The sequence below is a fragment of the Chiloscyllium punctatum genome, chromosome 28 (assembly GCF_047496795.1).
Source record: "Chiloscyllium punctatum isolate Juve2018m chromosome 28, sChiPun1.3, whole genome shotgun sequence".
In the NCBI taxonomy this organism is placed as follows: Eukaryota; Metazoa; Chordata; class Chondrichthyes; order Orectolobiformes; family Hemiscylliidae; genus Chiloscyllium; species Chiloscyllium punctatum.
Genome location: NC_092766.1, coordinates 24,219,462 through 24,291,550, shown reverse-complemented (window position 1 = coordinate 24,291,550; position 72,089 = coordinate 24,219,462).

The window sequence follows — 72,089 nt, the reverse complement described above, 5'->3', positions numbered from 1 at the left end:
CAGAGCACTGAGACTGCTTCACAGGAACGGGGAGAAACTAATCTGACACCATGTGCCTGTATAACAGAGGGATATGAGGAGGTTATTCAACCCACACGGGCCTTATACCACGGAAAGAGGTGGAAAGCTGAAATTTGGCACATTTTGCAAAAGGAATTGGTCAAAACGTAGAGAAGTGGTGCTGCAGCTGTACGAGGTGTTAATGAAAGGACACCTGGAGTAAATAGTCCTGCATGTTTTTTCCGTAACTGAGAAGGGTGAGAGCTCCAGCAAATACTGTTTACTGGCTGTTCATTATCCATGGGTTGCTGCGTCATTTAATGCCGCCGGCCTGCTATACACGCTTAGGAGAAGACCATTCAGCCGATTGTGCCTGTTACAGAGGGATAGGATAAGGCCATTCCATCCAGACTGAGTAAATGTTCCCTTTTATTATGATATAATAATTCTGTAAGGAAGGGGTTAACTGAACCCATTTGTTCAGTCATGAGTTGAAGACGCTGGTGTTGGACTGGGGTGTACAATGTTAAAAATCACCAAGTTATAGTCCATCAGAATTTATGGCAAAAGTTTACATTGTGATGTAATTGAAATTATATATTGAAAAAGATCCAGATTATTTCTTTCATATGTAAATCACAAAAAAAATTAAAAAGAAACATTCTCTGTTTATCGGTGCTTAGTATCTCTATGTTGATTACCCAAATCTTTGCCAATTGTTCACATTTAAAATGATTTCCTCCGTGTGTATTCTATCTCATAAAACGGTTTTCATATCGATGACCAAAAACACACCCACACAAATGCACATAATGTATTAGCTTATACTGGTGCAAATGAGATACAGAACCATACATTTATGGGAGTTCATTTACTGTCACTCGATGGATTGCATATCCCCCCCATGCAACGCAACGCATTTCACAAATGCAACCATAAGAGTGATATATGGCAATGGTTTGCAATGTTCCCCAGGCTGGGCAGATAGCCCAATTTATGTGGTACTGCAGTAGAACGGTCTGCACAGCTCTCCATTCTGGCTGGTACCTTGCCCCGTTAATGGTGTCTGGGGCGGTTCTATGAGACAGATTCAGAACTTGATGTGACAAACCATTTCTACTGATCTGACAATGTCTTTATTGAATGTTGTCATCCTTGTGATTGGGCCAACCATTGTCTCACTTCTCCACTTAGTTCTACTTTCCTGTCTCCTTATTTATAAGTTCACAACATGTTAGCAGTTGATTAATTACTTGTCTTTCTGTGTCTTTCCCTGACCTCGGCTTTTGACTCCCCAGTGTGTCGAGTGTTGGCATTTGAAGATCAGAAAAAATGAAATGGTGTGTGTTGGGCCGTTGTTCTCTTCCCAGTGTGTCCCATATGGTGCTCTATGTTGCATAGAGGGGCTATCAGCAGCCTTGATGCATGCCTTTGTAACTTAGTCTGAGCCTGACCCTGAACCGCCTGATTCCCTCTCAGCTGATTGTGCGGTCAGTAACACGAGGAAGTCCCTCAAGTATTATTCTAAAGGGTCACTCATCTATGTTGCAGCTCAGGGACTTCTGACTATCTCCTGCTATTGAAAGGTTAGTGCAGGTGTTGGGGATGTTATGTTGGAGGTTGTACTGTGAGCTGTCTCAGATATTCAGGGAGACATGTGGAATCTGGACAAGGCGCTCTGTCTTCCCTTCTTGTGGATCGTTTCACGGAACATCTCTGGGTCGCCCACACCCAACACCCCCACCGCCCTGTGGCTGAACTCTTCAGCGCCCGCTCCCTCTCCATCAACGACATGCAGGTCCAGCCAATCATTGCGACTCGACGCCTGAATGAAGACTGCCTCATATTTCGCATTGGGACCCGAGAAGCACACGGGATAAATGTGGATTTTAACTGCCTCCTCACTTCTTCTCCCCCGACATTATCCCAGTTCCAAGCCTCCAACTCGACACCGCCCACCAGAACTGTCCATCCCTCCTCCCTCAGACTTATCACTATCTCCTTCACCTTAAAACACACATCGCCTTCTCAGCCAACTTCCCCCCAACCCCGTCCGATTTAGCTCTCAGATCTATCTCACAAGCCTCATTCCTGATGAAGGGCTGATGCCTGAAACATTGATTCTGCTGCTCCTCGGTTGCTGCCTGACCTGCTGTGCATTCCCCGCAACACATTCTTGACAACACAATGATGTTTGTAAATAAACGGTTTGGGAGAAAGGTTTTGGGTTGCAAATAATAGTTATCGACAACATTAACATGACTGTCCGATGCAGTGTGGATAAAAAAATGGATCGAGTGCATTTGAGTTTTTCGGAATAATTTTCATAAAGTCCCAATCCTAGAGTACAAAATCAAACCGAGTGGTACTGGGGCTAATACGTGAACATGGTTTTAGAATGGGCGAGCTGACAGGGAGCAGTATATCGGTTTAAAGATATCCTTGTTTTGTAGAAGAAGCATCATGGGATACGACAGACAGTGGTACTTCGGCCTCAGCTATTCCAAGCACATCTCAACGATTTGATTGAGAGGATCAAAGGCAATATTTCCAAGTCTGTTGATGGCACTAACCGATGTTGGATGGGAGAGTGTGAGGAGGATGTAATAAAGCTCCAAGGTGATTGTGGCAAGTGGAGTGACTGGCCAAATACGTGGCAAATGAAGAGCAATGTGATCTTGTGCTCTTTGGTGGGAAAAGTAAAATGTCAAAAAACCATTGGAAAAGGCATTGGTGAAAGAACGTTGTTAGAATAAGGTGAATTATTGTCATTTTCTTTTTTCCTGCTGCAAACCCCTCCGACAGCTATGCGGGACAGTGAGTTCTGAAACCAAAAGTCAATACTGGGAATGGCATTGGCACGCTGACCAGCGTGCATAGACTCACATGGGTATCTGTAACACTGAAAAGGATTTGGATCTCCTTTCACTACAGTCACTGAGAGCAATATTGCAGGAACGGAAAACAGTTAAGAAAAGAAATGTTGTGTTGCACTTCATTTCCAGGGGATTTGAGTCCAGCAGTGATGGTATCTCACTGCAACTGTACATGGGCTTGGTGATACCTCATCTCAAACATTGTGGAGGATTGTGTGAAGTTTTGGACTACTTAACTAACAAACGAAACCAGACATTGAGGGAGAGCAGCAAAGTACAGCCAGACTGATCTCTGGGATGAAAAGATTGTGTAGGAGAGGAGTAAGGGAAGAATTTTCCTGCATTCCTTAGGGTTTAGGAAAATGAGTGGAGATTTCAGTGACATATGTAATTCTTTGACAGGGTGAGACCGATTGGAAGCAGGGATGATAATTCCTCTTGCTGGAACGTCTTAAACAAGTGCCCACAGTATTAGGTACAGGCAGGTTACTCTGCATTGAGATGACAATTCACCCAGAGACTGGTGAACCTGGGGGACTCTCTCGCACATAAGGCTGTGGAAGTCAAGGCACTGAATATAAATGAGATTCTCTATATACTAGAGGTAGTGAACAGGCTAATGTTGTGGAGATAGAGCAACAGCCATCATTTTTGGATTATGGTAGAAAACTCAATGAAGCAATGAAGCATTATGAGTGGAAGCATCTGGCATATAGCCTTCCAAATGTCTATTTTTATATTTTTATAATAGTTAATCATATTAAGGAATATGAACATTGTGTGGACAAAGTGCATTGATGGGTTATTCTCAAATGAACTAGAATGGGTGGAGGCTCAATGTGTTGAATGACCTACTCCTTTCCCGATGTTCCTGTGCAGTCTGTGGGAAAACTCTGTAAATGTTGTCACAAGCTGTCACTTGTTCTGAAGGAGGGCTCTGCAGGTCTACATGACTGTCTATCCGAATACTTTTTCCAATTCTGAGCCTGGTGATGGTTGTTCTATCTGGTTTGTTCTTGAAGACCTCAGAACAATGTGATATAATTGATTGTCTTGCTTGGCCCTTTGTTAAATTATTGAAGAGTTCATCATATTTCTGCGTGTCTGACGTCACGTTTAGGCCAGACCAGAAAGCACGCGTGATTTGATTCCTGAAAGTACACTGGGGAAAAAAAAGTGGTGCCTCCAGTCGACGCTGAATTCAGGGTCACTGTTTCTGACACTAGCTTTTAGATCTCGATATTTTATTAAATGTTTTTTTTAACTTCCACCAGCTGTCAGAGCATTAGCCTGGCGTGGTTAGTAATCCAATGACATTTCCCCAACAGCACCATTTCAACATGGGCAACTATCAGAGACCACACTGAGCAAGTTATTTCTGAGCTGCTTGACAGCTCTGCCAAAAAGAACTCCCACCAATGTTACTGTCTTGATGGGACTGAAGCGGTGGTAATTGGTCAAATTGTAATTATTCTTCTCTTAGGAGATGGGACACAGCTAAATAATTTTCCACATTGTTGCGGAGCCATAAGATTTGGAGTTGAATGAAATAGTTTCACCAAGGACAACATGCAACAGACGTTTTCAGTCCTATTTCAGGAATGGTGTCATGGCCCATTGTCTTTGTTATATCTATTTTGTTCAGCTGTTTCTTCACGTCAGGTGCCGTGAATCGAATTGGTTGAACATGGAAATCTGTGATACTGTGGTTATCCTGGCGAGGGTGAGGTGGATCATCGACTGAACACTCCTGGCAGATGATAGTGCAAATACTGCATGTGTTGCTTTTACCCTGATGCGCAGGGCTATTCCTTTCTTAATAATTGTGATATTTGTGGAGTCATCCACTCCAGTAAGTTGTTTATTCGTCCATCACCATTTATGACTAGATGGGGCAGGATTGAAGAGTTTCGATCTGATCTGTTGGTCTTGAAAGCATTTCGCCTTCTCTTTCAGCTGTTAGTTCTGCTCTTTGGAACGTAACCAGTCTAGTCCAGTAACTTTAACAGATTGTGATCAGGTTTCAGTACACACGTTTCCAAGCCTGCAACACACTCATCGCTGAATTATAGATCGGCTTGTTGGTGATGGTAGACTGAGGGAGTCTATACCGGGCAAAAGGTTGCAGGTTGGGGTTCAATACCAGTTTGCTGCTCCTGCTGTGGCTTACATTACTACATCAATGTTAAGAATGTTATTTTCAAAGTAAGGGGAGCACGATCTTTAAAGATGCTTTTTGTCCTAGAAATGAGCTGAGAGCAGCAAAGCATTGGTGATGAAAGAGATAGATAATGTCATAGGATCTTATATTCACACAATATACAAAGAGACCCTTCAGGGCAACGTGTCCATACTCAGCACGTTTCCTCAACTGAACTAATCCTGTTTGTCTGCATTTGGCATACAGCCTCCCAAATCTTTCCTCCTCGTGTATCCATGGAGTTGTATTTTAAATGTTGTAATTGTATTTCCCTGTACCGCTTTCTCTGACAGCTCATTACATATACAGAGCAGTCTGTGTGAAATATCTAACTCTTCAATTCTTTTACATCTATCCACTCTTACCTTAAACCTGTACCTTTGATTTTGGTCACCTCTTCCCTGGGGAAAAGACCTTGACTATTTACCCTATCCATGTCCATCATTATTATAACACTCTGCAAGTTCACCATTCAGCTTGCTCCGCAAAAGGGAAAATAATTCCCAGAATATCAAAGGCAGTGATCTCAGGATTACGACCGGTTCCACGTGCTAGCCAACATACAAATGAAAGAATAGGCAGGATGAACACGTGTTTTGGGGGTTGGTGTAGGAATTTCAGGTTTGTTGGACATTTAGACCGGTTCTGCGGATGATGGGACTATTAAAAATTGGTGGTCTACACCTGAACCAGACTGGAACTAACGCCATTGGGAGAGTTTTTGTGACTGCTGTTGGGGAGCTTTTAAACTCATGTGGCAGGCGGTTTGGAAACCAGAATAGCAGAGAAGTAGACAACAAGGTCGAAACTGGAGACTATAAGAATCATGAAGTTAGCATTCTTAAGGGGAAGGGTAGGCAGAGAGCAGACGAACGCAAAGAACTGGTGGCCTCAAGTGCATATACGTTCATGCAAAGAGTATTTTGGGGAAGGCAGATGAACGTCAGGCTTGGGTTGGTGCCTGGAATTATGTCGTTATTACAGTCACAGAGACATGGATGAAAGAAGGGCCTGATTAGCAACGAAATGTTCCAGGATATAAACGCTTCAGACAGGGCAGGGAGAGAAGTAAAATAAATATGTGAAGATAGTGCAGGATAAGCACGTCCCGTTCAAAGCAAAGGATAGGAAAGGCAAGATTCGTCAACCGTGGATGACAGGAGAAATGGTACGAGTAGCCAAGAGGAAAAGGGAAGCGTACATAAAGTTCAGGTGCTAAGAACAGAACGGGCACGCTTGGAATATCGGGAGAGTAGGACCATTCTTAACCAAGGAATTAAGCGGACTAATAAGATTGAAGAATTCATTGTTGGGCAGTTTCTGGAAAAATGCAGATGTAGCAAAGTTGTTGTCATGGGTGATTTCAACTTTCCCAAAATCAACTGGAATCTCCAGAGAGATTGTTTGGATGGAGCCGTTTTTGTCACGTTTGTTCAGGAGGGTTTCATTATTCAGTATGTAGACAGGCCGACGAAAGGAGAGGCTATTTTGGATTTGGTGCTCCGAGGTGAGCCAGGACAGGTGTCAGATCTCGCGATGGGAGAACACTTTGGTGACAGTCATCACAATTGCCTCACATTTATCAAAGTCTTGGAGAGGGAAGACAGCAGTTACAGGTCGGGAAGATACTTAATTTGGGAAATGATGACGCTCTCAGGCAGGAGTTGGGAAGTACAGCATGAGAGTTATTGTTCCACAGAAAGGGCATAGCAGACATGTTTAAGGAGAGGGTATTGCAAGTGATGCAAAAATTGGTTCCTCTGAGACGGGTAAGAAGGGGATGACGAGAACAGATGAACTTCTCATCCATAGGAAGAAGGCAGTTAATGCAAGGTGGACGAAGAAAGGATCTACCACAGCTTTAGAGGATCACAGGCTTGCGAGAAAGGAGGCCGGAAATGGACTGAGGAGAGTCAGGATCGGACACAAAAAAGGCATTTAACTCATACCTGAGGAATAAGAGAATGATCAGGGATAAAGTAGGGCCGATCAGGGACAGCGTAGGGAAATTGTGCGTGGAATATGAGCAGACAGGGGAAGCTCTAAATGAGTCTTTTTGCTTCGGTTGTCACGAAGGAAATGGACTTTGTTTCGAATGGGAGCTTTGAGGAACTCATATACAGGCTTGATTCGATCAAGATCGATGAAGCTAATGTGCTGAAAACTTTAGCAAACATTAAGATTGGTGAGTCCCCAGGTCAAGGCCAGATTTATCCTAAGCTACTCTGGGAAGCGAGAAAGGATGTTGTTCCACTTTTCAGAAAGGGTAATACGAAAATCCCTGGTAATTACAGATTAATTAGTCTTATGTCTATGGTCAGCAAAGATTTGGAAAGAATTCTGAGGGATAGGATTCATGACGAGGAGAAAGTGAGGACTGCACAGGCTGGAGTACCAGAGTGGAAAAACGTGGAGCTGGAAAAACACAGCAGGCCAGGCAGCATTCGCGGAGCAGGAGAATCAACGTTTTGGGAACAAGCCCTTCTTCACTCCTGTCTCACAAATTTTATTTTTCTTTGGGTAGGTGACAAAGCACGTCGACGAATGCCGAGCAGTAGATGTGGCATTTGCTAACGTTCCCCATGATAGCCTCACTCATAAAGTCAGGAAGTATGGGATACAGGGAGACTTGGCTATCTGGATTCAGAATTGATTGGATTACAGAAGGCAGGGAGTGCATGTCGGTGGAAAGAATTCTGCCTGGAGGTCAAAGTTGAGTGGGTCCCACAGAGCTCTGTTCTTGGGCCTCTAGTCTTTGTACATTTTATAATGAGTTGGGCGAGGAGGTTGAGGGTTGGTGAGTAAATTTGCAGAAGACACAAATGTTGGAGGCCCATTTATAGTATCGAGGGATACTGCAGTTAGAGCGTCACTTCGGCAAAATATATTGCTGGCCTGAAACTGACAAATGAAGTTCAACCTTGACAATATGAAGCTGAATATAGGATTACAGACAAGATTCTTGGAAGTGTGGAGGAACAGAGAGATCTTGGTGTTCAAGTAGATAGATCCCACATAGCTGCTACCCAAGTGGGCATATGGTGTTTTGGTTTTCATTAACAAGGGGATCGAATTTAATGCCACGAGGTTTTGTAACAGCTCTACAAGTCACTGGTGAGACCGCAAATGGAATATTGTGTCCAGTTCTGGTCACCTATTGTAGCAAAGGGACAGAGGCTTTGAAAGGGGTGCAACAAAGGTTTATCAGGATGCTGCCTGGACTGGAGGGCTTGCCTTGTGGAGAGAGGTTGACCAAGCTCGGACTTTTACCTCTGGAGAGGAGGAAGAGACGTGACCTGATCGAGGTACGCAAGGTAAAGAAAGAAATAGATAGAGTCAATAGCATGAGACCTTTCCCCAGCACAGTATTGACTGGTACGATTTTTTTTAAGATATGAGGAGAAAGGGATTGATGGGATGTCAGAGGAAGGTTCCTCCTGCAGAGAGTTGTGAATGCATGGAATGCGTTGTCAACAGAGATGGTGGAAGCAGGGTCATTCGGGACATTTGAGCGACTGCTGGGCATGCACATGGAGAGCAGACAACTAAGGGTTGTGTAGCTTAAGTTATTTGATTTTACATTAGGATTAATACTCGTTACCACATCGTGGACCAAAGGGCCTACGTTTCTATGTTCTATGTTCGATTAAAAGTGGTCATAAAATAACTTTTGCAAGCACAATTAATGAGTTTCCCAAAGCCTTTTATTCGGATATAAGACGCAAGCGAGTAACTGGAGAAAGGATTGGTCCACTAAAGGATAAGGAAGGAAGGAAGGCTGCATTTTGAACCTGAGAAGATGTGCGAAATTCTGAATGATTACTTTGCATCAGTGTTCACTGAGAAGAGGGACATGATGACTCCTGAGTTTAGAGCTAGAAGATAACGTTCACAAAAGTATGTACGATGTGTTTGGTAGGCTAGAGCTTATTAAGATGGACAAATCCACAAGACCGGGTGGGATATACTCCAGGTTGATAAGGGAGGCAAGAGAGAAAATACCTAGGCCCTGTCAGCTAACTTTGTAGCATCCTTAAACACAGGTGAGGTGCTGGAGGTTTGGAAAATTGCTCATTTGCCCTCCTGTACAAGAGGGTACTAGGAACATTTCGGTTAAGTACAGACCAGTTAGCCTGACATCAGTGGTGGGAAAGTTCCTGGAGAAGGTAAAATCTATTTATATTTGGAACAGAATGGACTTAGCAGTGATAGGCAAAATGATTCTGTGCGGGAGAGATTGTGCCTTACCAACTTACTCGAATTATTTGAGTAAGTAACCACCTTGATCGATAAAGGAAGGGCTGTAGATGTCATATACATAGAGTTTGACAAGGCGTTTGATAAGGTCCCATGGTAAACTAATGGAGAAAATGAAGTCACATGGTGTGCAGAGTGTTCCAGCTAGGTGGATAAAGAACTGGTTGAAAAACAGGAGACCGAGAGTAGTAGTTGAAGGGAGTTTCTCGAAATGGAGAAAGGTGACGAGTGGTGTTCCACAAGGATTAGTGCTGGCGCCAGTGCTGTTTGTGTTGTACATCAATGATCTGGAAAAGGGCACTGTTGGTATAATCAGCAAGTTTGCAGATGACACGAAGATTGGTGGAGCAGCAGACAACATAGGACACTGTAAAAGAATACAGGAGAATATAGATAGACTGGAAGGTTGGCAGAGAAGTGGTAGATGGAGTTCAATCCTGGCAAATATGAGTTGATGCATTTTGGCAAGTCCAATTTTAGAACGAATTATACAGTAAACGGAATGGCATTGCGAAAAGTTGATGAGCAGAGAGATCGGGGTGATCAAGTCCATTGTACCCTGAATGGCGCTCACAGGTGGATGGATTGGTCAAGAAGGCATGCCTTCATCAGATGGGGTATTTAGTAAAAGAACTGCCAGGTCTGTTAAAATTGTACAAGATATTGGTTTGGCCGAATTTGGAATACTGCGTACATTTCTGGTCGCCACATCACCAAACAGATGTGGAGGCTTTGGAGAGGGTGTAGGCAAGGTTTATGAGGATGTTGTCTAGTATGGAAGGTGCTAGCTATGATGAGCGGTTGAGTAGCTTTGGATTGTTTTCATTAGAAAAAAGGAGATTGAGGCGATACCTTATTGAGGTGTACAAAATCCTAAAAGATATAGATAGGGTAGATCGAGATAAACGTTTTCCCAGAGTAAAGGATTCAGTAATGAGAGGTCACGCTTTCAAGGTGAGAGGTGAAAGGTTTAATAGGGATACTCGCGGCAAACACCTTATGCAGAAGGTGGTATGTGTGTGGAACGTGTTGCCAGCAGAGGTAGAGAGGCAGGCACGTTAGATTCATTTCACATGCGCCTGAACAGATGGATGATTACATGGGGAGCAGAGGGATGCAGATGCTTAGGAATTGGGCGACAGATTTACACAGTGGATTTGGATTGGCTCAGGCTTGGAGCGCCAAATGGCGTCCTGGGCTGTAAACTTTCATTGTTCTTTTCTCTTTGTTCTATCGTGGCCACCCTTATACCTCAAGACCTCCAGTCTCTTTCACATCATTGTAAATATTTTTCACCCTTTCCGGCTTATAACATTCTTCGTATATCAGGGCAAAACCAATTGTACACCGTACTCCAAATTTGTCCTTACTGTCCTCTAGTACAGCCACAGCATCATGTCCCAATTACTATATTCACTGCTCTGACTGATGAAGGTAATCATACCTATTGCCTTCCACACCACCCGTCCACACGTGTAGGTCCTGTTCTGATTTGTCTAAAGAAAATGGCAGCACATCATGTTTATCTGCAGAGCTCCACCTGCCACTGCTCGGCCTACTGGCACAGTTAATCATGATCTCATTTTTCTTTTAAATGACCTTCTTCACTGCCATCTAACTGCAATTTAGTGTCCTCCACAATGTTACCATCCATCGTTTGTATATTCTCACCCAAATCATTTCTCAAAATAACACCCAGTGGCCCCAGCACTGGTCCTGTGTCACACCGCTCGTCACAACAAATCTCTTCCTGCACCATCTGTCTCCTACTTTAATTTAGAAACAGTTCCTGATCCCCTGTGATCTAACATTATTAAACAGGCTACCACGTAGCATCTTGTGCGATCTCACGAATGTCCACAGAGAAAAACGTATGTTTGAACAGGCCCTGGGTGTTTATCTAACGTTTTGCATTTTCAAAATTCTGGCACTTCCTGTTCTGTAATGTAGCCGCATTTCAAAACATCACTGCATTGATTTATTTCCCTAAGTTCCCCAGCTTCCATGTCTTCCTCCACAGTAAATGCTGACGTGATATTGTCATGGTGTATCTCGCCCATTGAGCAGGAACTGGCCCTAAGGCATCAGAGTGGGGTGAGTTCGATTCTTTGTGAGGACTGTGAACCCAGCACAGTCAGAGACATATGTCGTGTGTTGTTCAAATGTCAATTGTGTTTCTGTGCTTCCACTTTGACCAGAATGTCTATAATTCCTTACATTTTAACTGTGTCTTCTTTACTTTTCTGCTTTATATCAAGATCCTGTACTTTGGTGGGGGAGGGGAACTTTGTGCCGAAGATTGCGTCATATATGGTGACTTGCACAGTTTTCCATGTCCTCATGTGAGCACACGTGACAATAAACCTCATAAACGCAATGGTTTGTGTGGGTCCACACAAAGATGGCTGTCTAAGTTTTTTGGAGCCCTATTGTCGCTCTAGATTTTCTTTTGCCCTTAATATACTAATATAATCTCTTTCAATTCTGCTTAACCTTAACAGCTGTCTCATGCCCCGTTTTTGCCCTCCTGACTTCCCTGGTAAGTATACTCCGACACACATTACGCTCAAGGGATTCCATTGATCCTTGCTGCCTATACCTGACATATACTTGTTTGTTTCCCTTGACCAGACACTCAAATCTGCTGCCACGCCCTGATCCCTACTCCTGCTGGCATTGCTCTTGACATGAACAGGAACGTGCTGTCCCTGAAATCTCACTATCTCGCGTTGAAAGACATCCACTTGTCAGATGTCCTTTTAACTGCGAATAGCTTCTCCAATCATCATTTGAACCTTGCTGCCAAATATCATCACAATTGGCTTTGCACAAATTTATGATGTTAACATCTGGACCAGGCTCATTCTTTTCCAGAACTATTTTCAAACTAATGGAATTATAATCACTCATTTTAACAGCTGAACCTCATGCTCTGCCTTAATTCCTAGGAGGAAATAAAGGTGATGCCAGGATCAGATCGACCATTAACTTATTGAATGGCAAGACAGCGACGTGTGTGTGTGTGTGTGTGTGTGTGTGTGTGTGTGTGTGTGTGTGTGTGTGTGTGTGTGTGTGTGTGTGTGTGTGTGTGTGTGTGTGTGTTCTCCTGTGTCGACGTGTTCGTGCTTTAGTGTGATTACTGTGTCTCTCTCTGCATCTGCGTCACTGAGCAATCGGGTTTCTGTTGTTTTGCGAGTGAATCCATTGAAATGAGGATCAAAATGTGTCTCCGCATTCTCTCACTCTCTCTCTTTGTCTCTCCATCTTGTATTCTAAGTAATGTAATACCAGCCTCTGCAGTCCGCCCCTTGCCACTGCAAAAGCAGCAGCTCTGTTTGGAAAAGCCATCAAAGACAGTGAATCCCTCACATTTGAACTGAATTGGCTTCATCGTCACGTCCACTTTAAGAAATGCAGTGGAAGCATTGCAATGGCTTCGCTTATGGCGCCGTCTTAGGTACAAGGAATCTAGGTACAGATTTTTAGGTATTTGGTCCAAAAATGAAATAACGAAAATTGAAAGTCCAGAAGAAGAGTAAAAGGGAAAAAAAAATAACCAACACGAATTAAAGTCCCTGACACACAAGTTTTTGCCAGCAAAGAGTCTCCAGACCCGATCGGGCCCAGTCTCCACATTGGGCCGGGCCCCGTTTCGAGACTGCAATGGGGCCAGTATCCAGAGTACATCGAGCCCAGTCTCCCTAGTCTTCTGTCAATATGGGGCATAGTCTCCAGAGTTCCACTGGCCTAGTCGCCAGACAGCACTGGGTCCAGTTTCCCGGCGGCTCCAGTCCAGTCTGCATACAATACCAGGCCCAGTTTCCAGAACGATCCAGACCCAGTATCCAGTCCCTACCGATACTGGGCTCAGTATCCAGACCCTACCGAATCCTGTCTCCATGTTGCACCGGGCTCAGTAGCCAGACAGTGCCGGGCCCGGTCTCCAGACTGCACCGGGGCAAGTGTCCAGACTGCAGCGACCACAGTCTCATGGCCACATTGTGTTCAGCCTCCAGGCTGTAATGGGCGCAGTCCCCAGGCTGGACGGGTCCCAGTCTCCATTCCTTACCTGATCTAGTCAACTGACAATACCGGCCTAGTCTTCATAGTTCCCCAGGACCACACTACAACAGGCCCAGTCTAGAGGCGGCCACTGGCATAGTTTCCACACTTTGCCAGGCCCAGTCTCCAAACCATACCAGGCTCAGTCTCCAGGCCGCACCAAGTCCAGTATCCAGATTGTAGTCGGCCCAGTCTCCAGGCTTCACCGTGCTTTCTCGAGGACCCCATCCCCACCAAGTTCCCCTTGTCTGGGACTCACCTCCTCCATTCAAATCGAGGAAATTTAAAATGTTACAAGATTGCAAAGAAGTCTCTCCAGAAAACAGAATAATAAAGGTATATATAAAGAGCGGCAGAGGAGAGAAGCTCCGGATGGAACGTTCTGACTCTGCCACTATCTTTAGGATATTTGTTTCGTTCTTCAAAGAATGACTTTGGAGCCTCAGTGCAGTTTTGCCCAATTCCTCGCAATGCTGTCTCTTAGTAAAAGGAGATGGGCATATCCATTGCTGGCCAATATGCTGACATTGGGTTTGTTTCAGGACTTTACAATCATTTATCACTAAAAATTGGGAGAGTATATCGAAAATTATTGAAAGTTAGAGAAAGTGGCTGAGAAGCCATCTCAACCTCTTCCAGTGTGCTTTACTGACAGTAGCCTGAATACAATTGTGCTGCTGTGTTCGTGGTGCACGACAGATATCTCGTCTGGGTTTATAGTTCAATGCACTGCTGTGATCTGCATAGCTGCCAGTGCTGGACAGATATCTGGTGAGGCTTGATGTATACACTGCTGTGGTGGGGATAGCTCCCAGCGTTAGACGCATATCTAGTCCGAGTTTATGGATTAATGCACTTGCATGGTCTGCACATTTTTCCGCACTCGGCAGATTGCTCGGTTAGACTAAACAGAGTTTGAATTTCACACTGTGCTGAACAGATATCTCCTCTGAATTAATGGTTCTCTATGTTGGATTTAGAATAAGTTCGAATTAACTATTTCAGCTGATCTGGCAATGCTTTTAGTTCTCATTCTTGTGATTGGATCCTCCGTTCCTCCCTCAATTCATGTTGCAGTGTGACCATGCTCAGTACATCATGTTCGTGAAAACTCGTGGTGCTGGCGTCTTCATTCATTGTCCTCGAGTCTGCACGTCAAAAGAAAGGATTGCCTATCGGATAAAGGCTTTCCCCTTGATACACAGCACAAAACACACACTCCCAGCACTTCACGCCACCATCCAAGCACATAAAAATATCCGGTATGTACTGAGATCAACTGGGCCACTGAGAACATCAGGGAGCAGATCTTCAAGGAGATGGTGCAACACTTCCCATTCGTGAAAGACAGCGTGAATCATCCAGTACACACTTACCACGAAGTCCTGTAATCTCTGCATATTTATTAATATATATTTTGTTATTATTCCTGTAGAAGTAACAGGTTCACAGTTACCCACGTTATATTCCAGGTACCAAATTATCATCCATTGTTTATCCAATTAGAGATACTGCACCGCCTCCTGACAACTTAAGTTCCTGCCTATCTCAGTTGGAATGCATTTGTCAAATCTTTCGAAAACCGTGATATTAGTGGCAAGTACCTGAGGCCCCAGCACTGGTCACTGCGTCACTGCAGTCGTACATTTCTGTCAAAATGATAGAGACTGATTTATCCCTAATTTAGCCAAGCTCCCATCTCAGTAACCAGTCCTTCCAGTATTCCTGTGTAGCAGCTTTGCAAGGCTGAATATTCCCTTCCATCTTCCATGTAACAGACAGAAGAGATTGAAAGATCTGGTTCAATTGCTGAGTAAAAGACTCGAACAGCTGAATGGCTTCATTCTTTTTCTGTTTAAATTGTCTGATGGTCTGATTAGCCTGTTTTAGTATGGGTGGAGTTGGGAATGGTGCTGAACATTTTGGAACCATCAGTGAACAGCTCACTTCTGATTTTATGATGGAGGGAAGACCATTACTGCTGCAGCTACTGCGAGCCCACAGTGCGTCATGGAAGTGCAGTTTCCATCTGCTCGGTCCTTCAGCAGTATGTCCTACTGCACAGGAGGGAGTGCCACATAAAACAGTAGGCGGCATCTTCAATATGTGGCTGAGATTTTCCCTCCACCAGGACCGTGTCCTGGCTAGTCCTACAGATACTGTCGGGGCAGATCCATCTGTAACAATTGTTTTTGTGAAAATGCTTTCTCCTTGTTGGTTCCCCCATCACTTTCCCCCAGTCTGGCTAATGTATATTTGAGGCCTCTCCCTGCTCAGTCAGTGGTGGGCCTATGGCGACACTCTTGGTGATAGACTTCGAAGTCCCACACCCAGACTAAATTTTATGTCATTGGCACCCTCAGTGCTACCTCCGATTTGTTTTCGTCATCAAGAGGAACTGTGTTATCACTGAAGAATACTGTGCAGGGCAGTAGGTGTCTATCATCTGTAGCTTTCCTTGACCATCTCTGGTCTGTTACCATGAGATTTCCCGGGTTGTGGAATCAATGTTGGGGATTTACAGGGTATCTCCTTTCCCGACTGTATCCCACGGTGTCGCCACCACTGGTGTGTCTATCATGCCGAATGGACAGATATCCCTCGTGTTGGTGATGAGGCTTCTTGAAACATTACCTATAAAGCCTGATTCTGTGAGTTTGACGGTGTCACACTGTTTCCTGATGGCGTCAGTATGAGAAATAAAGGCGGAAGTAAAGAAGGGAGTAATGATTTTAAAAAGTTGATGAAAAGTACTCTTTGCAAAACGTTTCATATTCTCAAATGGGATTGAGAAATGGATATAATTTAATGCCATTAGAGAAACATGGTGATCCGGCAACCAACACTGAGAACTAAACCTTCACCCGATTTTAGATTAAGGGATGATATACAAAACTAAAAATGAGGTAGGTAGATCTTCTAACAAACAGTGACAGCTGTATGATTGAAAAGGATGATCTTAAATCCATTGATCAGGGTATTGTGTAGATGATTTAGTGCCTGACAAAGTTTGCAGGTGACAGAAAATAAGTAGGCTGGCGAAGTGGACAGAAGACACTGAACTTATGTAGAGGGGTATAGATAGTATAGTGAGTGGGGAAGGGTCTCCCGGATTGAGTACAATGTTGGTCAATGTGAGTTCATCCATTTTGGTAGGAATAACTGTACACTGGACAACTTTATTATGGTAAAAAAAATTGCAGCATGCTGCTATGTTTTTCCTTGTGCAGGATTCACAAAACATTTATTTGCAGATAATTAACAACGCAAATGAAATATTATCCATCATTGCAGAAGGGATACAGTTTAAAACATGAAGATTCTGCTGGAGCTGTAAATGGTGCTGATGACGCCACACCTCGTGTACCGTATGCAGGTTTGGACTCCTTACTTGAGAAAGAACGTACTCGCACTCGATAGGTGCAGAAGGGTTTCACTATGCTGATTCTAGAATTGATAGCGTTGAATAATGAAGATAGATTAAGTAGATTGGAACTATACTCATGGGGACTTAGAAGAATGATTGGTGATTTATGCTAACATAAAATTGTGAATGGAGTAGATACAGTAGTAGTCTGGAGGTTGTCCTCACAGTTGGGTGAAACTTAAACCTAGGGGGATCCTCAAAATGAATGGGACCAGATTTTGGAAAGAGTTGTGGAGGATCATCATCACATGACTCTGTAGTGTGAAATACGTGTGCCTAGTTTTCTGAATTCTTTTAAAGCAAAGCTAGATTTTGGAAGAGAAAAGGAATCACGGGTTATGGTGAGAGGACGGGTAAGTGGAGCTGATTCTATGAAAAGATCCGCCCTGACGTTATTGCAGTACAGGCTTGAGGGGCTAGGTGGCAGACTCCTGCTCCAATTCCTTATGAACGATTGGATTCATCTTCATAATTAATGTTTTTTTTAATGCGAAGTGCCAGTTGATTTGGGTTTGGGAAGAGATTTCGAACATGAGGCTGAGGGGATCTCACCAAACTCCCCACATTAATTGTTGTTTGGATCCTCACCTTGAGAATCACATCGGTATTCCCCCACTTCTTACTGCACACCATTCCCACCACGGGAGAGCCTGAAATTACCCAGCATCCCAAGGAACCTGTGCCATCTTTGAAAACCCATAGTGCACTGGGACAAGCATGGTCGTGTGGAGAGAACGTGGACAGCCCCTGATATTGAGCCTGTACGTGGCAGGCCGGGTGACATTGCTGCCCTTCCCAAACTTTTGGGCATGGGAATAAGCTCGTCTCGGGTGAGAAGGGTCACAGCCAAGACTTCCCCTTCCCCCAGGTACAGGAGTGAGGGCCATGAGTGCAGACCATGCCTACCTGCTCTGAATTTACTCCCAAGATTAGAGCAGGTATCGGGAGCAACGTACATAATTGTAGGGAGCTCATTGTGATTCTCCACTCAGCCAGCACAGGGGGAGCCCCGGGAAGAATCTCACCATTTCCGTTGAGAACGACAAATCCGACGCAGCGAACTTATCTTAACATCGAGGAAGGCCTCAGGGAACATCTCGCTTAATCTATAATTAATCTCACCACAACCCACAGCGCTCAGAGTATATAGAAACAATTTGTCTGGACCTTAGAAATAGCAAGAAGAAACATTAACTGGTGGGAGTTATCTCTCAAAGTCAAACCTGCAAATTTTGTGCATGTTGTAAGCAGGACATTACATGTGCAAGAAATTGCTAGCAAAACTCAGCAGGACTCATAACATCTGAAGGACGAAAGCAGAGTCAACATTTCAAATCTGAGGACGCTGCAGTCGAAGAACTTTTGTTTCAGATCTCCAGCATATACACACTTTATTTGATTTTTCAATAGTCGATTATTATGTATACTACATTAGTAATGGTTGACTTTATCTAGGAAAGGGGGAGGGGGTGAGGGCAGAAGTGCAAGACACGGGTCAATTGCAGTTGAAGGCCCTGCCCCTCAGAGGTTGGTAGGGTTAACCTAAATCCTCGTGCGAGAGAAAAGGCGGGCATGCCGAAAGTACCCCACTGGAACTCGACATCAGCTGAACAGATGTGAAGGTTCCAGAGAAAGTGGGAGAATGCAGTCACTCTGCGCTGGTCACGGGGGTAGAATGTGGCTCACTGGTTAGCACTGCTGGCTCACGGCAACAAGGACCTAGCTTTGATTCCGACCTTGGGTGACAGCATGTGTGGTGTTTGCATATTCTCCCTGGGTCTGTATGGGTTTCAACATTGTTTTTAGGTTTCGTCCCACAGTACAACATGCGCAGTGACCTTGCTAAACTGCTGCACAGTATCCTGGTTGTGGTGGATTGGCTGTAGGAAATGTCAGGTTTGTGAGGTAATACATGGCTGCATTAGTTTAGATGCTGTTTGGCGGGACAGTGTAAAACAATGTGCCGAATGGCCTGTTTCCACACTACAAAGCTTCTATGATTTATATTTTGGTGTGTGTGGCTGGCAATATTTCCCAAGATCCTACCTATAACTTCCGCCCCCAGTTGCCTCATCACACCGTTACACCTTAAGTTTGTAGAACATAAATTCCATTAGCAAATCTTCGACATTTTGGCCCATCTGATCAGTGCCCCGCTGTACTCTGAGTTAACCATCTTCACTGTTCACTAAATCACGAACGTTTATGTTACCTGCACACCCACGAAGCATTCCTACCTTATTCACATCCAAATCATTTATGTTCATTACAAAATCCAATAGATCCTTATGGCACTCAGCTGGAAACAGGCATCCAGTGCAAAACAAAAACTCTCCACAACCATTTCCTTCATCCCTTACCTTCGGGTCAATTACCTCCAACTCTCCTAGGATTTCATGTGATCTAACAAATGCTATCCAGTTTACCATGAGGAATCTTTTCCAACACCTGACTGAAGACCATATGGCTAACCCATACTTCTGCCCCTTCACCAATCTACTTCGTCACATCTTCAAGAAACTAATTCAAATTTGTGATATATGATTTCCCACACAAAAAGCCATATTGACTATCTTGCTCAGTCCTTGCCTTTCCAAAAATAAGTCTCTCAGAATCCCCTGGAGCAAGTTACATACCAATGACATCTGGCACACCGGTCTACAGTTCCTGGCTTTTCCTTCCCAGTTGTTCTTTAAAAATCGCACAATATCAGCCACCCTGCTTATATTCTGGCAGCTTACCTGTGACTGTCCAATGTACATGTATCTCAGCGTGAGGCTGAACAATTAATTTTCGACCTTCCCAATGGGTTCTCTGAAACACCTGCTCAGGTCAGAGAACATCAAACAGTACAGGCCGTTTAGCCCTCGATATTGTGCAGGTCTTTCATGCTTCTCTAAAACCAAACTAACCTGCATGCCTTTCATTGTACTAAGTTCCACGTGCTTTAAAGACAAGGAATTCCAACTCTATTTTGATTTAATCCCTGCCCTCCCCTTCACGGTTTGATCAAATGGCATTCCCCTTTGGTGTGAAGGGCACTGCTGGTCACTGGCCACTTGTGTGTTTCTTTTCTTCATGGTCGTGGAAATAGAATAAAGATTTGTACACCTTGTGTCCTTCACTGTCTCACAGCTGCGCGCACACAAAAAGAACAGGAGTGTCGAAAAAATAAACAGGGGTGTCAGTGTTTAGGTCACCCTGAGAGCTGCCTCTGAGAGAGCTGGATCAGGGTCAAGTACTCTCTCTGGTGATGGGATGCCGGCCTCTGTGGAGTTATTTCAGTAGCATCAAGAATAAAGCACATTCCCGAAACTTGAATCTGTTACGACACAGGGGGAAAACCCTGCAAAAAAAAGAGGTAAAAAAGGACAGGGAGTCATTCATCTTAATGGATTTTAAGATGGACAGCTCCTCATATTCTGTCATAGGAACAATTGTCAAGATTTCATTGTTCATTTCTTCAAGTTATCAACATCACATATCCTTCTCCACAGTACATATGAACGCGAAATATCTATTTAGTGTCTCCCCAAATCCTGTGGTTCCTAATGCTGGTCGCCTTGCTGAACTTTAAGAGGACCTATTCTCTCCCAATTACTCATTTGACCTTAATATGTTTGCAGAAACTCTTTGGATCATTGCTTACCCTATTTTCCAAAATTATATTATGTCGCCATGTTTCCCTCCTGATTTCCCTCTTGAGTATTATCCTACTGCCCTGTACTCCTCCATGGATTCAGTGGATCTTTGCTACCTACACCGATCATAAGCTTCTTTCTTTTTGTTGAACAGAACCTCCATCCTTTTTGTCACCCAGCATTCTCTACAGCTACCAGACTTGCCCTCCTCATGAATAGAAAGAGACTGTCGCTAGACTCTTTAATCTCGTTTGTGAAGGCCTCCCAATTTCATGCCAATAGCTTCTCTCAAGCAGCCTTTCAAAGTGCCAGACTAAAATATAAAGTTGTCCTTACTCAACCTTTAACGTTTATGCCAGGACTAATTTCTCCATAAGTATTTTAAAACTCATATTTACTGCATAACAGACTAAAGAAGTAGAATGGCTTCCTCCTGTTCCTCTGTGACAGGGTCAAGGGGCTGATTGGCCTCCTCCTGTCCCTCTGTAACAGACTCGAGAGGTTGAATTACCCTGTTATAACAGGCAAGAGATGCTGATGGTCGTCTACTATTCTTCTGCAAATGGCACTTGGGGACAGAATTGCTTCCTCCTGTTCATAAGCAGCAATTTAAATGCTTTGGATTATTCCTCGAGGTTTTGGAATGATTGATAAAAGGGCACTTAACAATAGGAGTGAAATTACAAAAGGCAATTAGCAGTAAATATTTTTACCCTATTTTATGGTCTCGAGAAAATGCCCACCAGACATTTTGTGCAGGTGGTCTGTTATTTTATCTCTGTCATGTACAACCCTGCAGTGTTCTGACAGTGCTCCTACATACAGGGAGGAAAAATTTATAATATTGAAAGTTAATCGTCAGCCAACCTCATCCATTGCATCCAGATCGAGGAAATGTTCGTTTATTATGATACTGAAATTACTGTAAGGTAGGGGTTAATTTCACTCTTCCTTTAGTGACTGTGATTAATGTCAATCTCCAAATAATCTAAGCGTTCCAGTGGAGGGTTTCCATCTTTTAATCATATGTCGGATCGATTCAATGTGTAAACCCATCGGATGAGCGGAAGGATCACCAAGAATACTAACAGGGATCAGCAGCTCCACAGATATGGGGTGGAGAGATCAGGATCTGAGAACGTTACACTAGGATGTTCCAACAATTGATCACAATCTGAAAACATTAGACAGAATGTTCCAACAATGGACAGAAGTTTATACTGGGGTATTTGGCTTCCTTCTACATGTTATGATCGCAGGTAATTATCATGTTGGATCGAATATTTTTCAATATTTTGATTATGCAGTCCGAGCTTTCTTTGGTGTCTCTGGTAAGTCTCACAGTTCAGTAATTTATGCTATAAATCATATTTGAATGTAACACTGTTCTTTTCATCGACACTACCATCTTTGTCTCTCCTATTGTTCCTGCTGAGAATCTGAATTCAGATATTCACTTTACAAACCACTACTAACTGCATCAGTGAACTTGATCATTTACTATCTCCTTCATTGCTTCGGGCAGTGTTACTCATGGGTCTCTATGTTGACCTACTCAACTTCAGCAGTGAACCATGTTTCATTGTATCACTGTCCTTGATATTTAAATATTGGAAGCACAGAGCACTGTTTTCTATCCTAATTGCAAACTCAATTTCCTTCATTTGACTCCATCCCATCCCTGACCAATATGTGAGGCTGAAACAGATAAATGACAACTATGATCCCTTTGGCCCTGATTTGATTCCTGACACCATAACCTGCCCATTGTTAATTCTAATTACTGACACCTGTATGATATACTTCACTGGCTCATCCCATCTGCTATTTGAACTTTGCGCTGTGATAGACAGTCTTAATGAAGCCAATAATCCGCTGCTAAAACTCCTGGCTTCAAACCTGCAGAAGCTAATCTGCGTCGATTCCATACAGCTCTTATTTGAACTCTCAAAAAATTTCCCCACCGTTCTGGCATTCCTTTGCGCACTGGTCTATGTTGTGATTGGGTCCGGCAATGCCTTTACTTTAATACTCTCAAGCATATCCTCACATCTATCCATGAACTGTTTCTCAGTCCCTCTCTGTCTATCTTCCCAACCCCTGCCAGTTGTTCATATTTAAACTGATTTTCTCCATATATGTTCTCTCTCAGATAATGATTGTCACACCTATCATCGCCTCTGTCATACACACACGTATGCACATATAAAAAACCTTGCATCGAGCTGATGCATGGAGATACAGAAACATAATTTTTTGGGAGCCCATTTACCGTCATTTACAGTATGGACTACAAATCGTCCCATGCTAGACAGATATCTATTGCACATATAGCAGCAATATACTGTCTAAGGTTTTCAATATTCCCATGCTGGGCAGATAGTCTAGCTTACTATGAATTACAGGAGCATAGTCTGCACTGCTCTCCTTGCTGAGCTGTCAACCTATCTCAGTTACGACCGTCTGTGTTTGTTCTGTGAGTCAGGTTCAGAATATAACGTAACAAATTATTTCAGCTGATCTGGCATTGCCTTTATTCAATGTTCTCTTTCTTGTGATTGGATCTATTAAGGTCTCAATCCTCCAATTAGATGTACTCCACTGTGCTTTCCCCCATATTTCAACATGTCCTGTTTCTATCTTAATTGTCTCTTTCTGACTCTAGCCCGAATCTTTCTGTCCCTCTGTATCTTTCCCTGACCTTGGGTGTTTGGCTTCCGAATGTAATCGAAGTTCTTCCCTTTCTATAGTCTCCACGTTCTCTTGCAATTCCTGTGTAACAGGTACAATGTGGCAAACGTTCAGCTCCAATTGCAATGAAAGAGGCATGGGTGGTTGATTGGACTCATTCTGTTCCTACTTTACACACTCGAGTGTTGAATGGGCTTCTTGGTGTTCCTACATTATAGTCTTGACACAATGAATGTCGTCCTGGTGTTCCGATATTATGATCTCAAAGAGCTGAATTTCCTGCTCCTGATCCTCACCAAGCCACTCAAGACGTGAGTGCCTTCTGCTTTTTCTTCATGAGAGGACTGGGGACATATGGAGACATGCTGCAGCAGTGTACCGTTTCAAGTGGCTGAATTGTCTCCTCATGTTTCTTCATAACAGGCTGGAGAAACTGAACAGTTTCCTCCTATATCCCTGAAATCGCAACGAGGGTATGATTGGTCTTCTCTTGTTCGCATAGAACTTAAATGTGGATGAATTGCCCCCTCCTGTTCACATAAAAAAATCTCAAACGGTTTCATGTCCGTCTGCGATTCTTGTGCAATTGACTCAATCGGCTGAATAGCCTTACCTAGTATGAAAATTTCCAGTAACTTTGTGGTCTCTTCCAATTCTTGTGTTGCAGCATTTAGAAGGCTGAATGGCCTCATCCTGTTTTTATAGAACACGATTTAGGTGCTGCATGGTCTATTATGGGTCCTGTGTTGGAGTGTGGAGGTGCTGATCAGCCTCTTCCTGAAACTCTATATCAGGATCCATACACGAAACAGTCTCCTCCTACACCTGCTGTAACAGTTTCGAATATCTCCTTCTTCTGTTCCTATGTTGCAGGTTCGAGAAGTGAAACGGATTCCTGAATTTAATGTGTACTTGCTTTCCATTGCTGAGTCCGAAAACAAGACCATTATCATTCTTGCAAACTTTAAGTGGTATAAGGTCAACCTGCTCATCCCTCCCTCCTAGATTAACGTGACGCTGTGGCTTAGTTTATTGGAGTTCTTCCTTAATAAACAAGTAGATCTGGGCTTATGAACCGAGCAGCGTCTGCACCTCACATGAACCATTCCTTGATCAACGTTTCTCAAATGCCATGTTGCTGTTCCATCAGGTTGTTGATCCAACTTCGTGGTGCAGAAGGAGATGGTTATTTGTTGAACATGTGTCGTGGAAATTAAATCGACATTACTCATATGCTAGCAAGAGGAAAGCAAAAGCTCTACTGTAATCTCTGCAGGGGCCCAATACATTTTGCAAGATGCTGCATGTAAGGGACTGAACAACTTGTGCATATTCTTTTTATACTATATTTCACTTATCAATATCACACGCTCAAGGACATGATCTGGGAACATTCAGCTCTTGGTATGATTGCGTCAGTTTTCCATGACTCCTGTTGAATCTGACTGTTTTGCAAGACTTGCAAGGCCAAGTTGTCTGCTTGCAGAATCGATGACAGTTAGGCTGTCTACTTAAAATCTGAGCAAATTGTTATTTTTATCTAAGTATTAGATTTAGCAAAGCATTCTCTTTCCGATTTCACAGCAAATGCTAAATTTGTTAATTTTCCATTACATCTCTCCCTTTAAAATGCTGGCATTTTACAGCAATGACAAAAGCAACAAAAACACGAGACAAAGCGAGATAGTTCTACATCAAAATTGCTGAGGTAGCACTGGGCTTTTCCTCAGACACCACGTATCTGTAGCACAGCTGTGAGTTGGTGTCATCACTTGCCCTTGTGTGCACTCTACACAGCCCATTTTCACACGTCATACTCGTCAACGTAACGGTATGGTGTGGTCCTCGTAATCTGATCCTCCTGTTATGGGGCCACTGATTGTTTTACCATTTGGAATCCCACTGCACTCATAAGGATACGGCATAGCCAGGTACACAAGCAGGGTCCTATACAAAACTTTATGAGTATTACCAGTCCTACAACAAGTAGAACATGTAGTATCCAATACCCCCAATCCTCCCCAGAGGGAGTTGAGCCATTTGTGCAAATACACGTTTCTCCCCTGCCTTCCACAATATGGAAGGCTGTGGTCGGAAACGTGTCAGCTTTGGGACTGCAGTTGGCCTTGTTTTTGAGGGGTGGCGCGAGGTTTGCCATAATTGCTCCCCTTATCAGAGGCAGGTTAGTCGCCGCCCGCGGAAGCAGACAGCTAGCATTTCTCGCGAGGTTCTCTGTAATTCGTTCAGCATTCCACCATTGGGTAGTGTAGCCAGCAATGGCTGGCGTTTATCCACGTAGCCAACGTTTAATTTCCGGTGTTGTATTCAAACCAAAGCACATGCTCTGTTCCCTTCACATCTAGCAATCGTCTTTCGCATCTGCCAACCTACTGGGGTCACATTTACGCCATTTACTTCCTGCAGGGTCAATTCCACTACCGAGTTCACTGACGACTCCCTCCGGGTTTGGGCGTGACAGTAATGCCCTTTGCCCTGCTTGGGGTTAGGTCCATGATTTGATTTGGTTGGTTGCCTTGGTGCTACTATTTGGAGGACTTTCTGCACTACATCTCGGCGGGGTGTGGGGTGACTCAGCCACTCTATTCACCTGCCTATAGATGTCAGAGAAGGATCTATCTATTTCACCAGACTCCCTCATCGATCTTCGGAGTCTTGGATATTATCACACGTGCCCTGGTACCGACTACCTTGATAATAGAATACTTAGTTCCCGGGTCAGGTGTCCCTGTAGCCGTGGTAGCTACTTCTAAGTGCCAGTCACTGCCGCCACCAGAATCCCTGCATAAATATTTATTATCCAATTTATTGTCATCCTGGTTTGTAAACGGCCATGGGTCGCATGTGAAGATGCTTCTTGCACCGTCAGTTAATATTACCTTCTGCGGCTTTATCCCAGACGCCAGTACTAGCAGAGTGCTAGTACTGGGCATCCCCATATGTTTACGAGGTTTCTAATTACTACTTGTAATTAATTGGTTCTGGTGCTGTCCGATGTCTCCTCAGGCCCAGTTACACGTTTGCAATGGCTGGCGTGTATGCACGTAGCTCTTTCGGCTATCTTCACAGCTGTCTGTGTCGTGAGGAACACTTGAAATGGTGCAAGCCATCCCTTCGCCTTCAGCTTTTCTTCCTAAGTCATTCAATACTATCCAGGCTCCAGGTTCTCGATCGTCCAGTTTCCCTTCCGCTGGTTGCGGTAGTGCTGCTTTCACTTCATTCCGCATTTGAAACAAAAGTATAGAGAGTTTCATACACTAATACAACATTTCGCCCTCACAGTGGTCTGTTATCTGTTTTACCGTGGGTCTTGGTCTAATTCCTGTATCGGGAGGCCTACCAAACAAAATCTCAAACGGGCTAAAATTAGATCTCCCACTCCTCCTAGATCTCATATACATTAACATAATTGGAAGTGCCTTTGTTCATGTCACCCCGAGTTCCTCATAGCATTTTGTCAAGTTATATTTTAGGGTAATATTTTCTCTTTCCACAGCCCCACCGCTCGCTGAGTGATAGGCACAGTGATGTTTCATGTTTATTCCCAAATAATCACTGATTTGCTGTCGGGAATTATGGACAAATGGTGTCCCATCATCACCACTTAGCCTTTCAGGGTTGCCCCATCTCGGAATTATTTAAGTTACCAAAACTTGCCTCCTGCACTGGCATCATGTTTCGACGTAGGGAACGCTTCCATCCATGTGGAAAACATCAACATTTACCAGATAATACCCTTTCCCGTCGCTGAGTGTTAGTTCAATAAAATCCATCTGTAAATATTCGAAGAGTCTTTGGGGTTGGGGTGTGCTGCCTGACTCATCTGCCTTCCCCTCTACACATATAACACATCGTTCACAATCTTTCTGGGAGTAATGATGCAATCCCTTCTTGTACCATTGTGCTGAAATACTGTCATGCATCCCCCTTTTGACACATGGTCCTTACGTGTGTCAGTTTTGCATAGAATGGAAATAATGATCGTGGTAGACAAGGTTTACCACTGGGGCCACACCTTCCCTCATGCTGGGCCCTGCTTTTGTCCACTCACGCTTATCTTCCAGTGAGGCCCATGACTGTAACTCCCGTACATCTGCTGTTTGGGTACAAATTTTTGTCATACACATATCAAACTGATCACTTGGCGGCTGCTGCGCTGCCGTCCTTACCACTGACCCTGCCCTTGCATTGCCTTGAGAAATAAAATCGGTATTTTTCGTGTGGGCTTCATATTTACACACAGCGATTGATTTAGGCAATACGACTGCTTCTACGAGGTCAGAAATCAGGCCATGGCATGTGACGAGCTTTCCAGTGGAGGTCAAGAAACCCCTGTGTTTCCACGGGATTCCAAAATTATATACTACCCTGAATGCTTATCTGCAATCGGTGTAAATATTCACTGTCTTCCTTTAGCCAACTTACATGCCTCAGTCAAGATAATCAGCACTGCTTGAGCTAACAGATGAAAAGGGAGGATCCCGGTTTGGCTACCTCTTTGGTCGTCACTACAGCATACCGACTACAATTCTGGCTTGTCTTCTTACTCCTGAATGTTGACTAATCCACAAAACCTTCATATGCGGATTTTGAAGTGGTGAATCCTGCAAGTCTGGTCTAGGGCTGTAAATTCATTATTCACAGCGACGCAAGCATATGGATCTCCGCCTCCTTTTGTGGGGAGAAGGATAGCAGGGCTCAGGACGTTACACCTCTTTATTGTAATGTAAGGCATCTCTAATAACACAGTATTGTATCTGAGCCAATGTGCTTCCGACAGATTTACTCCAGCTTCCGACATGTGTGCTGTCTTTTGCTCGGAAAGCAGTAAGGATACTGCATGTGGGACCAGTAGGGTTAATTCACCAGAGCCGACTATGTCCTTGGATGCTACAACAGCCTTTTCAGCAGCAGTCATTTAGGCAATCCTGCTGCTATGGGATCCAGCTTAGCGGAAAAATAAGCTGACAGCCTCAATGTTCCCCCATGATCGTACAACTGCGCAGATGTCATGCAGCCACGCTCCTCATCTCCCGTTTGTACAAAAGGCTTGTTTGGATTCGGAATCCCCAGTGTTGGTGGGGATTAAAAAGCGCGCCTTTTTAATTCAACAATTGCACACTCGGTTTCTGGGTTCCATTGCAACGGACTCAGGCTCTGAAAATGGAATGCAAGTGTATCCTTCTCACATTGTTCCTCTGTCAGTGCTGGTATTATACAGTTGAAGCGCTGACCCCGCGCTTAAAATTAGAGTTTCCAGACTCCTGCGTAAAACCTCATTATATATGATGGGGGACTCACCATAACCTTGACAAAGTCGAGTGAAGCTATATGATTTCCTTTTCAATGAAAAAGCGAACCATATTTGACTATCTGTGTGTACCGGTACATGAAAGAAGGCATTGCTAAATCCACAACAGAGAACCATTTACAGTCACGTGTAACTTGGTTTACTATTGTTTCGGGGTTGGGAACAGTTGGGGCGTGCGGGACGACAGCGTTATTGACAGCCTGCAGGTCTTGAACAAACCTCCATTCCTCCGGTTCAACTGGAATGTTTGCCTTTTTGACCGGAAAAATGGGAGTTCTCAACGGTGAGTTTTCACAGTGGATTATCACTCCAGCCATGAGGAGGGATTCAAAGATTGGAGTAATTCGTTCTATGGCCTCGGGTCTTAACCGTTATTGTGCAATGCAAGGATGATACTCGGACTTCGGGGTTATTCTTTGGGGTTTACAGCCTTGTATGAGCCTTTTGCCCACAACTCAGTAGAAGCCATTTTTAATTCTCGGTCAGAGACTTCTATCTAGGGGAAACGCTAGTCGACCCTCCGAAGTACTTCATAACTAGCGCGGGTTATCTGGACTGTGCGATCTGCCTGAGTGAGCCAATTTATTTTCTTCCTATATGTCTGCATATCTGCATTCAAGCAGATCCCCATATCGTCCCTGAAGACCCAACCTTTGTGCCCTTAGCACCCATGGTCCTGATTCCTGTCACCTGCCGCTGGATGCCTTCGTCAGTAACACATGCGGAAAAAGCGCCGTGCACATCAAAAAGGAAGTGTCTGCTTGCAGTTAGATGCTTTAGATAAGTTCACACTGACGGCACATCTGTGTTCATTCCAATAAATTTCGCACAATAACAAATGATCTGGTTTAACCAATCTCCTGAACGAATCATTTCCATATGATTCGTCAGGGCCATTCGTGGCATATATGTGCTGTGCAGTGCAGCATGTCCGCAGCAAGAAAATCGGTGTTAATAGGATAAACATGGTTACTTATTTCCAGGGCGAGTGAATAACTCACTGAACTTATCTCTCTTTGGTTTAATCGCTTCTCATAGATAAACATCAGGGGTCGTGGCTCATATTTTACAGCCTACACGGGTAGATATTCCCTTTGAATTACGTGCAAACACTTGGGGTACTGAGGAATTCCAAGCCAGACTCACCATGAGATCCTGAGCCATCAAATGTAAAGGACAGAATTCAGATAACAAAAATGAGCGTTGGAATGCTTCCCCATTACTCGGTTCACAAATGTGCGGTAACAAAAAGCTCTCTCATATCACGATTTCTCATGCACCCATTGTGTTCAGGGGCCTTCCACTTATCTTTATTTCTGTCGTTTCTCTGAACTAGCTTAATCTAAGTACTGAGTATGTTGCCCCTGTATCTAACAAAAAGGTAACTGCTGTGCCTTGCACACTTAACATGGAGGTTGGCATCGACTTATACGCATCATGGTAATATTGAACATATAGTCCACACTGCGCAATCTCAGTGCTCAATATGGCCTTGGGCTTTGTTTCAGTGCCCGTACATTTAGCAGAAGAGATTAGCAAAAGCGAGCCTTCGTTGCCAAGTATAAGGGAAAGAAGCTTACCTGTACCATTTGGGCTGCCCACCTCCAACTCAGCATTCCCCTGTCAGTCACCCTGCTGTCCAGCCTCCAGGGCCGATTGGGATTTTCTGGACGGACTCTGTCTCGCCCAGTGGTCCATTGCTCTGCAAACAAAGTACACCCGCCAGATCTACCTCTGCCAGCACCTCTTCCATGACCACTTCCTCTTCCTCTTCCGCGACCTCCACACCTGCCTCTCTCCCTGCCGCACCTCCCTCCAACGGCTGACCATTTGCATCATAGTAAGCTGAGGTTTATGTGCTTGCTGTTCCATCTTTAGTTTATGCTTATCCTTCCCTTATGCCAGCATTTGTTTCAGCATATATCGCATGTTGTCCTATCAAATTCAGCTTTCTAGTGTCCCAGGTAATACATGTGTCTTTTACCTTTTTGACTATTTCATCCTTCATTCCATTGATGAAGCTGTTCCTCAGGTTTGCTTCATACGGTGTAATTTCTGCTGTCGTCATGTCCTCGGGTGGTCTCCGTCCACCATGGGCGTTATGGACTTCATTGAGACCCATAAGGTACTGGGAGACTGCCTCACCTTCTTGTTGTTTACACATTGCAATTTTGGTCATGTCCATTCTCACTGGGAATGCCTCCCGACAGGCGGCTGCCACGTGGAGCAAAATCAATTAAATCTCTGTTTTCTTACGCTTGCAGGTTGGTTGATCTGGCATGGATGGTTACGGCTGACCATTTATCCCTGATTTTGGTGACATCAGCACCAGTGTTGTCCCAGGAGATGTTTGATCTCATGTCACGTGGGACGGAACTCGACACAGAACTTTGTTACTTTTTCAGCAAACTTATTACCTCCAACCTCGCGTGGGTCAGGCAACTGCCCATAGGCAGTTTCCAAATTCTTCATGGTCCATGATCGGTGGACCAGCACTGGGCGCCGTTCTGGACCTGCAACCTCAAACATTGGTGCTTGCAGAACGACCTGCTTAGATGATCGTACGTCGGTCCTCTCGCCGTCTGACTTATCGTCCATTGTGGACTGATCGTGAGCAGGCCCTGGATGTCTATCAGTCTTGGAGTGGCCGCCCTCATTTTAGGCTTCTTGCTTCAATTGGTTGCAGGTACAATAGGCTATTGGTGATCCAGCAGACCTTAAGACGGTGGCCGTTGACTTGGAACCTTCGGCAGGTGGATCTCGTAGAGGGGTTGTAGGTCTGAGAGAGCAGTCATCATGGTCAGGATCTGGAACAAATTTAAGGCACTGTACAGCTCCATCAGGTTGTTTTCCGCGCACGTCTGCATGTGTGCTAGTGTTTATACGCGTATCTGATCTATCTTTTACTTGGTATTTACTTTCCCTGATATCAGCCTCAGCCTTCCACGTTTTATAAGCACTCCAATTCACAGATTTTATTCTTCTTTTCCGTTTCTCCTTCTCTCTCACCTCCAACCGTGATCTCAATATTTCCAACTGCCTTCAACTAAAACTCCCATCCTCTGGAAAACCACATTCCTTAATCCACAGATTCTGGGCTGTAATTATTTTACATGTACTGCACTTTTGGTTACCATTCCAAGTCCCCTCTGGACCCTCTTTTTGCTTGGTTTTGCTGGAGCCCATTTCAACTTTACTGGAATAGTGTTCAGCTCTCTCTCTCTCTCTCTCTCTGTACTGTTATCGTTTCCTTTTTGACTTGCTTTCACTTCTGGAGGTGCTTTCTTGCATTGGGTGCGTTTGCCTCAATGCCTTGGATTTCGTAAACCAAGAAACCACATGTCCGGTACGTCTTTGGCGAGTCTAACCCAGGCAGTGGTGGTTTCAAGTCTCAAACTACCCTGAAACTTGCTGTCTCTAAAGCACTGTAGAGACAGCAATCCCTTACTTTGGGTTTTGCTCGAATACTGTACGAACGTTCACTGGAACCTGTTCCTGCTTTACTTATTCTCTTAGAATGATTCTCTATGTAGGATTACTTAAGCCACGACTGTTACCCCGGCCTTATTCGATTGAAACCCCGGCTGTGGGGCGATCCACAGATTCCCAGACCTCGCACGCAAAGGGGCCAATTCATCGCTCGAGATGAAGCGAAAGTCCTTCAACGCGCCGGCGCCTACACCTCCTGGGAATACTCAGATTCTTACCCAGTTGTGGGGTCCCGAACAAGCCCCCAAGTTTGCAGTCGTGGAAATTAAATCGACTCGACTCAAGTGCGAACAAGAGCAAAGAGAAAGCTTTGTTGTAACTTCTGCAGGGGGCTCAATGCACTTGGCAAGATGCCGCATGTGAGGGACTGCACAACTTTCACATGTTATTTTTGTACTACATTTCGCTTATCCTTATCAAGGACAAGAACTGGGAAAATTTGGCTGTTTATATGAAGTTTATGTTTTCCCTGACTATTGCTGATTCTGGCAGTTTTGGAAGACATGTAAGGACCAGCTGTCTGCCTGCAGAATCCAGCAAAATTAGGCAGTCTACTTAAATGTTTTGCAACAGTTAGATTTAGCAAAGCAACTTCTTTCGGATTACACAGCAAATGTTAATTTTTATTAATTATCTATTATACATGCTTCCTGTTTTGAAGGTAACAGCGGTCCCACTCCTGTAAGCTGGGCTTGACCCCATCAGACAATGTTGTGCACAGTTGAGGTGATTCTGCACTTCCCTTTGTTGCCAGAAATGTAGTAATATCCTCAGGGGCTCGGTTCAGTTTTGCGTGGCGGTGTGGCCGAGCAACGTAAGGTGCTGTTTGTAAGCTTCACTGTGAAAGTCACTGTGGGCTTGAATCCCGTCGCTGCCATTTGTGCTAATTACGTGTAATGCTGAATCTTTGTGTGACAGAGCAATGTTTAAATTGAATATGTCAAAAATGTAATCTGTTTCTTGCAAAGTGATCTATGATGAGGGACAAAGCAGAGCATTCAGAAAGTCAGCGGCCACACTGTGATTCTGAAATGATGTAGTTGTCACATTCACCTCCCGTGGGAAAAGTCCCTAGGTTGGACACAAGTGTATGCTGCTCCTTTAATATGTAGGCAAGTTCTAAGACCGACATAGTGTCACTCAGTCGTTGGCACTGCTGCCTCTCAGCGCTAGAGACCCGCGTTCAATTCCCACCACAGTTAAATGTCTGTGTGGAGTTTGCACATTCTCCCCGTGTCTGTCAAGGTTTCCACTTGATAGTCCAGTTTTTACCCCCAGTCCCAAAAATTTGCAGAATGGGTTGATTTGCTATGATAAATTAACCAGGATGCCCGGGAATGTGCAGGCTAGATGAACAAATCATGGAAAATGCAGGGTTGCGGGCAATGTTTGGGCGAGAGCAGTGTTTCGGATTGGGATGTGATGGTCTCCTGAGGCTCAATGCGGAGTCCATGGGACAAATGGACAGTTCCACACGGTAGAGATTCTATGATTAAAATCTTCACCGCGGAAATACGTTAAGGGAACAATCTCTTGGTTAATTCATATATCCTTTCCTCAGTGTGGAGATTAAATCTGTACACGCTACTCCAGGTATGATCGCACGTAGATTCTGGACAGCAGCAGCAACACTTTACCTGCCTGGTGTAATGTTCTCACCCAGGTTAGAGCGGTGTCAGTTGTCTGGGGGAATGCACAGCATTGTTGAAATATTTCGCTCTTCTCTACTTCACGAGCATAATGGGAGAACTTGTGCAAATATCAGAATGACACTTGTGAAGAACGTGTAGGATGCGGCGAGATGATGCCAATGTTAAAATATGCCTTGGCCAAACATTTCACCTCAATCCGCTATTAAATTTCCTCGGTCCCACCTCGCTCAGATTCCACAGCAGCTGTTGAACTGGAGCTTAGAAACAGCAAGGATAAGCAAATATTGATGGGCGGTATTTATCAACGTCAATGCTGTGACACAAATGTTGCGTATGTTACAAAATAGGAAAATAGAAATACAAGATTTTGGGTACTGCAGTAATTATGGAGACATTAAAATTGCATCTGAACAATGTGAATCAAAGTTAATGTTCATGCTGGGAAAGTGGGTTTCATGAGTGTGTATGAGCTGCTTTCCTTGAACAATATGTTGATCATTGAATTCGAGATCAGGCTGTTTGGAAGTTGCTGTTGTGTGATCTGAAGAACTATTTGAAAACCTTGAGGAAAAGGAGCTTTGGGATGGGAATAACCATCTTAATATATTGAATTTTACATGACGTTTGAATACAAACTACTTTTCTCAATTAAATTGGAATCATGAATACATGACAAGCACAGCGACAGTTTTAAAAGTGCATCAGAAAGATACACTGGAAGACAGGCTCTTTCTGTTGATTAGATTCCCTACAGTGTGGAAACAGGCTTTTCGGCCCAACAAGTCCACACCAACCCACCCAGCCCCATTCCTCTACACGTAATACTATGGACAATTTAGAATGACCAATTCACCTAACCTGCACACATTTCGACTGTGGGAGTAAACCGAAGCACCTGGAGGAAACCCACGCAGACACGGGGTGAATGTGCAAACTCCACACGGACAGTTGCCAGAGGCCAGAATTGTACCCGGGTTCCTGATGCTGTGAGGCAGCAGTGATAACCATTGAGCTACCGTGCCACACTTCATTTCTCGAAACACTCTAAGTTGCAGAGTATACATATATCCTCCAAGGCGCATAGAGCAAAAGGGTAAGGTGACTCAACTATGATTAACAGACGAATTTAAAAATTGTATTTTGTCAAGGAAAGTCGTTCCGAAAAATGGCAGACATTATGGATTCATTGGAACGAAGGAGGACTAAGAAATTTATAATGACATTAAAAAGACATCAAGAGTGCAAACTAAAAAGAAACATAAAGACTGATGCAAAGCTTCTGACAATATTTGAAAGGAATTTTAAACCCTCGTGAAATGTTAAGCAGTGGGGAACAAATGTGGATAATCTATTACAGATAAAAGAGAAATTGCAGGGAGACTAACTCGTTATATTGTGTCTGTCTTCGTGGAGGAGTACATAACATCTCCCAGAAATACAAAGTGACCATGAGACTTGTGTAACTAAAGACTAAAATCATTCATATTAGTAATGAGGCATGTTTGAAAACATAGCCGGGTTAGTGATTGATACGTCTGACAGATCAAATGTACTTCATCATGAAATTTCAGAGAGAGAGGCAATACACAGATTGATGGCATAGGGCAACACAGTACTTCTCCTGTGCAAGTTGGAAGGTTATAAATGCATTGCACGATCCAAAAAGGGAAGAAGAGGATAAGTGGGGAAATACAGACCAAGTAACTTGTCATGCACAGGAGGGAATCTGTTTAAATCTGTTATAACAAATGTGTTATTGGTGAGTTAGAAAGTAATAGCAAACTTCAAGTGAATGCATATATGAAAGGGAAGTTATCATTTTCAGCCTTTTTTTTGAAGATATCGCTTGTAGATATAGTCAATGGAGAACCAACAGATATGATATAATTGTATATTCAGGAGGATTTTTTTTTAAAGAAATGTCACAGCACGCTATTAGAAAGAACCTGAATAATGGGTGTTGGAGAACAATGTGGAAACATGAAGATATATTTTTGGTTTATCTTTATTTAATAGGAATCAGAATGTCGATGACGAACAGTCATCCAGACTGGAAGCATTAACTTGCTCTCTCTCCGTTGGTGCTGTCTGAACAGCTGTAGTCTTCAGCATTTCTTGTTTTCAGTACAGATTCCAGCATCTGCAGTAATTTACTTCCATCAAAGGGAAATATGCCTTGCCTCGCTTACGCCGAGTGTTGCTGAGACTGTTTCTTTAATACTCTGATAGGTTTTGGTGTCCTGATCTAGGGAAGAATATACTGGAAACATATACTGAATGGACATTCTCCAGATTAATCCCACAGATGGCAAGATTGTCTGGTGAAGGAACTCGGCCTGTGTTACCTATAGTTTTAACGATTGAAAAACAATCTTAATGAAAACGAGAAAGTCCACACAGAAAGGGCTGAATAAAACAGGGACTTGGAGAAGTGGTAGCAGGCAAGACTGGGGAGTGTACTAAGATTTTCCACAAGGACATCATGCAGAATAATATTACAAGTGAACAGTTAGAACCCATTAGAAACCAAGAGAACAATCTGTGTGTGAAGAAGAAGGCATGGACAGAATTTGAGAAGATGGATTGGGAAGCTATTGAGCTAATTGATATAAGATTCGATCATGGATTGGACAAATGACCCGGATGCGTTTGATCCCAGGCTGCTGTTGGAGATAAGGAAGAAAGGGACCTGACCAATTTATTGTTATAGAATCTGGTGACAGGAGAGAGAACCGAGAGGACGGATGCAGTTACACTGTACTGGAAGGGTGGTGCAGAAAGGCCAGGGCACTGTAGATCAGTGAGTATTATTTCACTTTTAGGGAAGCTATTGGAAATTATAAAGAAGGAGAAAATTGATCTCCATTTGAGAGGCAATATTTCATCAAGGACAGTCACCATAGCTTTATCGGAGGGAAGTCATGCCTAATGAATTTCACAGGAATTTTTCAAGGAGTTCTTTCAATGGTTTTCTCACCAAATCCATTGAAAAAGCACCGCATGGAAAACTGATAAATTAATTAAAATCTTATGGTTTCAAGGTTAACTTGGCAAGTTATATTCAAAACTACCTCAGTGGAAGGAGAAGGAGGGTTGTGGCAGAAGGGTGGTGTGACTGGAGACGTGTAACACAAGGGTCAGTGCTGTGTCACTTCCTATTTGTGGTACTCTAAAACAATGGAGATGTGGATGTTGAGGGTGGAGGGAATGTGGTTAATAAGTGTTTGTTTGACAGTGAGGATGAACGTCTTATGTAACAGGAACATGTAGATGGAATGGCCAGATCTATGACAGATGCAATGTAACACTGATAAATATGAGGTGATACACCTCAGAAGTAAAAACGCAGACGGGAATTACTCAATGAAGGGCAGCAAACTAGGAAGTCCAAAAGGGGCTTCTGCACTGATCCATGATTGTGCGAATACTTTTTTGGCGTTGGACAGGAATTGGGCCTTGGGCCTCAGGTATTCCCAATACACCTCAAACATGGGATTGTCGGACTCAAATGCAATATTTCCAAGCCTGCTGACAGCCCTAAAACAGTGTCTGACTCTGAGTAGGTAAGGAGGGTATCAAACTGCTTCAAGGTGACTGAGACAAGTGGAGTGAATGGACAAGTACATGGCACATGAAGACCAATATGTGTAAATGTGATGTTGTATACTTTGGTGGGAAAAAGAGAACAGTAGCCTGCCATTTGAAATGGGATTGATTAAAAATATTGTTTTGAAGGGACTTATGCGGATTTTCTTGTTTTCATCTGCACAGACCTTCGAGGTTCATGCATAATTGTGAGTTCTGGCGCCAGAGATCAGTATTGGAAATGACATTGACACAGTGACTAGTGTACATATACCCACTAAGTGGTTTGCTGTAAGATTGGAAATAATCTGGATCTTCTTGTACACTAGTCACTGAAAGCAACACATGGTGTGTTGACCGCCATTTCAAGGAATTTGAATACAGGAGTAAGGTTGTCTTACTGCAGCTGCAATTTGGTGAGAACCCATGTCTAACATTGTGCAACATTATGTGCAGTTTTGAATTTTGTCCCTAATAAAGGACAACACTGACCTTCAGGGAGTGCAGTGAAGGATCTCTGGGATATCAGGCGTGTTGTGGGAACATCATGTGTGTGGACTGAGCCTGAATTCCAAGGTCTTTAGGAAAATGAGTGGAGATCTGAGTAAATAATATGGACCTGTGACGGTGAGACAGATTCGAAACAAGGATGTTTTTTTATCAACGGTTATGTATTTTAAGACCGTCAGCTACTGTAATATGGTCTCATTTCAAAGATCACTTATTTTTATTTCCCTGACTTTCCACTCTTCCGCATTTTCCTCTAGAGTAAATACCGACGTGAAGTCTTTGTGTGGGACCTCACCCTTCGAGCAGAAACAGGCTATAAGTCAGCGGGATGGGGGAGGTCGAGTCCTTTTGTAGAGTGTGAACCCAGCATGGCCAGACGCCTATGGACTCTGTTGTTGAACAATGAACTGATTTTCTGTGTTTTTCCACTACTGCAGGAACGGCCGTAATGTTTTACATTTAATTTTATTTTCTTAATTTTTCTGATTTCTACCAAGATTTTGTATCTTGGAGGTGGGGGGCAGGAAGCTTTGTAACTGTGATTGTGTCACATGTGGCGACTTGTAAACTTTTCACCGTCCTCACGTGAGTACATGCGACAATAGACCAAATAAACCTCATTCATCTCCTGTGGAGCCAAACATTAGATGGCTGATTAATTTTTATGGGGCCCTAATGTATCTCTAATTTCTCTTTTGTCGTTAATATATTTGTAGTATCTCTTTCAAATCTCCTTAACCTTATCAGCCAAAGCTACCTCATGCACCCGTTTTGACCTCGTGATTTCCCTGGTAAGTGCTCTCCTACACTCCGTATGCTCAAGGGATACCTTTGATACCACTTGCCTGCACCTGACGTACGCCTTATTTTTTCCTTGTCCAAATCCTCAATATCCCCTGACATATCCTGTGCTCTACTCCTGTAAGCATTGCCCTTTACAATGACGGGAACATGTCATTCCTGAAGTCTTACTAACTTGCTTTTGAATGACTCCCACTTCCCTGACGTCCTTTCACCTTCAGCAGCTTCTCCCAATCATCTTTTCAAAGTGTTTGCCCAATTCCATCACAATTGGTCTTGCCCCAAATTATAACGTAAACTTCTGGAGCAGGCATATCCTTTTTCAGGACTATTATCAAACTGATAGAATTATGTTCACCGGTCCCAAAATGCCCTCACTCTCACATGAAAGCCACTTGCCCTGCCTTGTTACCTAGGAGGAAATAAAGGAGAGGCCATGATCAGATGAGCCACGAAATGTCCAGACAGGCATGAAGGGCTGAATATCTCCATGGATCTGCGCGAATATGGTTTGTGTGTGTGTGCACGCGCAGGCGTGCATGTGTGCTTCAGTGTATTGATGTATGTATCTCTGCAGCTGCGTCTCCGAGCATTTGGATTTCTGTTCTTTTGAGTAAATCCATTGAAATGGGAATCAAAATGGTCCCCCTCACTCTCTTGGTGTCTGTCTCTCCCTCTTGTGTTTAAAATAAAGTCATAAAATTCTCTCCGGACGCTCCATTTCACTGCACAAGGAGCAGGTTTGTTTGGAAGGAGCATCAAAGACAGTGACTCTCGCACATTTGAATTGAATTGGCTTCATTGTCACGTGCAGTTTAATGATTGCAGCGGAAAGTTTGCAATGACTTCACTTACGCGACATCACAGGTACAAGAAATCTATGTGTAGATTCTGAAGTATTTGGTACAAAATTGAAAGAATAATAAACGAAAATCCAGCAGAGAAATAAAAATGAAAGAAGGAACTGACTCGAATAACAATCCAGTCTGACCCAGCAACAAGTATCCAGACAACAGTGGGCCCAGTCTCCAGACCGCACCAGGCCCAGTCTCCAGACTGTACTGGACCCAGTCTCCAGATTGCACCATGCCTCGTCTCCAGGCTGCACAGGGCCGACACTCATAAAACATAGAAAGTTACAGCGGAGTAAAGGCCCTGTGGCACTGAATGACACCGAACGGTGAAAATAATCTGATTCGCCTTTAACCTACACCATTCCATTGTTATGCATATGTCTATCCATGGTCCATTTAAATGCGCTTAATGTTGGCGACTCTAGTACTGTTGCAGGCAGGTCATTCCTTGCCCCTATTGCACTCTCAATGAAGAAACTATATCTAATATCAATCCTATGTCTATCACCCCTCAATTTAAAGCTATGCCTCCCCGTGTTTGGCTTCACCATGAGAGGATAAACGTTCTCACTGTCCATTCTATCCAACCCTCTGATTATCTTGTACGTCTCGATGAAGTCACCTCTAAACCTTCTTCTCTCCAACGGATACAGTGTATGTCCTCATTCACCCTTTCCTCGTTAGACCTTCCTTTCATGACAGGCAACATTCTCGTTAATCTCATCTGGAACCTGTCCAAAGCTTCCACGTCGTTCATATAATGCATTGACCAGAACTACAGGCCATAATCCAGGTGCGGCCTTACCAGTGTCTTGCTCAGTTGAACCTTGCCCTTTTGGCTCCGAAACTCAATCCCCCTACGAATAAACGCCAACATACCATATGCCTTCTTAACAACCAAATAAATCTGCGTTGCAACTTTCAGGTATGTATGCACCTGGACACCGAGATCTCTCTGTTCATCTAAAATGCCAAGGCTTTTACCATTCGCTCAATAATCTGCATTGTTGTCATTTCTTCCGAATTGAACTGCCTCAAACTTGCCTGCATTAAATTCCAATTGCCACTTCTCAGTCGAACGCTGCATCTTATGTATTCGTCAGAATGATCCACAACTTTGGCTCCCTTTAGATTACTTACAGTGTGGAAACAGGCCCTTTGGCCCAACAAGTCCACACCACCCCGCCGAAGCGCAACCCACCCATACCCCTACATCTACCCCTTATCTAACACTACGGGCAATTTAGCATGGCCAATTCACCTGACCTGCACACCTTTGGACTGTGGGAGGAAACCGGAGCACCCGGAGGAAACCCACGCAGACACGGGGAGAATGTGCAAACTCCACACAGTCAGTCACCTGAGGCGGGAATTGAACCCAGGTCTCTGGCGCTGTGAGGCAGCAGTGCTAACCACTGTGCCACCGTGCCGCCCACAAGTTTGCTAACCAATCCATCTTTGTCCTCATCCAGATCATTTATAAAAATGACAAGCCGCAGTGGTCCCAAAATAGGTCTTTGTCGCACACCACTGGTAACCGACCTCCCGGATGAGCATTTCCCACTAACCACCACGCTCTGTCTTCTTTCAGATAGCCAATATCTGATCAAAACCGCTGAATCGCCTTGAACCTAAAACACCGTATTTTGTGCAATACCCTATCGTGTGGAATCTTATCAAATACTTTACTGAAGTCATTGTACACCACATCCACCTTCACCCAACTGTTTTCTCACCTTATCGATGAACTCAATAAAGTTAGTGAGGCACGATCTTCGCTTCACAAAACTATCTTGACTATCTCTAATCAAATTATTCGTTTCCAGATGAATACAAATCTTATCTCTCACAAAGTTTTCCAACATCTTACAACTGATATAAGGCGCACTGCCCTTTAGTTACCAGGGTTGTCCCGACACTCCTTTTTAAAGAAGAGAATAACATTTGCTATCCTCCAGTCTTCTGGCACTACTCACATCGACAATAATGACATATATTTTGAAGTCAAAGGCTTTGTAATATCATCCCTGGCTTTCCAGAGAACCCAAGAATAAATTCCGCTGGCCTATGGTTAGTACCTATATTTGGATCTTCCAATATTGTGAAAAACACTCATTTGTCAACATCAATTCCATAAAATCTTGTAGCCTGTATCCGCGTATTCTCAATAACATTGCCATTTTCCAATTAGAATACTGATGAAAAGTATGAAATAAGTGCATCCCATGTCCTCAGATTCAACTAACACTTCCCACTACTATCTTTCATTGGACCAAATATTACTGGCGACATTATACAATACCTAGTCTTGAGACTGTCGACCACACCAGGCTCAGTCTCCAGTCCGCAGTCTCAAGACTGCACAGGGCCCAGACTCCAGACTACACCAGGAGCAGTATCCATAGTGCACCGGGCCAAGTCTCCAGACCGCATCAGGCCCAGTCTCCAGGCCGCAGCAGACCCAGTCTCTGGGACACACTGGGCCAGACTGCAGAACATTCCGGGACCAGTCTCCAAACTGCATCGGGCCTATTGTCCAGGCAACACCGGGCCAAGTTGCCAAGCCACACTTGGACCAGTCTCCAGACTGCTCGGGGCTCAGTCTCCAGACTGCAGCAGACACAGTCTCCAGATGGCCCCGGTCCCAGTATCCAGACCGCACTTGGACATGACTCCAGGCAGCACTGTTCTTTAAATCTTGAAGTCTTGATTCCCCTCGCGATCCTCTGGTCTGTGACTCACTTCCTCCTTTCCCAAAGGAGTCACGTTAAAATGATAATCGTTTGACAAGAAAATACTCTCCAGAAAATAAAATAAATACGAAAGACACAAAGTGTGGTCGGAGCATAGGCGTTCTACCTGGAACATTCTGACCCTGGCACCATCTTTACGACATTCCACGCTGTTCCCTTTTTCAAAGAATGCCTTTGAAGACTCAGAGCAGTTTTCTATGATTCCTTGCAACGTTGTCCTTGAGATAATAGCACACAGAGATAGACATGTGCTTTGGTGGCCCGTATGCTGCCATTGGGGTTGTTTCATGACTTTACAATCTATTCTCACTATACTTTCGAAGAGTATATCCAAAAAACATTCAAAGTTGGAGAAAACGAAATAAAATTAAACTCAACCTCTAGTAAATTGCTTCACTCAGGGTGGCCTCGATGCAAGTTAACCGCTGTGGTCTGCATAGCTACCTGTGTTGGACAGATACCGAGATACCTACAGTGTGTAGGTAAATGCACTGCTCTGGTCCGCATAGATTCTGGTGCTGGACAGATAAATTATCCAGGTCTATACATCAATGCACTGCGCTGGTCTGCTCAGGTCCCCATGCTGGACAGATATCTTTTCCAGATTTATAGACCACTGCAGTATTGAGGCCTCCCGAGCTCCCAGTGCTGGACAGAGACCTATGAGAAGGTGAGGACTCAGATGCTGGAAATCAGAGTCGAGAGTTTGCTGCTGGGAATGAACACCAGGCCAGTCAGTATCCAAGGAGAAGGAGAATCAACGTTTCTGGCATAATCCCTTCATCAGGAATCTGATCAGGGCTTATGCCCGAAACTTCGATTCTCTTGCTCTTTGCATGCTGCCTGGCCTGATGTGCGTTCGCAGTAGCACACTGTGAACAGATACCTAGTCTGGGTTTATAGGTAAATGCACTGCTGTGTTCTGCATATGTCCGCGTGCTGGACTGATATCCATTTCGTGTTCATAGATCAATGCACTACTGAGGTCTGCATCGCTCCCGGTGCTGGCAGACATCTCGTCCGGATTTGTGGATTTGTGCTCTGCATAGCTCGGCGAACTGGACTGATATCTAGTCTGTGTTTAAAGATCAATGAACTTCTGTGGTCTGCATAGCTCCCAGTGATGAACATACGTCTAGTCCGAGTTTAAAGATCGAGGCAATGCTGTGGTATACACAGCTCCCCGTGCTGGACAGATGTCTAGTTTGGGTTTACAGAGCAATGCACTGCTGTGGTCTGCTCCTTTTTCTGCACTCGTCACATTGGTGGGTTGGCTTGAGCAGATCTGGATCGACACAGTGTCGTGTGCTGGACAGATATCTCCTCTGATTTAATGTTTCAAAGTTATGGATTGAAAATGTATTATACCTAACAATTTCAGCTGATCTGTAATATCCTTCATTCTCATTTTGTGGTTGGACCCTCCGTCTCTCACTCCATTCATGTTGCAGTGTGCCGATGTACAGTACATCATGTTGGTGAATACCCACTGTCCTGGCAGCAACTACAACCTCTTTATTCAGAAGCAGTCAGCCATTCCCATCGTATTCAGGTCTCCACGTAACCAGAAATTATAACCTTTCAAATAAAGGCCATCCCCTTTGAACATGGCTCAAAAAACAGTACCCCTTACTATTCCACACCGCCAAACAACCACTTCAAAATATCCCGTGTGTAACGAGAGCAGTGGGGCCACTGGGAACATTAGTGAGCAGACCAGCAGGGAGATGGAGCAACACTTCCCATGTCTGAAAAGGTCAGACTGAACCCAACAGTACACACTGTCTCTCTAAGTGCTATTATCTCCCTGCATTTATTGAATATACAGCCTATCATACAGACTAAATATCATAGTTTTACGTATACCCACGTTACATTCCAGCTGCCAAGTCGCTGTCCATTTCTTATCCAATTAGAGATTCTCTGCCTCCTCTTGGTAACTTAATTTTCTAACTATCTAAGTTAGAATACATCTGTTGCATTTCTCGAAAACGTTGCAAATCGTTGAGGTCCCAGTACTGGTCACTGTGCTACAGCAGTCGTTAATTTGTGTTAGACTGATAAAGACTCATTTATCCCGAACTTATCCCTTCTCCCATATTCCTTTGTGGCTGTTTTGAAATAATGAATGTTCCCTGCACTTTCCAATGGACCAGGAATGAGATATTAAAAGATCAGCTTCAATTGCTGAGCAACAGGCTCGAATAGCTGAATAGCCTCATTCTGATCCTGTTTAAAACCCTTGATGGGCTGAATAGCCTGCTTCGGTATAGGTGTAGTTATGAATGTTACTGAACATTTTGGAACCAGCGGTGAGCAGTCCACTTCTGACTTTATGATGGAGGGAACGCCATTGTTGCTGGAGCTGCTGATAGCCCATGTTGCCTCATGGAGGACAAGTTTCCATTTGCTTGGCCCTTTCGAATTATGTCCTACTTCACAGGAGGGAATGCCACATAAAAGATTGGGCAGGATCTTCAAGATGAGGCAGCTGAGTCATTCCCTCCACCAGTACTGTGTGCTGGCTGCTCCAACAGATACTGTTAGAGACAGATCCATCTGGAAAAAGGAGTTTGGTGAGAAGGTTTCCTTCATTTTGGTTCCCCTATCACTTGCCCCAGTCTGTTGTGTATTTGATGTCTCTCCCTGCTCAGTCAGTGGTGGATGTGTGGAGACACACTTGGTGATGGCCATGAAGTCCCAGACCCAGAGTATGTTCTGTTTCCTTCTCACCTGCAGTGATTCCTTTGATTTGTTTTCAAAGTAAAGGGGAACTGAGTTACCACTGAGAGGTGGGGCGGAGGGGAGCAGGATATATCCATCCTCAGGCGATTTCCTTGACCGCCTTTGACCTGTTAGCATGTGATTTCCCGGGTCGCGAAATCAATGTTGGGGAATTGCAGGGAATTCCCTTCCCGAACTGTATCCCAGGGAACCTCAATCACTTTTAGGTCTGTCCTGCCGGTGGGACAAAATATACCCAGGAAAGGTGATAATGATTCATGAATCATTACCCATCAGGCCTGATTCTTTGAGTCGGATGGTGTCAGACTCTTTTCTAACTGGGAATGTAATGATTGAAAAGCACAACAGGTCAGGCAGCATCCGAGGAGCAGGGGAATCAACATTTCGAAAATAAGCTTTTCACCAGGAAGAGCTGGGTGACTGAGAGACAAATGGAAAGTGGTTGGGGCTGAGAGCATGGTAGCTGAGAATGTGATAGACAGGTGAAGGTGGGGTAAAAGGTGATAGGTCAGAGAAGTGTGCGCACCAGACAAAGGAAAAGATGAAGGACAAGTCAAGGGTGCGGTGCCGTTTTGGAGGCTTCGGATTAAGGCAACGTAGTGGGGGGGGGGAGGAAATGCGGAAAATGATGAAATCGACATTGACCCTATTCAATTGCAGTGTCCCATAGCGGAATATGAGGCGTCTTCCTCAAGATTTCGGCTGGTTATTGTTTCTCGATGAAGAAGCCAGGACCTGCATGTCCCTGATGGAGTGGGAGGCGGAGTTGAAGTGTTCAACATGGGGCGATGGTGGCGATTGTTGCGGGTGTCCCAGAGATGTAGTCTGAAATGATTTGCAAGATGGCGTCTAGTATCCCCGATGTAGAGGAGAACAAATTGGGTGTAAAGGATACTGCAGATGACATTGGCGGAGGCACAGGTAAGTTTCTGTCGGATGCAGAAGGACCCTTTGTGACCGTAGATGGAAATGAGGTAGGAGGTGTGGGCGCAGTTTTTGCAGGTCTTGCGAGGGAAAGTGTCGGGAGTGGGATGACGGCTGGTGGCGGGCGTCAATCTGACGAGGAATTCACGGAGGGAATGGCCTCTAATCAGGATAAGGAGGGAACTATATTCCAAGTTGTGAAGTCTGTTTGTAGGTGGCGTAAATGGCGAAGGATAATGCGATGCATGCAGAAGTTGGTGGGATGGAAGGTGAAGGGTTTCTGTCCTTGTTGCGTTGGGAGCACTGGGGTTGGATGGCGCATGTACAGGAAGTGGAGGAGATGCGCTGAACGGCATCATCAAACATGTGTGAAGGGAAATTGTAATCTTTAAAGAAGGAGGCTAACTGGTTTTCTTTTCTGAGGAGTAATTGGTCCTCCTGGGAGCAGTTGTGACGCAGATATAGCAATTGTGAATAAAGGAATCACGTTTTTACAAGAGGCAGGGTAGAAAGAGATACAGTATCTATGGAGTTCAGTGAGCTTGTAGGAAATGTCTGTTGTCTATTGTTCGCCAGAAATGGAGATGGAGAGGTCTAGGAAGGGATTATGTGCCAAAGATGGTCCAGGTGAACTTGAGGTTGGCTAGAATATATTTGCGAAGGTGATGAGCTGTTCAATCTCTTCGTGGGAGCACCAGATAACTCCAGTACAGTCATCAATGTAGCGGAGGAAATTATGGGGAATGGTGCCGAAGTAGCTGCGGAAGATTTCCCAGAATATTATGTACCCAATATTATATAATGGACATTCCCCGAACATTCTAGCCCGGACTTTATTGATGAACAGCCGGACGTCAATGAATTGTACAAATGGTCAGATGCCGAGGGAAAGGATCCCGTTACAGTGAGAAGGAGACACTGTTCTGAAGTCCCTCAGGCAGTGAAAGGGTTGAGTACGTTTTCCCTGCATTTACATTTCTTCACGACACAAGATCGACCACAACCTCGACTAAAAAACAGAAATTTCGAAACTCCGTTTGTCTTTAAGGAACTGGGAATGAATCCTTCGGGACAGCAACTTTTTCACCCTCCGTATTAGGATCTGGAAAGAAGTGACCTGAGCCTGCTCTCGAGTGATCGAGAGTGTAGGAATGTTTCAGAAACCATCTGTCCTTATGGACAGGTCTCTGAGTGTTTGTGGAGGGAGGGTTTCTTGTGGCTCGTGACAGTTTGTCAGTAATGCAGAATTTCCCATTTGTTATTGCAGCTCCAATTATTTCAGTAATAATTCCCTTTGATAATCTCACTGGGTCCTCAGTCAGACTAGGAAATTTGCGTCCACTCTGATGAATAATCTGCTTGTTTTGCTTCCTCACAGTTAATGCACTGACAATCTACGTCCTGCGTGAGAAAGATTGTGGATTGTCTCTATGTGTGAGACGTTACCTCGTGGCCATGGCAGCGGCAGATCTACTGGTAATTACCTTCGACCTGATACTGAGAAGGATTCCTGCTGTTTATGGAGAGTTGTTTTATTTTTTCAGGTTCATCCCCGTGTGTAATATCCACGCCGTCCTGATTTATGCAGCCATTGACTGTTCTGTCTGGTTCACAGTCACGTTCACCTTTGATCGATTTGTGGCCATTTGTTGCCAGAAACTGAAAAGTAAATATTGCAGTGAGAAAACAACGGTTGTGGTGCTGGGGGCAGTGACTCTGTTGAGCTGTTTAAAGAACATTTTCTGGTATTTTATGCTCACAACTCAGTATCAGCTGATAAACCGCTTCTGGATTTGTTCTGAAAAAGATGGTGTTGAATCCTCCCATGTCTGGGCCACAATCCATTCCATCCACTACACTGTAACCCCGGCTCTCCCATTTCTCCTGATTCTGCTGCTCAATGGTCTCACCAGCATACACATTTTAGTGACCAGCAAAGCCCGCAGCAGACTCCGAATTGCCACCAGTGGGGACGCTCAGTCGGACACTGAAATGAGAAATCGAATTAAATCCATCATTTTACTGTTTTTGATCTCGGCCAATTTCATCCTGTTATGGTCAATATCTACGCTGTATTCTATGTGGGTCCGGATTCAGGCCATTGTAAATACCCCTGTATATCTCCATCCTTATCTGCGGGAATTGGGCTTCATGCTGCAGCTCCTCAGTTGCTGCACAAACACCGTGATTTATGCAGTGACACAGAATAAGTTCAGACATCTTCTGAAGAATGCGCTGAAATATCCATTTACCTAAATTCATCAAATTCAGTCATTAATTAGTCCATTCAGGATTTCCTCATATCAGTTCAGAAGTTCAGAGATGAAGCAGTCTGTCTCAATATTAACAGTCTGAGGGTAGTTCTGGTCTGTCCAACATTACCCCATAGTAGGGTTACAGGGACACATTAGAATGTTTCTCACAACTTCGGGGCCAATGAGCAACGGCAACATCCCACTGACTGTACTCCGTCACTTCAATTTGTAAACAACAAAATGTTCATTAAAAAGCGCCAAGCAGTAGAATGAATGTTCCTGTTGTTTGCTTTTTCTTTGAAGAAGCTGGGCTGGACAGAGACAGACTCAGCCCCAAATCCTGGATCACAAAAGGGGAGGGAATGGGCCTGAACTCAGCAGTTGGGTTTAAGTCACTCTGTCTTTGCTTTCACCTCTGCGTCCCCCCACTCTGACCTGGCATTCTGCACAATTCACCTCTCTGTCTTTTCCCTCCCTATCCATATCTCCTTCCCATGCTCACACAGTTCCTCTGTTTATCTCACTCCGTCTTCCATTTAGTCTATTTCACTGTCCATCCATTCCCCACTCTCCTGCGTTCTCTGCGTTCTGCACTCATTACCTCCCAATTTGCCTCTCTCCAATTCTCCCATCCTCGAACCCTCTCTTTGCATTTCTTGCTGGGGGAATAGAAGAGAGGTGTAGATATTCAGACCAATGCGAGGGGAGCAAACATGAATGTGGCGTGTCAGCCTATTGCTCAGTTAACTTTCTGGGGCATGGGAAAAACATCTTTGCTCGATGAATGTGAGAGCATTAGTCGTAACACGGAGGTAATAATGGGGGAGGCACCATCGGCTGTGGCAGGGGCTAAAAGATGGGAGTTGGACAACAGGCTGCTTCAGACAGAAGAGACTGCGTGGAACCGATTGTTGATGCTCATTGATCTGAATGAGAATGTGATAAAAGGCCAGTTTGAGAGAATTAACTAGGGAGTTGTACATGACCAATGCTTAGGGTAGGGAATAGGCGGGTGAGTGAGCGCAAAGGTGAGGGAGAATCGGGGCGGATGAACGTGACGACGTAGACTGTGCAGTGGAGTAGGTGTGACGGTGCTGGAGTGTACGAGGAGTGAACATGACGGTAGGAGACTGTGCGGGGTGATTGAGTGGGGCCGTGAGGTAGTGTGCGGGAGACTGAGTACAATGGTGGAGTAGTATTCAGGGGGAGTGAACGTGATAGTGTGTGTGCTTGCGGGGGAGAGAGTGTGATGCAGTATGAGTGTGTGTGGACGGAGAGGGATGGCGGGGAGTGTGCGGGGGAGTGAGGGCAATGGTGTTGGCATGGGAGAGTAGAGCGTGTCACAGTGGAGTAGAGTGTAGGGGAAGTAAAAGTGATCATGAGAGAGTGTGGGGGGAGTGAGTGCCACAGTGAGGACGGGTGCAGGGGAGTAAGCGTGATGGTGGGGAGTGTGCAGCAGGGTGGGCGTTATGGGGATGAAGTGTACGAGGATTAAGAATAATGTTGGGGAACTGCGCGGTGGAGTGAGCATGGCAACGTGGGCATGTGGGGGGAGAGAGAGCAAAACGTTGAGGGTAGAGTATGAGGGAGGCAGTACGTTGGTCGGTGAGTGCGGGGCGTGAGCGTGACGGTGACAGAGCTTGTGGGGGGGTCAGCTTGACTGTGAGGAAGTGCCCAGGAGTGTGGACATGATGGTTTTGGCGTGTGCGGGGAAGAGAGGGCGACAGTGAAGAAGGGTGTAGAGGGAGTGAGTGTGATGGTGGGGGAGTGTGCAGTGAAGTGACAATGATGGTGCAGTAATATGCAGGGGAGGGAGAGTAACGGTGATGGAGTTTCTTGGGAATGAGTGTGAAGGAATCAAGTTTGCTGGGGAGATGGTATGACAGTGGGTGACAGTGCTGAGGAATGGGTGCGACGGCGGGGCTGTGCGTGGAAGTGTGAGCGGGACAGTGGGAAGGAGTGCTGAGGAATGTGTGTGACGGTAGGACAGTGTGCGGGTTATTGAGCATTACAGTTTGGCGGTGTGTCGGGAAGTAAGCATGTCGGTGCGGGTGTATGCTTGATCGTGAGTGTGGTTTTGGGGGCGTGGGCAGGGGAGTAAATGTGACAATGGCGAATTGTGTGGGGAGTAAATGTGACTCTGGGGAGCATTCAGGGGAGTGTGCATTTTAGTGGAGCATGTGGGAGTGAGTGTGCATGATGGTGGGCATTTGTGTCGGGAGTAGACTTGTCGATAAGGCAATGTGTGGTGGAGCGAGCAAGACAGTGGGGGAGTGTATGGGGGAGTGAACATTATGGTGGAGGGATTTGGGGATGTGAGTGAGATGGTGAGCAAACATGGGGGGAGTAATTGTAATGGTAGTGTAGTGAGTTTGAGAGTATGGGAGTTTGCAGGGGAGTAAGCATGACGATGTGACTGCAGGTGGAATGAAAGTGACGTTGGCATCAGCACCTATGAGCGAGCCTGTCCATGGGGGAAAGTCTAGCAGAGTAAGTGTGACAGTGGGGGAGTGTATCGCTGCAAGCATTACATTGGCGGAGAGTGCGAGGGAGTGAACGTAATAGTGGGGCAATATGTGAGGGAGTGAACATGATGGTCAGGGAGTGTGAGGGTGAATGAGTGTGATGATGGGTGTGTGTGCAGAGGAGTGAGAGTGAAGGTGGAGAAGTGTGTGGGAGGAGAACTTTACAGTGAGGGAGAGGAAGGCGGAATGAGCGTGATGGTTTTGGGAACGTGCAGTGAAGAGACTGTGATGGTGGGGAAGAGTACGTGAGAGTGAGTGTACAGTGCTGGAATGTGTCGGAGTAAGTGTGAAAGTGGGAGTGTGTGCAAGGCATTGAAGGTGATTGTGGGTGATTGTGAGTGTGACAGTGGGTAAATATGCGGGGTGGTGAATGAGAGTGCGCCGTAATATTTGGGAGTGAGTGTGATGTGTGAGTGATTGCGGGGATGTGTGTGACCATGGGACAGAGCGCAGGGAGCGAACATGATGATATTGGAGGATGCAGGGGAGTGAGTGTGATGTTGATGGATACTCCTGCTGAGTGAGTGCAACATTGCAGGAGTGTGAGGCAGTGAGCGTGACCATGGGAGAGTGTGTCGGGGAGTAAGCATGACAGTGGAGGAGTGTACAGGGGAGTAGTGTGACGGTGGGAGCGTATGCTCGTGAGTAAATGTGACAGTGGGGGTGTGCATGGAGAGTGAGCGTGATGATAGAACAGTGTGTAGGAAGAGAGTGTGACGGTGGCAGAATGCATTGGGGAATGTGTGTCATGTTGGCCGAGTTTGTGGGGAGTCCTCACGATGATGGTAGAGTGCGTTTGATGGGGGGGGAATACATGGGGGAGAGTGATGGTGGGGGAGTGCGCGCGGGAGTGGGCATATCAGTCGGGAAGCAAGAGTGACTGAGTATGATAGTGGGGATTGTGTGAGGGATTGATTCTGACAGTGTTGGTGTGGGCGGGGTAGGAAGCGTGGGGGAAGAAGGCATTACAGTAGAGGAGTGTGTCAGGGAGTAAACGTCAGGGTGGGAATTGTGTAAGGAGTGAGCATGAAGTTGCGAGAATGTTTGGGGTAGTGACGGTGGGAGAGTGTGCAAGGGCAGGAGTCTGATGCTGGGAATATGCACGGGCAGGGACAGTGACGTTGTAGAAGTGTGTGGGGGCGTGAGTGTGATGATCCTGAAGTGTGCAGGTGAGTGAGTGTGACGGTGGGGGATAGTGCGGGAAAGTGAGTGTGATGGTGGTGGAGTGGTGGAGGAATGACCACAACGCAGAGCAGTGTGCAGGGCAGTGAGTGTGATGGTGTGAGGGGGGGTGCACATGGTAATGAACGTTCTGTAGGGGAGGGGAGTGAGCGTAACGGTGGGGCAGTGTGCAGGGGAGTGTGTCTGATTGGGGATTCAGCATCACCGTGGGGAAGTATCTGGGACACTGATTGTGATATTGAGATAGTGGGTGTGCGTGTGTAGTGTATTGTGTGTGACGGTGGGAGAGCATGCAGAACAGTAGGTGTGATGGTAGCGGTGAGAGTGACTGGGTAGTATCTGATAGGGTTGAGCAAGATAGCGGCCGTGTGCACAGAGACGTGAGCATGATGGTGGCTCGTGCGCGGTAGATTGAACGCAACATTGGGGCAGTGTGCGAGGAGTATGAAAATAACAGTGACATATCTTGTGGGGGTATGAGCATGACATTGTGGTGTATGTGGGGGGAGTGAGAGGGACTGTGGTGAAGTGTGTGGGGAGTGAGTGGGACGGCTGGAGATGAAGTGCGGGAGTGAGATGGACGGTAGTGGACTGTGCGGGTGACTGAGTGTGATGGTGGGTGAACATGCGGGGGAGTTGGCATGTTGGTGGGGGACTGTGCAGGCAAGAATGTATGAGGGTGGATGAATATGTGCAGGGGTCAGTGTGATGGTGCGTGAGTTTGTAGTGGTGTGAGTGTAACGGGAGGGGAGTATGCCGGGGAGTGAGTGCAAAGGAAGTGGTGTGTGGTGAGGATGGTGTGTGAGGGTATGAGAGTGCGTGGGGGAGTTTTTGTAATTGTGCAAAGGTGGATAGGGAGTGACTGTGACGGTGGGTGAGTGTGGTGTTAACTGAGTGTGACACTGGAGCAGTGTGTGGGACAGTGAACTTCATTGTGTGGGAGTGTGTGGCAGTGAGAGTGAGTGCGGGAGAGTGTGCGTTCGACTGAGCGAAACCGTGCAGGAGTGTATGGGAGCAAGTGAAAATGATATTGGGTGAGACTGCAGGGGAGTTAGTGTGAAGGTGGGGGATTTTGTGCGAGAATGAATATGTTGGTGTGGGCGTGTGTGGAGGGGGTGAACATGATGGAGGGGCTGTATGCGTGGGGGTGCGATGGTAGGGGCGTGTGGGCAAGTGAGCGCTACGGTGGGGTTGTGATAGTGTGAGGTTGGGAATAGTGTGGGAGAATGAGCATGACGGTGGGTCAGTGTGCAGGGTAGTAAGCGTGACAGTGTGGAGAGTGCAGGGGAGTGAGTTTGATAGTGGGTGAGTGTGCAGTGTAGTGAGTGTGACATGGAAGAGATTGTGGGGAAGTTCGCTTGATGTTGGGGTGAGTGAGGCAGATGCTCGGGGAGTGTGCATTGAAGTGATGGTGATGGTGGTGGAATGTGTAATGGAATGAGCATTGTGTTGGGGAGTGTGTGGTGAAGTGAGAGTGATGGTGGATGAATGTGTAAAAATATGAGCATAACGGTGGATGCGTATGCAGGGAAGTGAGCATAACGATAGGGGAGTGTACAGGGGAGTGAACGTGATGGTTGGGGTGTGTGCCGCAAAGAGAGCATGATGGCGGGAGACCACTTGCATGAGTAAGAGAAAAGAGTGCGGAGCACGCAGGGAAGTGATCTTGACAGTGACGGATTGTGCAGGTGAGTGACTGCGACTCTGTGTATGTGCAGGAGAGTGAGTGTTATGGTGGAGCAGTGTGCAGGGGAGTGAGTGAGAATGTAGGAGAACGTGTAAGGGGATGACTTCGGTGCTAAGCAATAGTGCAGGAGAGCGAACGTGAGGGTGGGGGAGTGTGCGGCTGAGTGAGCTGACCAGTGGTGTATATGCACGGGAGTGAGCGGCACATTGGTAGATGAAGCATGAGATTGAGGGAGACGTTAGGATATCATGCGGGTTACTGGTAAGGGAGCACAGTAGTGAGCGTAATAGTGGGGGATTGAGTGAGGAAATGAGTGTGATGATGCAGGAACGCGAGGGCGGTTGTGAGTGTGACAGTGCAATAAAGTGAGCGCGAATGTAAGGGTGACTGTAACGGAATGAGTGTGATGGGGTCAAGGTGACAGTGATGAAGTGAGTCTGGAGAGGTTCAGAGTTACGTTCACTGAGTGAGAGAGACGAGGTCAGGGTGACAGTGATGGAGTGAACGTCAGGTGATCAGGAAGACCGTGACAGAGTAACGGCAAGGTTGACGGTGATGGAGTCAGTGTCAGGGGATCAGAGTTTCAATGAGGGTATGAGTGTGAGGGGGCAAAGTTGACAGTGATGGAGTGAGTGTGAGGGGTCAGAGTGACGGAGATTGAGCGTGTGTGAGGCGGTCAGGGGAACTTGGATGGAGAGTGTGTTTGGGGTTCACAGTGATGGTGACAGAATGTGCGTGAGAATGTCAGGGTTACAGTGATCGAGTGAGTGTGAGGTGGTCAGGAAGAAATTGAAAGAGTGTGGGGGGTCACGGTTAATGTGATGGAGTGAGTGTATGGAAATTAGGGTAGCAGTGACGGAGTGAGTATGTGGTGTTCATAGTGATGGTGACAGTGTGTGTGTGAGGTGGTCTGCTTGACAATGAGGGAATTGGTTTGAATGGGTCAGGGTGACAGTGACGGAGTGAGTGTGAAGGGGTGTTGGTAAAGGTGATGGAGTGAGTGTGAGTGGGTCAGGGTTCTTATAACTGAGTGAGATTGACGGGCTCATGGTGACAGTGATGGACCGAGCGTGAGGTGGGCAGGGTGACAGCGTGAGTCTGAGGTGGTCAGGATGACTTTGAACGTTTGTGTAGGAAGGGGCCAGGATGGCAGGGCGGACTGGGTGTGATTTGGTTTGTGTGACAGAGTGAATGTGTGCGGTCAGGGTGATGGTGACAAAGTGAGTGTGAGGTGGTTAAGGTTACAGTGATGGAGTGAGTGTGAAGCAGTCGGATGACAGTGAGGGATGGAGTGTGAAGGGGTCAGGGGGAGTGAGGTGGAGTGAGTATTAGGGGTCAGGGTGATGGCGGGTGTCTAATGGGGAAAGGGTGAGTGAGACAGATAGAGTGTAAGGAGGTCAGGATGAAAGTGGTGGAGTGCATGTGAGGGGGTCAGGTTGGCAGTTACAGAATGATGGGGGCAGGGTGATGGAGACAGGGTGAGGGTCAGCGAGTGAAGGTGAAAGTGACTAAGTAAGTGTGATCAGTTTAGATGACGGTGACAGAGTGAGAGAGTTTTCAGGGTAATGATAACGGAGTGAGACTGAGTGCATGAGCATCATGGTGATGGAGTGAGTGTGGTGGCGTCAGAGCAAAGGTGCTGGAGTGAGGGTGAGGTGGTCAGTGTGATGGTGATGGAGAGAAATTGCGGATGCCAACGTTATTGTGATGGACTGAGAATGAAGGGTTCAAGGTGATCATGATGTACTGAGTGTGAGGGATTCGGGGTGATGGTTACAGAGTGAGTGTAAAGGGGTCAGGATGACAGTGATGTAGTGAGAACAAGGGGGTCAGTATGAGAGTAATGGAGTGAGTGTGAGTGGCTCAGGTTACACTGATGGAGTGAGCGTGAGCGGTTAGGGTGACAGTAATGGAGTAAGTGTGAGTGGCTCGGGTTACAGTGATGGAGTGAGTGTAAGGAGAAATTTGTGCTGGAACGGACTCAGTATGATTGGGTCAGGGTGACAGTGACAGAGAGAGTGTCAGTGTGTGCGTGGACCAGTGAAAGACTGAGTGTTCGGCGGTAAGTATGACGGGGATGGAGTGATAGTTAGTGGGTCAAGGCAACGGAATGAGTGTGAGGGGGTCAGGGTTGCAGTGATGATGTGAATGTGATCAGATCAGGGTGAGGGCCATGGAGTGAGAGTGAGGTGGGTAAGGGTGATAGTGACAGAGTGTGTATGAAGGGGTCAGGGTGATGGTGATGGAGTAAGCGTGAGAGCATCAGACTGACAACAGAGAAAGTGGGAGGTGGGCAAGATGACAGATTGTGAGGGGATCAGGGTGACAGAGAGAATGTGATGGGTGATGGTGACGGTTATGGAGTGAGTGTGAGGATATCAGGGTGACAAAGTGAATATCAGAGTTTCAGGGTGATGATGAAAGAGTGAATGTTGGTGAGTCAGGGACACAAAGGTGGAGTGAGTGTGAGGGAGTCAGTGTATCAGTGACACAGTAAGTGTGAGGGGTCATTCTGACGGTGATGGATTGGGTGTGTGAAGTTTAGGGTGACAGAGAAGGAGTTATTGTTACTAGGTCTAGGAGACTATGATGGTTTTAGTGCGAGTGTGTCAGGGTGATGGAGAGAGTGTGAGGGGGTCATGGTGAAGGTGATGAAGGAGATTGAAGACGTCAGGGTGACAATGATGCGGTGAGTGTGAGAGTGTCTTGGTGACAGTGACCGAGTGTGTGTGAGGGGAAGAAGGTTAGGCTGACAGTGACGGAGTGAGTGTGAGGGGATCCCAGTGACGAAGGCAGCGGAGTGGTTATGAGGAAATCGGGTTGATGCAGTGAATGTGAAGTGGCAAGGATGACAAAGATGGAGGAAGTGTGATATGGCCAGGGTGACGTCAATGGAGTGAGTCTGACGGGTTAGGGTATTAGTTCCAGAGTGTGTGCAGGGGGTTGGTCAGGGTGACAATGACCAAGTGCCTGTGAGTGGGTCTGAGTGACAGTGACAGAATGAGCGTGAGGTGGCCAGGGTGACATTGATTAAGTGAGTGTGAGGGGTCAGGGTGACAGTTTCGGAGTGAGCGTGAGGGTGTTATGGTTACGATGATGGAGTGAGGTGGACCGGTTGACAGTGACGGAATGAGTGTGTGAGGTTCAGGGTGACTTTGGTAGAGTACGTGTCAGGTGGTCAAAGTTACAGAGATGGAGTGAGAGTGTGTGAGTAGCCAGGGTGACATCGACACAGTGAGTGTGATCGTCAGGGTGGTAATTCCAGTGTGAGTTTAATGGGTTCACGGGGATGGTGAGGGAGGGTGTCTGATAAGGTTATGTTGATAGAGATGGAGTGAGCGTGAGGGATTCAGGGTTATGGCGATGATGTGATTCTGAGGGGGTCAGGGTGACGGTGAGGAAAAGAGTGTGAGCGGGTTAGCGTGACTGTGCGAGTATGACGATGGGCAGAGTAGGTGTGATGAAGTGATCAGTGGGGGGACAGGGTGCAAGTGAGGGTGACTGACGAAGTGTGAGGGAGCCAGGGTAGAAGTGATGGAGGTTTTGTGATCACGTCAGGGTGAGGGTGATGGAGTGCGTGTGAGGTGGGTCAGTGTGATGGTGAGCTAGTGACTGTGAGGTAGTCACCGTGACAGCGACAGAACCAGTGTAAATGGTCAGGGTGACAGTAACGGAGTAGTATGGAAGGGGATCAGGGTGACAGTGACGGAGGGAGTGTGAGGAGTTCAGGGTAATGGTGACTAACTGGGAGTAAGTGTGTCAAGGTTACCTGTGACAAAGTGAGTGCGAGGGGGTCAGGGTAACGGTGACCCAGTTGAGTGTGGGGGTGTCAGAGTGACGGTGATGGAGTGAGTATGAGGAAGGAAATGTGACAGTGACGGTTATGGAATGACTGAGAGCGTTTCAGGGTAACAGTGGTGGAGGGAGTTTGAGGATGTTAGTCTTACTGTGATAGAGTGAGATTGAGGGGTTCAGGGTGACAGTGACGGAGTGGGACTGAGGATGTCAGGGTGGCAGAAATGGACTAAGTGTGAGGAGGTCAGTATGAAGGTGATAAAGTGAACGTGTAGGGATCAGGATGATGGTGACAGAGTGAGTGTGAGATGGTCAGGGTGACAACAGCGGACTGAGTCTAATGGAGTTAATGTGACTTGACAAGGTGACTGTCAGGGAGTTGAGGGTGACAGTGACTGATTGAGTGTGGAGGGATACTGTGATGGACATTGTGTTAGTGCGAGGGGTCAGGGTGACAGTGAGGGAATGAGTGTGATGGGGACACAGTGACAGTGACTGAGTGTTTATGAGGGGGTCAGGTTGCCTGTGACTGCGTGCGTTTGAGGGGATCATAGTGGCAGTGACTGTGAGTGTGAGGGGGCCTGGGTGACAGTGACGGGGTGTTTATGAGGATGGTCAGTGTGATGGAGTGTGTGAGAGGGCTGCGGGTGCCAGTGACAGAGGAAATGTGAGGAGTTTAGGGGGATCCTTGGCGATTGAGTGTGAGGGAGTCAGCGTGACACTGACAGATTGATTTTGAGGGTTCAGGGTGATAGGGAAGGTGCATGTGTGTGACCGAGTCAGAATGATGGCGTGAGAGTGAGCGATTCAGATTGTCGGTGATGGATTGAGTGTGATGGGCTCAAGGTAACTGTGATGGCAGGAGTCTGATGGGGTCACGGTGACGGGAACAGAGTGAGAGTCAGCAAGTGAGCGTGACAGAAACAGAGAGAGTTTGACTGTGACCAATGAGAAATGGGCGTTCACAGTGACGGTAACTGAGTTAATGTAAGTGGGTAAGGAAGTCGGTGATGGAGTGAGTGTGCGGGTGTCAGGCTGGTGGTGAAGAAGTGAGTGCGAGGGTGTCAGAATGACGATGACAGATTGAGTGTGAGGGTGTTAGTGTGACAGTGACAGAGTGAGTGTAAGGGGATCAGTGTGTTGGTGATGGAGTATATGTGTAAGCTGTTAGTGTGACAGTGATGGAGCTAGTTTGAGGGTGCCAGCGTTGCTGTGATGAAGTGAGATTGACGGCGTCAGTATGAAACTGATGGAATGAGAGTGAGGGCTTCAGTGTGATGGTGACAAAATGTGTGTTAGAGGGTCAGGGTGATAACAGCGGAGTGAATGTAAGTGATTTCAGGTTGATGGAGGAGTGTGAATTCATGAGGGTGAGGGAAAGAATGTGAGGTGTTCCGGGTGACAAGGACAGAGTGTGTGTGAGAGGGTCAGGTTGACAGAATGAGTGTGAGGGGATCAGGGTGACAGAATGTCATGGCTGCGAGGCTGGGAAGCAGAACAGTTACAGAGAGAGTGTGAGATGTTCAGGTTGACAGTGACTGTCTATGTGCGAGGGGGTAAGAAGATTGCTGAAGGAGTGACTGTGATGGAGTCAGGGTGACGGTGATTGACTGAGTGAGGGGGGGCAGGGTGTCTGGGAGGACTGAATATGATTGGGTCTGGGTGACAAATGAATGTAATAAGGTCAGGCTGACAGTGAAGGAGTGAGTGCGCGGGGGTCATAGAGACAGAGATGGAGAAGTGTGAGGTGGCCCAGGGACAGAGTAAGTTTGAGATGGTCAGGATGACATTGAGGATTTGATTGTGACAGGGTCAGGGTGGCGGGGTGCACTGAGTGTAATTGGGTCTGGGTGATAGTGATGGAGTGAGTGTTATGGGGTCAGGATGAAGGAGTGTGTGTGAGGGGGTCAGGGTGACAGTGAGTGAGTGAATATGAGGGGGTGATGTTGATTGTGTCCAAGTGAGTGTGACGTATCAGGGTGACAGTGATGGAATGAGTGTGAGGGGTTCAAGGAAACGGTGACAGGGTGAATGTGAGGAGTATACACTGATTGTGACTTCGTGAATGTGCGGGTCAGAGTGCCCATGAATGTGACAACAGGGTTACTTTGAGGGACTGAGTGTGATGGGCTCAGCGTAACAGAGACAGAGTGAGTGTGAGGGTCTTAGGGTAACGGTGAGGGAGTGAGTGTCATAGGATCAGTGTGATGGCACCAATGTGAGTTCCGGAGTCAGTGTGACAGTGAAAGAGCGAGGGTAGGTGGATTAGCTCGAAGGTGATGGAGTTAGTGCGAGTGGGTCAGGGTGACAGTACCTGAGTGTGTGCGAGGAGGACAGGATGACAGTAATTGAGTGAGTGTGAAGGGGTCAAGGTGCCTGTGACTGAGTTTGAGGGTGTCAGGGTGACAGTGACAAAGTGAGTGTGAGTGTGTTATAGGTTAAGTTGATGGAAAGAAAGTGAAGAGGTAAGGATGACAGTAACGGATGAGTGTGAGGAGGTCAGGGTGAGGGAGATGGAGTGAGTGCGAGACTGTTATGGTGACCCTGGCGGAGCGTGTGAGATGATCAGGGTGACAGTGACGGAGTGAGTGTGGGGGCTCATGATGAAGCAGTGATTGCGAGTAGGTCAGGGTGACAGCGAAGGAGTGTGTGTGTGAGGGGGTCAGGGTGACAGTGAGTGAGTGAATATGAGGGTCTGAGATTGATGGTGTTCGAGTGAGTGTGAGGTATCAGGCTGATGGTGATGGAATGAGTGTGAGGGGATCAGGGAAACGGTGACAGGGTGAATGTGAGGGGGACACGGTGATTGTGACTCAGTGAGTGGGAGGGGTCTGGGTGCCTATGATTGTGACAACAGGTTTACTTTGACGGACTGAGTGTTATTGGGCTCAGCGTGTCAGAGACAGAGGGTTTGTGAGGGTGTTAGGGTGACAGTGAGGGAGTGGGTCTGATGGAATCAGTTTGACGGTACCAATGTGAGTTTCGGAGTGAGGGTGACAGTGACAGAGCGAGGGTGGGGGAATAGCATGATAGTGATGGTGTTATTGGGAGTGGGTCAGGGAGGCATTACTGAGTGTGTGTGAGGAGGACAGGATGACAGTGACTGAATGAGTGTGAAGGGGTAAAGGTGCCTGTGACTGAGCTTGAGAGCGTCAGGGTGACAGTGAAGGAGATATTCTGAGGGTTTCAGGGTAATACTAATGGAGTGAGTGTGAGGGTGTCATAGGTTATGGTGATGGATTAAATGTGAGAAGGTAAGTTTGACAGTGACGGATGAGTGTAAGGGAATCAGGGTGATGGTTATGGAATGATTGTGAGAGGCTCAGGTTACATAGATGTTGTGAGTTAAGGAGAAAAGCGCGATGGAACCTACTCATTGTGACTGGGTCAGGGTGACAGTGAGAGAGTGCATGTCACGGTTTGCATGGGCCAGTGATATTCTGAATATAAGGCGGTAATTGTGATGGCAGTTGAGTGATTATTAGTGGGTCAGGGCAACAGAGTGAGCATAGTTAGCAGTGATGGAGTGAATGTGATCAGATCAGGGTGAGGGCAATGGTCTGAGTATGAGGGTGTCAGGCTGATGGTAACGGTGACAGATTGAGTGTCAGAGTGTGACAGTGTCGGAGAAGGAATAAGGTGGTCTGAGTGTCTGCGATGTAGGGAGTGTGAGGGTGTCAGCTGACATGGAAGGTGTGAGTGTGTTGCATTCATTGTGACGGTGATGGACTGAGTGTGAGTGGGTCATTGTGATGGTCGCAGAGTGAATGTGAGGGTGCCAAGTTTACTATGATGGAGTCAGTGTGTGGGTATCCTCGATTACAGCGATGGAGTGAATGGACGGAGGTAAGGGTGACAGTGACGGGTGAGTGTGGGGAGATCATGGTGAGGAGTTTGCAGTGAGTGTGAGGGGATCTAGATGACCCTGATGGAGTGAGTGTGCGTGTGTCAGTATGACTGTGAGTGCCTCCGCGTGACAAGGACATAGAGACTGTGAGTGCCTCAGCATGACGGGGATGGAGTGAGTGTGTGTTTCCATCAGGTTGACATTCATACATTGTGTGTGAGCGTTTCAGGGTGATGGTGACTGCGTGAGTGTGACCCTGTCAGGGAAACAATGGCGGAGTGAGTATGAGGTGGACAGTTTGATGGTAACTGGATGAGTGTGAGGGTGTCCGGGTGTCAGTAACTGAGTGAATGCGAAGGTGCCAGGGTGACAATGACGGAGTGAGTTTGAGTGCATCAGGGTGACAGTAACAGAGTGAGTGTGACGGTGTCAGGGTGCCAGTGACTGAGTGAATGTGTCGGTGGCAAGGTGACAATGATGGTGAGTGCTAGGGTGCCAGGCTAACAGAGACGGAGTGAGTGTAAGAGGGTCAGAGCAATAATAACGGCATGAGTGTGAGGGCATCAAGGTGACAGTGATGTAGTGAGTGTGATAAGTTCAGGGAGACAGTGCCAGACTGAGTGTCAGGGTGTCAGGGTGACCGTGACGAAGTGTGTGTGACGGTATTGGAATAATGTTAATGAGATGACGGTGATGCACTGAGTATGAAGTGGGAGTGAGCGTGACGGGGTCACATTGATTGTGACCGAATGAATTAGAGGGGTTCCGGGTGATGGTGACTGAGTGTGTGCGAATAAGTCAGGGATATGGTGATGGAGTGAATGCGAGGGGGTCAGCGTGATGGTGATGGTGTGGGTCTGATGGGTTCAGGGTGACCCTGATGGAGTGGGTGCAATAGGACCAATGCTACAGTGTGAGAGATGGTGGCGATGGTGATGGAGTGAGTGTGAGGTGGGCAGCATAACGGAGCCAGAGTGAGTGTGTCGGCGTCAGTGTGGCAAAGATGGAGTGAGTGTGAGGGGGGGACGGTGACAGGGATAGAGAGAGTGTCAGGGCCTCAGGGTGACGGGGACAGGCAGATTGTGAGGGGCACAGGGTGAACGTGATAGAGTTACTGTGAGTGCCTCAGCATGGCAGGGACAGAATGTGTGTTTGTGCGCCAGGTAAACAGTGACAGAATAAGTGCAATCCCAGCGTGACGGGGACAGAGAGAATGCGAGGAGCTCAGAGTGACGGTGAGTACCTCACCATATCAGGATCGGAGTGCATGTATGTTGTCAGGTTGTAACTGATGCAATGACTGAGAGGGTTTTAGGGTGATGGTGACTAAGTGATTGTGACCCTTTCCAAGGATCAGTGACGGAGTGAGCGTCAGGGGATCATGGAAACAATGGCGGAGTGAGTGTGAGTGGGTCAGGGGAAGGGGTGACTGAGTGAGCGTGAGGGGATCCAGGTGTCAGTGACTGACTGAATGTGAGCGTGTCAGGGTGACTGACAGAGTGAGTGTTGGGGTGTCAGCGTGACAGTGATGGAGTGATTGTGAGGGAGTCATGCTGATGGTTACGGAGTCAGTGTGAGTAGGTCAGAGTGATGATGATGATGGATTCAATGTCAGGGTGTGAGTGTGACAATGATGTTGTGAATGTGAATGGCTCAGGGTGACGGTGACAGAGTGACTGTAAGGAGGTCAAGGAGGGAGTGAGTTTGCCTGGGTCAGTTTGACGGTATCAGGGTTATTGTGGTGGAGTCAGTGTGAGCGGGTCAGGATGATGGTGTGAGAGTGAGTGTGTGGGAGACAGTGCGACAGTGACGGATGAGTGCGAGGCGACAAGGAGATGGTGACAAAATAAGTGTGAGGGGTGATCGGTATGGTGATGGGGGAGTGTGACGGTGACAGGACGACTGTCATTGCAGGGAGTGTGTCAGGGTCTGGGTGCAGCAGAGAGTGGCGGGAACTGGGCAGAAGTGAAGTCAGAGCACAGAGGCTATTTGCGAAGTTTAGCGACTGTTATTTAAGTAGGTGTGTCATCAGTCTCAGGTCCTATGGTGGCGCGGTGGTTAGCACTGTTGCCTCCCAGCGCCAGAGACCCGGGTTCAGTTCCTGCCTTGGGCGACTGTCCGTGTGGAGTTTGCACATTCTCCCCGTGTTTGTGGAGGTTTCCTTGACTGCGAAGCTGGTTCAGTGGACTATGTGCATGATGTTGGAGGTCAAGTACTCTGGTGTATCTGGCTCGTATAACTGTGGAAAGTGTGTACACGTTCAGCTTCTGACAGAGCATGTTGCCACACTGATTTTAAAAAGCTCGATGACCTCATGCTCATCCAAGCCAACGAGATTTTGCTGGACAGTACCTTCAGCATGATTACACCGAGATTACACATGAGGTGATTACACCGAGCATACCAGAAGGGAAAAGATGGTGAGGAAGGCAGAGAGGAGACAAGTGCTAGAGGCGCTAGTCGAAGCATCTGTTAGGAACAGGTTGAATGTTTTGGAAACAGGAGAGACAGATGACACTGCCAGTCCACGAGGCAGTCAGGTCTGCCAATCAAACGTTGGTGTTGGAGGCAGACCCGAGGAGTCAGACATCATATAGAGCCGTGGTAATAGGGGACTCCATAGTGAGAGGAACTGAACGAGGCTTCTGTGGCAACAGGCGGGATTTGAGGATAGTGTGTTGCCTTCCTGGTGCCAGGATAAAGGATATCGCAGACAGAGTGCTCAAGGGTGAAGCTGAAAATCCAGAGGTGGTGGTACATGTCGCCACAAATGATGTCGGGAAGAGGAGGAGGGACTTTCTACAGCGGGAATTCAGAGAACTCGGAAGAAAGCTGGAAATCAGCACGTCTAGTGTGGTTATCTCTGGTTTGCTTCCAGTTCCTCGGGTTGTAGAGGACAGGGATAGGGATATAATTGACTTGAATGCGTGGCTGGGGAACTGGTGCAGGAAACAAGTATTTTAAGGATTTAAATTCTAGGATCACTGAGGTATGTTTTGCGGTAAGGATAAATTATACAAGAGGGACGGCTTGCGGCTGAATAGATGGGAGGCCAGCATTCTGGCAGGCAGGTTTGTCACAGCAATACAGTTGTGTTTAAACTAAATAGCGTGGGCATGGGGACAAACTGGAAGTTTAAGAAGGAAATTGAAGGGAAAGTTAGAACAAGAGAAGTCAAGAAAGACAACGGAATCAATGGAGCAGATACTCACAAAGGGATCATGTCGTAAGGTCAAGTGAAATAGGGATTGATAGGAAGGGTGAGGGCAGTAACAAATTAAGAATATTATATATGAATGCACAAAACATTAGAAATAAGATGGATGAGCTTGTGGCTCATTCGCAAATTGGCAATTACGATGTTTTGGGGATAATGGAGAGGTGGCTTCAAGTGGACAGGGCCTGGGATATGAATATTCCATCCTATATTCTATCGTAAGAACAGACTGACGGGCAGAGGGGGTGGGGTGGACCTGTTCGTTAGGAATGGTATTCAGTCCCTTGCGAAGGAGGACCTAGAAGCAGAGGATGTGGAGTCAGTATGGATAGAGCTGAGAAATTCTTAGGGTAGAAATACCCTCGTGGGAGTTATCTACAGGCCCCCAAACGGTAGTCTGGATGTAGAGTGTAAGTTGAATAAGGAGCTGAAATTGGCCTGTCGCAAAGATATTACTACAAAGATATGTCGCAAAGATATGTTGGATTTCAACATGCAAGTATACTGGGAGAATCAGGATGGTACTGGAACACAAGAAATGGAGCTTGAGGAGTTCCTCAGAGATGGATTCTTAGGACAGTTGGTGCTGCAGCCTAACAGGGAGAAGGCAATTCTGGATCTAGTGTTGTGCAACGAAGCGGATTGGATCAGGGACGTCGAAGTGAAGGAGCCATTAGGAGGTAGTGACCATAATATAAGAAGCTTTAATCTGCAATTTGAAAGGGAGAGAGTACAAACGTAAGTGAAGTGAAGAATATTTCAATTGAATGAAGGTAACTATGGAGCTATGAGGGAAGAGCTGGCCAAAAAGTTCAATGGTGCAATAACCTAACAGGGATGGATGACAGTGGAGCCAGGTATTTCAGAGTATAATGCAGAAGATGCAGGATCAGTTCATTCCAAAAAAAAGAATGAGCCTAAGAGGAGGCAGGGGTGGCCGTGGCTGAAGAGGGAATTTAAGAAACATATAAAGTCAGAAGAGAAAACGTATAACATAACAAAGACGAGTGGGACAACGAACGACTGGGAAACTTTTAAAGAACAACAGAGGATACCTAAGAAGGAAATACACAGAGAAATAAATGAGGTATGAAGTTAAACTGTCCAAAAACATAAAGGAGGACGGTAAAGCTTTTTTTAGGTATGTGAATGGAAAAAAAATAGTTAGGACTAAAATTGGGCCCTTGAAGACAGAAACAGGTGAACAGATTATGGAACACAAAGAAACGGCAGAAGAGTTGAATTGGTACTTCAGATCCGTTCACTGTGGAAGACACAAGCAATCTCCCAGAGGTAAAAGTGGCTGAGGGACCTGAACTGAAGGGAATTTATATTTGCCAGGAAATGGTGTTAGGTCTGAAGGCTGGTAACTCCCTGGGACCTGATGGTCTACATCCCAGGGTACTGAAGCACGTGGCTCTAGAAATTGCGCATGCATTGGTGATCATTTTCCAATGTTCTATAGATTCAGGATCAGCTCCTGCAGATTGGAGAGTAGCTAATGTTGTCCCACTTTTCAAGAAAGGAGAGAGAGAGAGAGAGAGAGAAAGCAGGGAATTATAGACCAGTTAGTCTGACCTCAGTGGTGGGCAAGACGCTGGAGTCAATTATAAAGGATGAAATTATGACACATCTGGATAGCAGTAACAGGGTAGTTCAGAGTCAGCATGGATTTATGAAGGGGAAATCATGCTTGACTAATCTTCTGGAATTTTTTGAGAATGTAACTCTGAAGATGAACAAGGGAGATCCAGTGGATAAAGTTTGGGAGAATATTTGTAGCTCGGGTGCTCGTTGTTGTGGTTCTGTTCGCCGAGCTGGGAATTTGTCTTGCAAACGTTTCGTCCCCTGTCGAGGTGACATCCTCAGTGCTTGGGAGCCTCCTGAGAAGCGCTTATGTGATGTTTTCTCCGGCATTTATAGTGGCCTGTCTCTGCCGCTTCCAGTTGTCAGTTCGAGCTGTCGCTGTAGTGGCCGGTTATATTGGGTCCAGGTCGATGTGTTTGTTGATAGCGTCTGTGGATGAGTGCCTGGACTTTCTGCAAGACTTTGATAAAGTCCAACATAGGAGGTTAGTGAGCACAATTAGGGTCCATGGTATTGGGGGCAAAATACAGACTTGGATTGAAAATTGGTTGGCTGACAGGAAACAAAGATTCGTGATAAACTGTTCCCTTTCAGAATAGCAGGCGGTGACCAGTTCGGTACCGCAGGGATCAGTGCTGGGACAGCAGCTTTTTACAATAGACATTAATAATATAGATAATCGTAGTAAAACTAATATTCGCACATTTGCTGATGATACAAAGCTAGGAGGCAGGTTGAAATGTGAAGAGGATGTTAGGAGATTACAGGGTGACCTGGAGAGTCTAGGTGAGTAGACAGATGCATGGCAGATGCAGTTTAATGTGGATAAATGTATGGTTATTCACTTTGGTGACAAGAACAGGAAGACAGGTTACGACCTAAATGGAGTCAAGGTAGGTAAAGGGGCAGTAAATCGAGATTAAGATGTTTTTGTACATCAGTCAATGAAAGCAAGCATGCAGGTACAGCAGGCAATGAAGAAAGTTAATAGCATGCTGGACTTCATAACAAGAGGCATTGAGTAGAGAAGTAAAGAGGTCCATTTGCAGTGGTACAGGGCCCTGGTGAGACGGCACCTGGAATATTGTGTGCAGTTTTGGTCTCCAAATTTGAGGAAAGACATTCTGGCTATTGAGGGAATGCAACGGAGGTTCAGGAGGTCAATTCCAGGAATCGCGAGACTGTCTTACGTTGAAAGGTTGGAGCGACTGGGCTTGTATAGCCTTGAGTTTAGAACGCTGAGAGGGGATCTGATTGAGACGTGTAAAATTATTAAAGGATTGGACACTCTGTAAGGTGGGAAGCATGTTTCCGCTGATGAGTGGATCCCGAACCAGAGGATACAGTTTGAAAATAAGGGGTAGGCCATTCAGAACAGAGTTGAGGAGAAACTTCTTCACCCCGAGAGTGGTGGGTGTGTGCATTGCTATGCCCTATAGGGCTGTGGAGGCGAAGTCTCTGGAAACTTTCAAGAAAGGGTTGCATAGAGCTCTTAATGATAGTTAAATACCTTCAAGGGTTATGGGGATAAGGCAGGAACAGGAGACTGATTGAGGATGACCAGCCATGATCATAATGAATGGTGGTGCTAACGTGAAGGGCAGAATGGCTTACTCCTGCACCTATTGTCTACTGTCTATTGTGACAATGACGGATTGAGTGTGATGGTGCCAGGGTTATGGTGATGGAGCGAGTAGGACGGTGTGATAGATTACGCTGATGGAGTGAATATGAGGACATAAGATGATAATGACGGATGAAGACCAGAAGGTCAGAGTGAGGGGAACAGGGTGACAGTGACTGAGTGAATGTGAAGGTTCCAGGGTCACAGTGACAGAGTGAGTGAGAGGGGTACCGGGTGACAGTGACGGAGTAGTGTGATTGGGTCAGGATGACAGAGAGAAAGACAGTGTGCGGGCCTCAGATTAACGGGGGCAGAGAGATTGTGAGGCGCACAGGTTGACAGTGATGGAGTGAGTGTGACTGGAGCAGTATTTCGGTGATGGCATGACGGTGATTTAGTGAGTGTGAGAGGGTCCGGGTGATGGTGACTAAGTGCATTGAGTATTCTGGCTGATGGTTATGGAGTGAGTGTGAGGCGGTCAGGGTGACAATGACAGAGTAAATGTCTGTGTGTGTGCGTGTGTGTGAGTGACAGTGACAGAGTAAATGTCTGTGTGTGTGCGTGTGTGTGAGTGGCAGTGACAGAGTGACTGTGAGGGGGTCAGGTTGACACTGACAGAATGTGTGTGCAGGGTTCAGGGTCATGGTGCTGGAGTGAGTGTGATGGTGTCAGGGTGACAGTGATCAAGAGTCTGAAGGGCTCAGGGTGACGGTGATGGAGTAAGAATGAGAGTGTCCGGGTAACAGAGATGGAGTGAGTGTGAGGGGCTCAGGTTGATCGGGGCAGAGAAATTGCCAGGGGCTGGGGGTGACTGTGCCAGAGTTGAGTGTGCGTGTTTGAGTGTGACGGGGATGAATGCTCCTGTGTGCGTCAGGTTCACATTGATGCAGTGGTTATGAGTGATTCAGGGTGACCGTGACAAAGTGATTGTGACCCTGTCAGGAAATTAGTGACGTAGTGAGTGCAAGAGGGCCAGGGTGACAGTGACTGAGTGAGTGTGAAGATTTCCGGGTGTCAGGTGACAGATTGAATGTGAGGATATCAGGATGAAAGTGACAGAATAGTGTGAGGTGTCTAGATGACAATGACATAGTGAATGTAAGAGGGTCAGGGTGGGAGTGAATGTGATGGGGTCAGTTTGATAGTGGCCAAGTGATTTTGAGTGGTTCTGGGTGACGTTGACAGACTGTACCCGATGGGGTCAGGGTGAAGTCATGGAGTGAGTGTGAGGCGTCAGGGTGATGCTGACGGAATGATTGTGCGGGGTGAGCGTGACGACGATGGAGAGAGTCTGAAGATGACCGGGTGCTGGTCTTGGAGCGAGTGTGAGAGGGATAAGGTGATGATGATGGAAGAACTGTGATGGGGTCTAGGATCAGGGTGACGGTGAAGGAGTGAGTGTGAGCGGGTCAGTGCTACGGTGATGGAGTGAATGTGTGTGGGTCATGCAGACAGTGATAGAATGAGTGTGATGGTATCAGGTTGATAGTGGCGGAGTGAGTGTGAGTGATTCAGGGTGACAGTTACAGGAATATTGTAATGGAATCAGGATGACGGAGATGGACCGAGTTTGAGGGGGTCAATTTGTGTGTGTGACTGCGCCAGGTTGATGGTGACCTAGTGATTTTGAGGGGTTTCGGGTGAGAGTGCCAGATTGTGTGAGACGGTGTCAAGGTTATGGTGATGGAGTGAGGGGGTTAGCGTGACCAAGTAACGGTCATAGAGAGAGAGAGAGAGAGTGAGGGGGATAGGGTGATGGTAATGGAGTGAGTGTGAGGGGATCAGTGTGTCGATGATTGAGTGTGTGTGTATGACGTTGTCAGGGTGACAGGGATGCAGGAAGAGGGAGGGTTTAACATTGACGATGAGGGAGTGAATGCCATGGAGACACGGTTACTGTGACAGAGTGGGTATGAGGTGTTCAGCGTGGCAGTGAGTGTTTGAATTGTACGGTCAAGGACACAGGGAGGTATCACGTGTGACTGGATCAGGATGACTGCAGGACAGTGAGGGTATCAGAGTGACGGTGATGGAGTGAGCATGAGGGTTTCAGCTTGACAATCAATGATTGAGTATAAGGAATTCAGGTTCATGGGAATGGAGTGAGATTAAGGTTTCAGTGTGACTGTGAAGAAGGGAGTCTGATGGGGTCCGGGTGATAATGGCCGAATGAGTGTCAGGGAGTTATGGTGGTAGTGACAGAATGAGTGTGAGCTGGTCAGGGTGACTGTGAAAGAGAGAGTGTGAGGGGGTCAGGGTGACTGCCATGTAGTGATTGTGAGGGGATCAGGTTAACGGAGACTGCGTTTGATGGGGTTATCTTTATGTTTCTACGGAGTGAGAATGAAGGGGTCAGGGTGACGGGGATGGAGTGAGTGTGAAGGGTAGGGGTGGCGGTGAGCGCGTGAGTGTGACGGGTTCAGCATGATCCTGACGGTGTGAGTGAGGGGGGGCCAGTATGGCAGTTACAGTGTGAATCGGAGCGGATCAGGGTGATAGTGAGTGTGTGAGTGTGAGGGGTTCAGGGTGTGAGTGAGGTTGTGAGTGTGTGCTTTTCAGGCTGACAGTACAGAATGAGTGTGAGGGTGTCAGTATGACGGTGATAGAGTGAATATGAGGTGGACAGGCTTTCAGAGATTGAGTGATTGCAACGGAGTCAGTGTGACAGTGATAGACTAAGTGTGAGGGGGTCTGGATGATGGTGATAGAGTAAGTGTGCGCGGGACAGGGTGACAGGGACAAAGGCTGTGTGAGTGCCTTTGGAACAGAGAGAACAGGAACAGAGAAACTGAATGTCTCAGCGTGACAGGGATGGAGTGAGTGTATGTTTCCATTAGGTTGGTATTCATAATTGAGTGTGAGTGTTTCAGGGTGACGTTGACTACGTGAGTGTGACCCTGTCAGGGAAACGATGGCGGAGTGAGTGTGAGGGGCACAGTGTGACGGTGCCTGAGTGAGTGTGAGGCTTCCAGCTCATCACCCGTGACTGTCAGTGATAGAAAAATCTCTTTATGGGATCCCACAATTTATTTCTGATCTTCCCACAATATCCAGGGATATACCTGGTCAGTTCCCAGGGATTTGTCTACCTTTTATGCATTTTAAAACCACCAGTACCTCCTGCTCTGTAATGTGGACGCTTTTGAAGACATCACTGTTTATTTCCCAGACTTTCCCAATCTTTCTCCACAGTACGTTGAAACGTAAAATTTTCGTTTAGGATCTCAGCCATGTCATCAGGTTCCACACTTGGTTGGCCCCGTTGATCATTAAGGAACCATATTCCATCCGTATTTAATCTTCTGTTGTTTATATACTTGTCTTTTCCTCAGTTTGAACTACCAGAGCTTTCTCTCGTCCCCTTTGGGCCCTCCTGATTTCCCACTGAAGTGTATTACTCCACCTGCAATGTTTTTCAATGGATTCCCTGAATCCAGCTGGCTATATGTGACACGTGCTCCATTTCTCTTGATCAGAACCTCAATATCTCCAGTCATCCAGGTTTTCTTACTTGCATCAGCATTATTCTTCACACTAACAGGAATATGCTGGCCCTGAACTCTCACTTCATCTCTCTTCTGAAAGGTTCCCACCTGCCTAACATCACTTTACTGCAAGTAGCCTCCACAATCAATTGTTTATTGCTCTTGACTCATACATTCTGGACTCAGGCTAGACCAGTTTTGAACAATAACTTGTGAACCAGCCATGTTCTTTTCCATCACTACTTTCAAACTAATACGATTGTGGTGACTTTGCCAAAGTGTTTCCCCACAAAAACCTCAGTCGCTTTCCCTTCCTTGTTTCCCAAGTGGAGGTCAGGATTTACGCTTTCCTGCAGTCCGACCATTGAAATTTTGACTGGCACAGTTTTATGGAACATGCCTAAGAAATCCCTCCCATCCAAGCTGTGAACATTCTGGCAGGCCTAGTCTAAGTTTGGAAAGTTCAAATGCCTGACCATTGTAACGCTATCATTCTTACAGATATCTGAGGCCTCCCGACATATTTGATGCTCAATTTCCCACTGACTATTGAGGGCCTATAGTGCAGATATATCAAAGTGATGACCGATTCTCATTTCTCAATTCCACCATTAAGGCATCATTGAGCGATCCCCAGGAATATTCTCTCTAAGTGCTGCAGTGATGTTTCACTGATCAAAAACTCCAATCCCGTCCTCTCTCACCTCCTGTTCTCTCCATCCCGTAGAATCCGTATCCTGGAACATTGAGCTGTCAGCCCTGTCCCTCCCTCAGCTGCGTTTCTGACATACCTATGGTGTCGTAGTCCCATGTCTATGCACCATGTTCATCTGCTTTACCTGTTAGGCCTGTTATGTTGAAATAAAATGGTTTAATTGATCAGTTTTCCCTTATATCTGCTGTATTCTTGCAGGCCTTGTCTAGTTAAATGGCTCTCTTGAAATTCTGTCCCAGCCTCAACATTCAGACCGCAGCCTGAGACCATCCCCCTCACTGTGAACAACACCCTTACCTTTCATGTCATCTGCAAAACGAGTAATGATACCTTCTGCTTTCACATCCGATTCATTAATGCCCATAAGGAACATT